Consider the following 72,089-nt stretch of genomic DNA (forward strand, 5'->3'; position numbering starts at 1 on the left):
TCCTTTTAAGTTTTACCAACTAAATTTTATAAACTACTAGTGTTTTTTACCCGCGCGTTGCACAGGAAATATGTCTATTGTATTTGATACATTAATTAATACTTTGATTATTAAAAATATATTAAACAACGAATGAAATAGAAAAGTCAGAATTGATGAGTAAAGTGGAGATAAAGACTTCTCTTCTAAACCCGATTGAGACCAAGAGGAACTCGTTTCACATTCTTCGTAAATATGAAGACGATAACACAAATCATAGATATAAGGAATTATCAACATATTAATCTTAAAAAAAATTAATGTGATAGTAGCACAAATCAGAATTGTGTAAGATATATCATAAAGTATAACATTATTGTGTTTATTCCAACTAAGTAGGGATGACAATGGGTAGGTACTATAGTACCATCTCCATACCCGCGTTTTTTAAAATTACATGTACTCGTCTCCATACTCACGTGGGTAGCAACTCGAAGCTCCCCACCTTTAGACAATTCAATGTCATTACAGGAAACTATCCATCTTTGCCAAAATCTAAGTCTATGGATGACAATGGGTCTCAAAATCATAGGGTACCCGCAAAAAATACCCACTATGGGTATGGTAAAAAACCGCTAAATGGGTATGAGGTTGAGTATAGATAATTACCCGCAAAAAATAGTGGGTATGGGTGCGGGTATGGACACTATAGTACCCAACCGGCTCATGTCCGCACACATATGTTATCATTATCATTATTATTATTATTATTATTATTATTATTATTATTATTATTATTATTATTATTATTATTTGGGAATATATTAAAAAATTAACTTAAGCTATAGCTTTCAAACTCACTCTTTTAAAAAAAAAAGTTTGGGATATATTAATTAATATTCTAAAAATAAATAATAAATAAATTAAGATAAAATTAAGAAATAAACCACCTAAATCCTAATCAAATCTAAAATTTAAAAATGTATTTTTTTTACTCTAAAAATAAATCAAAAATAAATTAAGATAAAATCAAGAAATATACAATATAAATCTTAATCAAATCTAAAATTTTAAAATGTATTTTTTTATGAGAATTAATCTGAGAATGACACGTGTTATTTTTTTTTCCAATTAGTGAATATTCTGCACCCTAGAAGATTTTCTTTTCCTCAATCCTTTTGCTTTTGATTAAGAAGAGAAAAACAGGAATCCTTGAAGCATATGACATCTTACAATTAGTTGAAGAACAAAATCAATTCATGAAGAAGATTGAAACAGAAACCCAAAATGAAGTCTTGAAGAATAAAATACCCTCCTTCACCAATTTGAAAGGACTGTGGTGAAAGAATTGTATTTAGTGTATTTGTGAATCTTGGGGTGGAACCCTTGTGAAACAAAAAATCAAAGTCACATTTCAGTCAAGAGAAACAAAAAATGGTGTATTGCCCCATATGTGCGCACCCCAACAAATTATCTATATATGTGAGAAAAAAACAAAATAATTCTCCCACCCAAAATAATTGTGGTTACTTCACCAATAAACATATACTAACAATCAATTTAAATTGAACTTAAGGAAATATATAGAGCAAAGTAAGATAAGTCACCCAATTGACATACTAAAACATGAGTATATGCAAAACTAATGAGTTTGAGGAAAACATGAACCAACCTTAAGAATGGGCTAAACATACTCATGAAGATTAAATGTGAGCTCTTCATATGCTTTCATCAATTTGACTGACACGTGCATCATTAAAATAAAATAGTAAGTTGTGCATCATTCATATACAGTGCAAATAGTATGCTTATACACACAGCTCAAACATGAAGAATAAAAACGGACAAAATTTGAGAAATGAATATAAATTCAGGCTATCCTGAGTTTCGTAAATTTCTATAAATTATACCAAAATCTGGTTTATAATGGTTTCACACGCATGGATTTCTACAAACTATACTAAAATCTGGTTTAAAAAAATACAAAAGCGGAAGAAGAACAATAGAAAAAACATTACATCAGAATCAAAACATTACGTCTTCAACAATGATTCGTCAAAGGGTCTATGCAAAAATTTGTAAACTTTTGGATCAAAACACACAAAATATGTGAAATTTAAGAATCCAGGATTGAATTACGAACAAAGGATAAACTGAAATGGCACAAACCATCAATCACAACATGATAAACTCTTCTTCACGTAACATCATCTTACGGCATACCTCTGTCCTGATCGCGACATGTGGCAGAGGTAGAAATAGCAACTATCAAATCTCTGCGTGTCCATGGTAGCTTTGTGGACCCTCAGCACCAAATCAACTCCCTTTTCTTAGAATTAGCATTAAATAAATAATAAGATAAATTAAGATAAAATCAAGAAATAAACAACCTAAATCTTAATCAAATCTAAACTTTAAAAAGGTACTAAATAAAGATAGATAAAAACTACCAAAATCTAGCAAATCACAATAAAAAACTCATAAAATCCTGAATTAAATAAAAATATGAAAATTCAATAAAAATACCATAAAAATTCATTTATACTCTAAAAGTAACTCAAAAATAAAATAAAATATTTCATGAAATTCAAATTAAAAATAAACTATAAATAAGGATAGATAAAAACTATCAAAATCTAGCAAATCACAATAAAAACTCATAAAATCCTGCATTAATTAAAAATCCGAAAATTCAATAAAAATTAATTATTATACTCTATAAATAAATGTAAAGTAAAATAAAATATTTCCTGGAATTAAAATTAAATAAATAATAAGATAAAATTAAGAAATAAACAACCTAAATCCTAATCAAATCTAAAATTTAAAAAGGTACTAAATAAAGATAGATAAAAACTACCAAGTCTAGCAAATCACAATAAAAACTCATAAAATCCTGAATTAATTAAAAATCCGAAAATTTAAGAAAATTTAATTAATATACTCTAAAAGTAAATCTAAAATAAAATAAAGTATTCCCTGGATTTAAAATAAAATAAATAATAAGATAAATTAAAATAAAATTAAGAAATAAACAACCTAAATCCCAATCAAATCTAATATAAAAAAGGTATTAAATAAAGATACATAAAAACTAAAAACTAACAAAATCTAGCAAATCACAATAAAAACTCATAAAATCCCGAATTAATAAAAAATTCGAAAATTCAATAAAAATTAATCAATATATTCTAAAAATAAATTTAAAATAAATTAAAAGACCAAATCTTATCTTTTAAAATAATATCAATCAATTATTTTAGAATATATAAAATTAAAACATATATCAATTGAAAATTATATCTTCTAAAATAATATCAATTAATTAGGTTAGAATATATAAAATTAAAACATATATCAATTGAAAATTATATCCTCTAACAAATTGACACGTGGAATAATTTTTATGAGAATTAGTCTGGTACTGACACGTCACTAAGAATTAATCTGGTGCTGACATGTCACTATAGAAGTTCTTCTTTTCTAATATATATATATTGATATATTGATTGATATTGATATTGATTGATATTGATATTGATATTGATATTGATATTGATAACATATCGTTGTTAATAAAAAATACTAAGCAAATTAAAAATATTAAATTCAGTTTTTAATAAAAAAAAAAAAAAAAAAACGAGAAAGGAAAAGGTAGGGTTTTTCTGAAGCATTTAGGTTAGAAAGCTCAGAGGCATCGCGTTGCGAGTTGAAGCAGTGAGCTGAGGGAAGAAACAACCGGCAATGACTCGCCTGAGCTCCGACCAGGTATTGAAGGAACACAACGGCGGCGATCCAAGCTCCGTCACCAGTCTTCAGCTCACTTTCAAAGCTCTTTGCGATGTGAGATTTCCATTTCCATTCCCTTTTATGTTTCTGTACCCTTAACAAGTTATCACCCCCAAAAATTTGAACTTTGGAAATTACTCAGGTGTCATGCTTGGCCATCTTCAGTAACTTGGAAAAGCTTGACCTCAAGTTCAACAATCTCACTTCACTTGAGGTTTTTTTTTTTATTTATTAGCTCTTCTTTTTTTCATGTTAAGATTGAAAAAGATGAAATTGTAGGTGTGTGTGTGTGCATTTCTGATTGTGTTTGTTATGCATGTTACATCAGGGGTTGAAGTCATGTGTTAATTTGAAGTGGTTATCAGTTGTAGAAAACAAATTAGAAAGCTTAGAAGGGATTCAAGGACTTACTAAGCTCACTGTAAGTACCTGCTTTGTTAATATCATTTAAGCTCTGTTTTTTGTTCCCTTTTACTTATCAATTATTAGTTTAACTGCTTGCACTATGTATATGTAGCATAGAACAGTGTTTCTTGTTGATAGTTTTTCTTGTGCTCTTACTTGTGTGTGGACTGTGGACTGTGGTGTGCATTTGTTTTCCCTTCAATAACAATCTTTATCGGCTGGGGGGAATAATTCTTTATCTTTATAAAATCGTAGGTTTTGGGATACGTTGATTCGCTGGCCTCTACTGATGGGTTGTTTTAACTTTTAATTGTATTTGGAAAAATATTCTGCATGAATGAGGTCATGGAGAGATGAGATTGGTATGATTGTGGCATCATAGAGCTCGTTTGAATGCGGATCAGAAAGCACTTGATAGAGCTTATTCAGTGTTTTTTCTAGTAAATAAGGTTCAATAAGTGTTTTTTAGTCTGTATCCAAATAGGATCATAGCCTTAAATCCCAAGTGTTGTGACTCCCCACATGTTGCTGGAAATTTAACTGGCTCATAGATTTATCATGATCAATGCATGAAATTGTTTATTTTCTGATGAATAGCCTGTTTCCTTTTGCCAACCACATTACTGTTGTTGTTTATGACTTATGTGCATCTTGTCTATATACATGTTATTAGTATCCTCATTCTAAGTATAATGTTGGCTTATCCAAGGGCTCAGTCAAATCTTTATTTATTGAGACTAAATTTGCTAGAAACCTTTCATTTCCCAGTTCATGATATATGTTTCAGTATTATTAAGTATAGTATACTATTCTTATAATTTTATTACTGTTTGTAAAGCTTGTAGAAAGAGTAGCACTCCGCTGAGTTCTTTTCTCAAATGTGGATTCTTCTGTCCTTCTCTTATGCCTGTCTTGTTTCCTCATGCACCAGCATAATGTTGTCCAATAGCGCATGATACTTGAAATAAACTGAGTTACATGAGGATTTAGGAGTCACTTTTATATGCATATGTGAACCAGGTGCTTAATGCAGGCAAAAACAAGCTTAAATCTATTGATCAGGTCAGCTCCCTTGTTGGACTCCGGGCACTGATTTTGAATGGTGAGACTTCTTATATTACCACCTGAATCTGTGTCAAAAGGTTGAACTTAGAACCATGCAAAATATATTAGTAGTGAATCTTTCTATACAAATACATCTTTTTTTTTTCCTAACACTATTTTTTGTTTTGGCAGATAACGAGATTACCTCCATTTGCAAATTTGATCAGTTGAAAGAATTGAATACTCTTGGTATGACTAATTATACTTTGCATATTTTTTGAAGTTTTCAAATTTTTTTACTCTGCCTAATGGGATAAGGTTTGGTTGTTGTCTGTCATTATTAGTGATTGGTATGGCTTGAATGTTATGCTTCCATCACCATAGGCTGGTTATATTTGAATTTTAATTCATTATCCAATTTACAAGAAGGATGCACTTCTTGAAGCAAATATTACATGAAAATCCTACAAGTAAAATCAGGATGAAACCATATGAATTGTAAAGTAATTGAACCAATCCCAACCTTCTCTATAGATCCCAACACACACATATCTGTTGTTTGCTTGAAATGCAAAATTATTTGTGGCCAAACAATATCTTAGTGATATTTCAACTTGAATAATCTTTCGAACATCTCTAAATTCTCCTGCAGTTCTATCCAAAAATCCTATCCGTAAAATTGGTGAGGCTCTGATGAAGGTGAAATCTATCACAAAGGTAAAGGGAACCCCATGTTGTTGAGCTCTTTCAGTGCTTATTTCAGTATTGTATTCCTATTGCTCACAATACCTCTCCTGGTTCCAGCTTTCCCTCTCTTATTGTGAGCTTCAGGGTATTAACACATCACTCAAATCTTGTGTTGAGTTGATAGAGCTCCGCCTTGCTCACAATGAAATTAAGGTGTGCTTTATATCAGTGGCTTTCCTTTTTAATTCCACATCAACTAATGAATTGTATTTGTATTGGGAATGTTCCATATAGTGCATTCATATTTCATATTTATTTCATATCTTTATGACATCTTACTAACATATGGATTTCAGACTCTCCCGGATGAATTAATCCACAATTCAAAGCTCCAGAATTTAGATTTGGGGAATAATGTGATCACTACGTGGTCAGAAGTAAAGGTTAGATATGCTTATCTGGAATTTTCTCTTTTTCTGACATTTCACAGTTGTCTAGGACACTCTTTGTTAGAGTCCCACATTGGCTAGAGATGTGGCCAAGCAATTGCTTATATATGGTTGTGCAAACCTTAACTCTTGAGCTAGCTTTTGGGTTAAGTTAGGCCTCCTTCATGGTATCAGAGCCAATGGTTGATTGACCATGGGCCTGGGCCCCTATCCTAGATCCATTTGTTGTGGAGACCTCCCATATTTGGGCCACCCGTTTCATTCCACGCTCCAGATGTTCTACACTGGGCGTGAGGGGGTGTGTTAGAGTCCCACATTGGCTAGAGATGTGGCCAAGCAATTGCTTATATATGGTTGTGCAAACCTTAACTCTTGAGCTAGCTTTTGGGTTAAGTTAGGCCTCCTTCACTCTTTACCATGTATGTGCCTTAATCATGTATTGCAACTGCAGGTGCTGAAATCACTCACGAACCTAAAAAATCTCAATCTACAAGGAAATCCTGTTGCCTCAAGTGATAAAATTACAAGAAAGGTGATCCCTCTGTTTCTTTGGTCCACATGTTAACTTATACTTGATAGTTGATTCTAAAACCTCATACTTAAAACTACCATGGGTTTCAATGTTACAGATTAAGAAAGCACTGCCGAAACTACAGATATTCAATGCTAGACCAGTACATAAAGATGCCAAGAATGAAAAAGGTGACACAGTTGATGGTGATCATGATTTTTCAGCAGCAGATCGTGTGGGTCAAAATTTGAGAGATAGCACCAAAGAAAAGAAGAGTCAAAATGAGGATGATCATCCTAAAACTGCTGATGATCCTGACTTGGGGAGAAAGTCTAGTAAGAAAAGAAAGAAAACTGTTGTTGATGAAGAAGATACAGGTCATAACAAGGATAGTGCTGATGGAAAGAAAGACAGTCTTATAGGTGCCGTTGATCCTGACACACTGAAGAAATCATCTAAGAAAAAGCTAACAAAGGATGACAAGCCCTTGGACAAGGGTTTGGCTCTTGAGGAGAATGTCAATATGATTGAGAAGAAAAGGAAGAAGAAACAAAAGAATGAGGAACCAAGTGAGCTTGATGTTATTGATGATGCAGAAACTTCATTTGTAGAGCTATTTAACATCAAGGGTGCAGAAAATCTGAACCATGGTGGGGAAAAGAAACCCAAAGATGTCAAATTGGTGGATAGCACAATAACCTCATTTTCGAAGCACAAGAGTGCTAAAACACCAAACTTGGGGTCTCTATCATCTCCGGTGACAGAAATTGGAATGGGAGGGGCATCAACATGGGGTGATGAGATAAACTGATAATATCTGAAGATATGCTGATGCTTCAAAAAGCAGACTAATTTTGGTGAAGTGTTGCTCTCAATTGCACTTATTCTCTGCATTAGGTGCAGTTGGTAAAACTTTTGAAATTTTGTACCATCTCTTTTGCATATTTTACATGACTGATGTGAAATTCAGTTAGTAATGTTGTGTTACTTTTTCAATTGGAACTGCTTGTGCAAAGCGGTGGACAACCACAAAAACTAAAGAAAGTTACTTCTATCCGCTGTGATTTTGGGTTAACTATGATTTTTCTATGTATCCAACAAACATGCATGCAGTTGTTTCTTGACAAGTTGTCATTGTGATAAGTATTGATTGCCATGTACAAGCACGTTTGTCCAATTTGAAAATATCGTGGCGGAATGCGGATACTAGAATTTATTAATCAATTATTGAAAGCAGATTAGACAGAAAAAAATCGGCAGAAGCAACAAAACGTCATGTAGAGGCAAGATAACTACTACGTTCTGAGTCAATTGCTGACGTAGTAATAGTACGTGCAGTAAGCTGCCAATCGACAATTTCTTTTAGCACATGGTATGTCATGTGTAGCGGCTTTTGGTTTTTGCTGATGTGATTTTTGCTTTATATTCTATCATCTTATCATCTATTGACTAAAAAAAATCTTCTTCTTATCCTTAATCAAAAAAAAAAATCTTCTTATCATATGCTCATTTTTATAATTTTATCCTTAAAAATAATTTCATATAGATTGACAATTTGGGTTGCAGCCCATGTGCCAACCCAGTCCAACTTAGCTTCCGAGTGGTTTGGGTTAGTTAAAATCCAGCTCGCACATACCAGAGTCAGAGTGGCTTGACTCATTTAGCCCTGGAGGTCAAATATTATTCTTTTGAAAAATTGTGTTATGTTAAATTAGTTAAATTAGAATTTAGATTGCAGATAATTATATTATATATGCCACAAATTGAATATTCTTTTAAGGTTCATCTTTTTTATGCTTATTAGTGTTTTTGGAGTGAAGAATTTATTGTATATCATTTATTTTGGTGACAGGCAACACATACAATTCCATCAAATTTTCTAGATGTACTTACATTAGAAGTCTATCAAATATCAATGCGTGATTAAGCATTATTGAATATTTAATGATTATAGTAATTTCTAGTTTTTATCACATTTTTGGTATATTTTTTATATTCTTATTTTTTAGTTTTATTTTCTAAAACTTGCGGGCTAACCTACCAATCTGTGACAGGTCGAGCCAAGTTTAACTTTTTTTGGTCGATAAAATGTGAGTCAGACTATATATGGAAAAATATATTGTTCTCTTTTTTGCTACATCGAAAAATAATATATTGTTTCTTAATTGTTCATACTTTTTATTTTTAAATTACAGTGTTATAAAAAATGTGAAAAAAGTAGTTTGGTTCTTTCCCAGGGACAAGGAGGTTATACCAAACGGTAGTTCCAAAACATGTCACCAGCTAGCACAAATATATTTTCTTAGCACAATAAAATTGTCAGCTCTAATGTATACAGCAAATAGCAATAATACCAACTGAGATAGAATAATAAGCCAATCAAAAAGTGACGAAAGTTGAAGATAATGCAAGAAAGTTCAAGCCGTTTAGTTACAACTTACAAGTCCATTTTGCAGCATTAAATCTTAAAAGTGATAGGAGTAGGTGCAATATAATGCAAATACAAGAGAAAAAGCAAGTCAACTTGAACTGAACCACTTGCCACTGATTGTTTATATCCGGCATATATATAATCAATTAATGGGAGTTCTAGGACATGTTGAAATTATTATTTATTATACAAGTAAAGGTGATTTCTTTTTTTAAACTTTGTTTTTGTATAGCAAATACTTTCATTGAGTTAAGACGAATTCGGCTAAAAATCCAAAACAATACAAGACTAAAAAAAGCGAGTTTATAAAAAAAGTGATTTCTTTATTTTTTCTTTGATAGGTGTTACTCTGTTTGGTGGGTAGTCACAGTGATCCCGATAAATGATTTTCCTGAAATTTAACCATATATGACCTCACATTTATAGAGATATACTTATTTGTTTACCATTGAGGAAACTAAAATGTGAGTTGGAGTCCCCCATATTGTTAAGTATGAGTGATGAGAAGTGTGACCTATAAATCAAATACATTAATGTTTTGGATTAAGATGTAACATTGATATCTCTTGATGTTTTGCTCCTCCACCAATGAGCTTTTTGTCTTTTCCAATTAATGGTATTACAGTCGATGGTTCGTGAGGTCATGGTAATGGCTCATTCTTGTGTGAACCACAAGAGAGCCAAACATAAAACTCACTTAGTTTGAAAGTAATAGATAATGACTAGTTAACAACACATTCACGCGTCAAGCATAGCGTGTTTAGACGATAAGCATACAATCAAAATGGTGTGCAAATTGCAAACAGTTGAATGATGAACGGGGTATGAATATGATCAACATGCAAGAAGAAAATGTCCAACTACGAATATGAAGTTCAACTAGCAAATTAATTGCGTTCCTATCCAGGTCAATAGTAGATGTGCGTGCCATTTAATACCCTAATTCAAGTCGCATCACTAATTCAACTCTTAAATTAACAAAAGGCCCAGCTTATATAAATATATAGGACTTTATTCCGGTACCTTTACAAAATAGAGCGTTTTGTATTTTTTAGTGTATTATTTAAAATATTCAGAACTAAATTGTACATGCTTCATCTACCAATTTTTTTTTTTACATGCTTCATTTCTTAGACAACTATGTTTGGGTGATTGTTGTGATACCTTAATTCAGGCTAAGGTATGGTACCTCAAATGAGTTAATATCGTAATAAAGACTCATGTATCACATGATTCAACAATTGTACTTTTCCAATAATATAACTTAAGATAAATAGCGTCGATTAGATCGTTGTTAGGCCTCTCCCTTGATCGAAACCATGTCGCTAAGACCCAATGCTAGGGTCAAAATTCACTGCAACTGCTGCAAGGTCGTGGTGGACGTCAACAAAGGTCGTCAGGGGATAATTGAGTTGCCCAGTGATCGAGAGCACTTTTGGACTAGAATTATAACGTTGAGAATTATAATTTCAATTACAACATGTCATTAATCCGCTGAATCACCTAATATGAGTATCACACCTAAAAAAAGATGCAGGTGCCACATAATACACCTTACATTTATTAACAAAATATGCAATAAAGTAAATTAGTATATTAATTTTATAAAGTTCATACAATCTTTCAAATTTGCCCTTAATTAATGTATTGTATATCATTGAAAAGAATTAATTATTCATGATAATCAAAATCTGGAATCACGAAAGTTCAATAAATTCTAGGGTTATATGGAAAATGATAATAAATATTTCTAAAATGTACTAGTCTTATATAAAAGGGACACAAAGTATATTATTATAGGGTCTTGTAATTAGGAACGGAGGGAGTAAGTCATAAAAATTATTAATTAAATAAATATATTTTTAAAATAATTAATACAATATAAAATTTAAGTTTGTTTTTCTAAAAAGAACTAACTGTGTTTGAATATCTATTGGCACCGATGCAAATGCATGTTAACACTAATTTCAAGATAAAAATAAAAAAGTGTGGAAATACTCTTCTTGTGTATTTTGATTAAAGGTTGTTCGTGTAACATTAAACTTAGTTTAATTTCCAAGCACCGACGGTGTAAAGTTTTTTTACACCGTCAACCAATCAGATTTCAAGGATGTGAGAAAATCTCTCTTTTTATTCAATTTCATTAATTAACGTGTCACATCCTTGAAATCTGATTGGTTGATGGTGTAAAAAAACTTTACACCGTCGGTGCATCATCATTTTTCTCTTAAACTTATATCTAAACGCACACTGCATCTTTAACTTAGTCATTCAAATTAAATCTCATTGACATACTTCTTATGGAGGTTCATTGTCAGGAGGTTTGCCATATTTTAGGAAGGCTAATAAAGAAAATTGAGAATTCTGATTTTTCTTATTGACAATGATATGAAATGATTACATATATAGACAAATTACAATAATGAAATTGATTTGAAATTCAAAAGAACAATTAAATATATGACAAATTCTTCTAAATTAAATATATAATTAATAATTTACTCAAAAAAAATATAATTAATAACTAATTCACTACACCAACCACTAGTGTCTTTTAGATGTTTTAGCACTACAGAGCTGCAATAGATTTTATGGCGCTATGATTAAACCATGTATTCAAATTTTAGAGATCTAACTTAACCTAAAAGTTAGCTTAAGAGTTGAGGGTTGCTCTACCCTTATAAATACTATTAATTTATGTCAAATCTCTAGGCAATGTAAGACTTCTAACACACCCCATCACGTCCAGAGTTGGACATTTGGAGCGTGAGATTTGAAGGATTGAACATATGCAGGGTGTTTCAAATTGGGAGATCCCCACCAACAAACTGATCTAGGATAAGCCTACCGTATTAGAATTTGGGAGCCCTAACTCAACTCAAAAGCTAGCTCAAGAGTTGAGGACTTAAGGGTTGTTCTACCCTTTATAAACACTTGTTTGGTCATACATCTAGCCAATGTGAGATTTCTAACACACCCCCTCATGCCCAGAGCTGTACATCTGGATCGTGGAATGAACATCAACGGGTGGCCTAAATATGAGAGGTTTCCAAAAACTGACTCAAGAGTTGAGGTTGTTATTCCCTTATAAAGACTATTTATGTCATATATCTAGTTAAAACTTCTAATATCATATTTAGCCCCTTTAATCTTGTATTCTATTGAAAGCTTAATCAATGAATTTTGCATTTATTCGAAAAAATCTTGGTTATTATAAAAGTTCGTTAGATAGTATATATAAGGAAAATATTTGACAGATGTTGCTCCGAGTAAACTTTCGATTCTTTTAGCGGAAAATTCTCTATATCGACTATCACCAAGATAGAATTTCTCATAGATATTACAATACCTTTAACTAAACAATGACATTTGGATGAGTATGGATGATGGTTGTAGCGGGAGAGGAGAGTTAAACCTCATTGATGCCGGATGTAGAAACTTTTGTTTGATGTTAAGATTTCGTACTTCAATAGAAAAATTAAATAATTATTTCCACTATTATAGAAAAATACCTACTTCATATATGGATGCCGGATGTAGATGGTCATGAAAACAGCTTTTTTAATATTTATTTAAAAACTTTTACAAAAATTTAAAAGTCCACTGGAGTTATTTAGAAAATAAAGTCATACACAACAAAAAACTTAAAGTGACCAACATGTGTAAACCAGATAAAATTGACAGTGATGTCCTGAAATTTAGTGATATAGAAGAAACAAGAAACAATATATGGGCTAGCTGTGGATTTTCTTTTCTGGTACGGAGGACGATGACAGCTTCAATTGACCTGAGGAGAGGACGATGCATGGTGTTCATTGTTCAATGAATAGGATATATAAAATGGAGTTCACATGTCGACAAACTGCAATTTTGGCTCTGCAGGGTAAACTTGATTGGTGATAAAGATTCCAAATTGGATAAGACTAAAATGCTGGAAACAATCCAAACTGGATAAGACTAAAATGCTGGAAACACGTAACAAGGGGCGGCTGATTTTATCGTTCGAAGATTCATTGTCAACTAGTACTAGTTTCTCAGAAGGATCATGCTTTCATTAGTTATACAATGATGATTAATTGATAATCACTTATCATTTATGAAATCAATTTGGAGTTGACCAGCAGACACCGTCCTGAGCCGGGCTCGTTCTTCACTCGGACAAAACTTGTATGCGCAGATTTTACTTTTCTTTTTCCTGAAATATATTTTGTTTTCAATTTTAATCCTCGTAAATCTTTTCCTGTTTATTATCCATCCACTATCAACCGTTGATTTTTCACCATTGACATTAACTTTTGGATCAGGATTAGATGTGATATGGTTTTAATTTCTAAAATATATACCATGGTTTCAATTTTAGTCCTTGCAATTTTTTTTTTGTTTTTCAAGCAAATTTCAAGGACCATGCACTATCACTCTATCAGGCACCACGGCATAAACTCTTATATCACCCACCATCTCTTATGTTTTCCGACCACCATCCTCTCCCCCACCACTGCCTTTCCCACACCTCCATCTCCCCCTTAACTCCACCCCTTCCCCGAATCCCAACCCCCACCATTAGCCACCAACCCATAAACTATTCCTCATGACCAAAACTCGTGATCGACCCTTTGTCATCACCAAACAATTGCAACGAGCGACGCATATCACTATTTACCTCTTCATGAAAGCCACCATGTGTTGGCCCAATATTTTGGCTCAAAGACATCCGGCCCAAAGCACACAAAGCAGTCGAACTTGGACTAAAGAAAGGAAAAATACGCTAAGTTAGAAAGGCAGTCGAATTCGACAAAAGGAACCGTTGCTACAAACACAGGCACATTTAACATGTGCAGCAGCATTGACCAAGTCGGCTTCTCACCACAATGGCCGAGTACGTGGCCAAGAAGCGGTTAAAGCAGTTGAGGCACACGATCTCCACCACTACACAGGGAACTTCCAAAGCCAACATCAGATCGTGGGAAGAGAAAATCAGACCCACTAACCCATCCAAAAGGAACAAAACCGCCAAGGACATGTTCTATAAATAGGAGAATTAAAGTCAAAAAAGGGGTTCCCAACTCAACTCTGAAAAATTCACTAAAAAGCTCTAATGTCCGCATCAATGAGACTCAAGGAGCAAGACGTGATGATGGAGGAGTACGTTGCAGAACCAGCTGTTTATCTTTCTTGCATTTAAGCTTGTCATTTACCAGTCCTGTTGTTTGATTTCCTGTCGAAATCTACGTTTCTTGCAGTTTTCATTTTGCTTTGTTACACTTTGATCTTCATGTAATCGATCCGTGTTTAATGAAATCCAGTTTCTTTTGAATTGTTCATCGTTGTTGAAAAATATCAACTCACACACAACACTTTGGCAAAACGTTTTCTCAAAAGGACTCTGAAACTAAACTTCCTTTAGTCGAACTAAGAGGATATTTGTTTACCAAAAACCCCCGTAAACACCATGCCTTCATTTCAACCTTGAACCAGAGGTTACCACAATCAGAGCATCATCACTGCAACCAGAACCAAAATCAAACACCTATTTCCATTCTCACCGACATTATTTACCTGCAATCAGAACCAAAACAAATAAACACTCTCACCTCAATCTCACAACCAGAATCAGAAGAAAAAAAAAGGAATTGTGGTTCTTTTGCTGAAGCCCACAACCACTCTCACCCCCAAAATGAAACATGCAATCCTTGGATGTGTGGGAGAAGAGAGTGAGGAGATTGAGGGTTTAAAATTTCATGGAACCCTTCAATCTCAAAAACTTCAAAGTTTAAACGTTCAACCCCTTCCTTTTAGTGTGAAACAACTCGTCATCATCACCCTGTGTCGAAGAAGCCTCCTTTATTCAAAGGCGAATCGAGACGCGCTTAGGTGGAGGAGTTGTGATGTCGACGTCTCCGGATGAAAGAGGATAAGGTGTTGTTAATAGGGATGGAAAGGAAATCGTTGGAGGTTTTCAACAATTTTGAAATCAAGAACGTCAAAAAAAAAGTTTGCAAGGACTAAATCAGAAACAAGATATATTATAGGGAGCAAAAACATATCACATCTAATGCTAACATGAACTTTCGTTTATTTTGCATGGAAAAGTTAAAGTCAATGACGGAAAATAAAATGATTAATGATATTTGAGAAATGAAAAATGGAAAAAGGACTAAAATCGAAAAGCAGGGTAAATTCTATGGAAAATATATTGAAGTCTTTTTTTTTGTCATGGGCCAGGTACCCACACAGTCGGAAGCTGTGAGACTAATTACTCGCCTCACGTCAACATGCTAGGTGGTATAGGGTTGACCAATGAGTTCTTTCCATTTACAATAGTTGAGAACTACCCCCAACCACTTACTTAAAAGACAGATTGTTGAATCACTTCACAACTCACTTGGTTTTAATGTTGTTCAATTATGACATTGACACATGTGAATATGAAATTAAGAAAATTATCACATTAATATTTTATTAATTAATGTGATAACTTTCTTAATTTCACATTCTCATTCCACATGTCATGTTACTGTTATTCAATTATAACATGACATGGAGACTGGAAATGTGAAATTAAAAATTACATTATTTGATAAAATACTAAGAAAATAGGTAATTGAGTTTTGTGCTTGTTGTATTACCTTAAACCAGTGTGATACCTAAAATGAGTTGTGCAATAATAAATACTTATGTACTGATTAAAATTTTGATTTTGTTCTATTGTAGTGATGCAATGTTCCATTTTTAGGGATGCGAGATTTGCAAATTATTTTTCCTGAGTTTTGTTCATCCATCAACTATGATCATTTTACGCGCATCTCCATCATCATCATTCGTTTTCGACACTTGTCCATTTCAATTAAAAAATAAATTTCATGAGATAAAGTTAATTGATATGTAATGTACAATCTAAAGATGTAATATTTTCCTTGAATAACATAATAATCTATTAAATTACTTAATGCACTAACCACACTAAAAAGAATTTGAAGGTACCACATTATTTGCTATTGAGTTTTGTCTTCTTGATTGGGCAATAACACAAATGATACGCAAAGTATTGTAGGTAAGTTTTGTCTAATTTAACCCTATCTTAACAGAAATGACAATTTTTTTATAGGTATTCTTCATATGAAACACTCTTATTTTATTCAGGAATGTCTACATCTTAACAAGACTAATATCAAAACTCAATACTGATTGTTCATGACTTACATTCTCAATTTTCATTTTGTGCGTTTTAAGACCGGTTTTTTGCGGCTTATGAGCTTTGTATGAAGGTCACTATTGTAGTTCTGATTTTGTACAATTGTTAGAGTGGGCCATGATCTTGCTTTCATTTTAATTGTGTTGTGTTATCTTTTATTTGTAGAAATGACAATAGTGCTACTGGCTATATTTTTTAGCTAAGTCTGTTTGGGTGAAGGTGAACCCTGAGACTTGCTTCTATCATTGATCATGTCATCATGATGTTTTTTTTGAAACATATAATTTATTTTAAATTTTCATCCAATTTTCTTTTTATAAGCCACTTGACGGAAGTTGGAAATATGAAATTTAATACGTGACATTTTTTCCTTGGTTTTGATGAACGTATATCAAAAATCAAACATGATAATGGGCACCGACGTGAATCACGTGATTGATAACAAACCACATAAGAGCAATGTGATACTCGTTTGGTTACTAGGTGATCTCAACAAACTACAAAAGTTGTACCGGTTTTTTTAATTAATTTTTCTAAAAAACGATTTTAATACCAAACATATGAATATCAGCTGAAGAAGTTTGATCTACATTCTGAAATTAATTTTTTTTGGGAAACCAAAAATATATTAATATAAGGAAGTAATGACAAAGCCCCAATTAAAATTTAAAGAGAAGGGCTCAATTTACTCCAGGAGTAAGTTAAAACTTACTCCAAATCTTGGCCCTTAATTTTATTAAAAATTAAAGGGTGAGATTAAAACTGAAAAACCTCTCACGTGATTTCCTCTTCCAAGATTTCATCTAATCTTTTTGTAAAAACCTAGAGAAAACACTACCTCATGTTCTTAATCCTCAATCTGAACTGCATACGTATAATCTCATTTTCTTCTCGTTCTCGTCATATTCTTAATAAATCATGCCACATGTTTCTCCTGTACTCATGAATCAAGATTACAATCCTAATATCCTATTATTGGTCACAATTTTAAGCTGCTATGAATGGAATTCTAATTGGTCAAAATTTTAACCTTCTTTGGATCCAATCCTATTACTTTTGTGGTCCTTGTGGCAGAAACATTAAGAACTCAACTTTGAATCCAATTCTTCCTTGTCCTACGTTTATCCATTGTGAATTTCTGTTGTCACTGCCGTGGAGGTTACTCCCACTCACGCGGCCTTAAAAAGTTGCTCACAGGGATGTCGTTTCAATTGCTTCAGATTAAGGTGAATTTAGAATTTAATGAAAAGAAGGTGTTGATATTGAGGATTAAGAACAGGAGGAGGTGGTGTTTCCTCTAGGTTTTCACAAAAAGATGAAGGAGAAATCTTGGCAAGAGAGATCATGTGAGACGTTTTTCAGTTTTAATCTCTCCCTTTAATTTTTAATAAAATCAAAGGTCAAGATTTGGAGTAAGAAACTTACTCCTGGAGTAAATGGAGCCCTCCTCAAATTTAAAAGGTAAAATGATTTTTATCTTGTAAACAACGATGGATCACCTTTCTAAAATTAACTTGAGATTATATATCAAGTTTCAGAGTGAATGTTCAATTACGTTAAAAGGCTTCATGTATAATGGGAGTGGTCCTATCTACTTCAAGAAATACAGATGAAATTGCGAATTTTAAGTTTGTACGTATAAGAAAAAATGATTTATTTTCTATAAATATTATGTTAACTTGAAGGTTTTTTCTTTGGTTACAATTTTTTTAACAATACTTTCAGAATGTAGTTATATTTTTTCAATATTTTCACAGGTATCAAATAACCGGCTGACATGAGACTAATTCTCTCAAGACTTGGAGATCATTTTAGGTGATTATGTCTCTCATAACAATTTTTTCTCCATACGCATGCATTGACCAAGATCGAACCTCAAACTAAATGCTTAAAGAACTCAACTATCTAGTTATGCTAAACCTTGGTACGGTTTTCAACTTTTTTTTTACTAGTTGTTAACTTCTCAAAATATTTTATTTTAATATGGCCAAAACATACTTAAAATTTAGAAGTGTAACAAATGAGCTCATAAATCCCTATCCAAAGAAATCATGTTACACTAAAAATGTACTTTTGTTTTGCAAACAAACATATATTTTTAGGTATTGGAATATTTGTTTTTTTTTTGTTGTTTCAGAAAAATATATTTGGTTTTTTTATAAGATCTAAATTATTATTATTTCCTTTGAAGATCATTATTTTATTCTTTCAAAAAAGGATCATTATTTTATTAAAAAATAAAATAAAAATTTAAAAAGATGTGGATATTAAAAAAACAAATCAAATGATTTAGTCTAAAAAGTAATACTAAAATTTCAAAGATTCATTTACTAGTGTTAGTGAAATAAACTCATTTACCACACACATTTATATTTTTAATTAATTAAAATTTATCATGGGTTACTTAATTAAATAATAGTTAAATTAGTTGAAGCACCTAAACACACTATTATGACGAATGATATTATTGAAAAAGAAGAGAAAAGTATATCGAAAATGAGGTATATATAAATAAAGTGAGAGTGTGAATGAATCATATCTCTGTAGCTGAATAGTTAAGAAAGGCTTGCATTTTACTCTATTTTTCTGATTTGGAATAATTTTAAGCTAGCATTACTAGAGAACCAGTAATTTTTCAATTAAATAAACTAGTTTTATACAATTTTTCAAAAATTAATTTAATCAGTCAATAAATAATTTTAATTGTAACAAAATTTGGCCAAAATTCCTTATTGTAAAAAAACAACTTACATTTGCTAAATTTAACAAATTTTAATTGGTTTATACATCCCCTAAAAAAATTGGTTTACACACACACACACACACATATATATATATATATATATATGAGGATGTATCATGTGAGAAAGGTGTTCTTATGTGAGAACATGAGAATAAATCATGACCGTTAGATCTAATCATGAATGGTCCAGATTAAAACATTAAGTCATGTGAGTTTTTAAGAAAGTCACATGACTTTTTTAATTGATCATGTGAGCATTAAATTGTTTTAATCTGGACCGTTCATGACATGATCTAACGGTCATGATTTATTCTCATTTTTTCACATAAAAACATCTTTCTCATATGATACATCCCCTATATATATATATATACATATATATACAGGGCCGTGTACACCACTAGACCAATTAGGCAATTGCCTAAGACCTCCCAATATATTTAAGGCCCCAAAAAAAATTAGCACATGCAGATTTACTACTAAGACTTAAGAAATGTAATAAAATAATGAAAAACTAAGTAATATCAATGGCAACATAGGAAATGCAACGTGAGAACTTAGAAGTGCAACTTTAATAGTTATTAGTAGTAGTATTTTGTATTAACAAATTTACATTTTCCAAAAAATAAGTAAATAAAATCTATGTTATTTTTACTATCTCACAATTGAAAAAAATAATTTCTCTTCCTCATAATAGTTATTCTCTAAAAAAAGAATTTTTTTCACGTTAAAGTAAATTATTAAATGAGATATTTGACATTAAAGTGTTGCAAAATCTCACATCGTTTCATTCATTGTGTTCCTGATTTTGTTGTTCATAACTCTTTTTATTTATTTTGTTGTATAAAACTCTGATAAATGATTTCGCAGTTTAAAAAACTAGAAGATTAATATAAAAATTGATAATTGATATGATATATCAGGTCTCTTTCAAATTCTTGTCAAAATAAAATCACTTTAATATTTTTTCCTTAGGCCCAAAAACTCTATACACGACCCTATATATATATATATGTATATATATATATATATCACAATAAAATTTTCCAATCAGTGTACATATCCCGTTATAAAACCATTTTCTATTATTTATGAATCTTTTATATCAACCACATGTATCTTACAAGTTACGTAATAGTAAACCATAAACAATTAGCACAAGTGCGTAATCAAGTGTCAAGTTTAAGATATAAGACCACTCTTTATTTTATTGTTTTGAAATACAACTGTTAAATTAGCCGTCCGTATACAATATAAAACTAAAAAATGAAGGTTAATTCCAACTTGAATAGTCAATAGAACAAAAACGAAAAGGTGAATATCATTCAAGTTTAACGGTGTTGACCGTTATTTCTTTCTTAATTACCTTCCCACAAGTTGATTGATATTTTGCTAGTTGCTAGTTGCTGGTTGCTAGTTGCTACCCCACACACAAAAAGTCAAAAAGTCACCAAAACGCGAGTGAGAGCGAGTCTCTTCTCTAATAATCCCGCGTCCTCCTACCACTACCACTTACATGATACAACATGCATACATAACACACCCCCAATTAGGCAATTATGAACCCCACACCTCATCTAGCTCCTACTACTATATATAAAACCCACACCTCTTCCTTCTTCACTCACTCACTCATTACACATCACCATATATATCCTTATCCTTCAAATACTATACCACAAATAGAATCATCCTTTCAACTCAACTCATACACACCAATTTGAATATTCATCATTCATTTTGTGGCAATATTTATCCATGGCTAATTCAACAAACTCCGCCACCACCATCACCGCCCTCCACTCTGATATCATCCAATCCCACATCCTTACTCGCCTCGACGGCCCCACTTTAGCCTCCACCTCTTCCTCCACCTCCCACCTCCGCAGCCTCTGCACCCAAAACCCCCTCTGGCGGGAAATCTGCACCGCCACGTGGCCCTCCCTCCAACAACCCCTAGCCGACTCCCTCATCTCCACCTTCCCCACCGCCCACCGCTCTATCTTCTCCGACTCCTTCCCTTCCCTCCACGACTCTCCTCTCCCCCACAAGCTACCACCCTCGCCGCCTCCGCCGGAGCTCATCTCCGCCGTGGACTTATACTACAAGGGCAAACCCGTCCTTTCCAGAGTCATCCGCACCGAGACAGAAAAGAGCTGGTTCCTCACCTCCCCTCTCTGGATCGACCTCCTCGAAACCAACGAGATGGTCCAAACTCCGGTGAAGCTCGCCCCAAACGTGGAAGACCGAGAATGGCTGAATCACGTGGAGGAGAATCTTACCCTCAGCTGGATCGTGATAAACCCGGCCAATCAGCGGGCGGCGAATTTGTCCAGCCGGTTCCCGGTGTCGGTGCGGCGGCACTGGTTTACCGGCGAGGTGGAGATTCTCTACGCCGTGGCGATGGGGGCGGTGCAGTGGACGGTGAAGGTCACGTGCTGCGGGAAGGCCGGCGGTGAGATGCACGTGCGGGAGGTTAGTCTCGCGATGGAGGATGCAGACGGGAGGCACGTGATAGGGGGGGAGTGTATGATGGTTTTGCAGGCGGCGATGGAGGGTGGGAAGAGGAGGAAGGTGGTGGCGGAGGAAGCGAAGAAGAGTTTTGAGAGATTTTGTTTGGTGAAGAGAGAGAGGAGAGAGAGGAGATTGAAGAGAGAGAAAGCGTTGGATATGAGTGTTATGCTTGTTTCTTTTGCTGTTGTTTTCACTTTGCTCTTTCGGTTAGTGACCTATTGGGCTTGAAGATTGAACCAAAACGACGTCGCTTTTGGATTTTAATTTCATCCTTGTACAGTAAAGGACTCTAATTACACAAAAATATAAGTTAAAGTTGTTTAAAAAAATGTTACATACAGAAAATGGGAGAGAATTGTAAGAGAAAAAACAGAGTAATTAAGCTAGTAGTATTTGTCTCTTATTCAAGTTTGTTAATTCATTCTTCTTTTGGCCGATTACCATGTAACCTGGCTCGGTTATAAATTTAATAAAATATTTATGCATATCCTAGTTTTATTTATACTTGATTTCCTTCTCCATACACATTATTTAGAGATTGAATTTTTAACTAAATGCTTAAGAAGTTTAACCATTGAAATTTGTCACTATAATGTATGTACTTTGATTGATAAATTAAGGGTCTGTTTGATTGTGTTTTTAATTTTCTTGTTTCCAAAACTGTTTTGTAAAATAATTTTTAAAAACTATTTTTTGAGAACAATAGAAAAAAAAAACTTGTTTGGTAATTTGATTTTGAAAACTATTTTAGAAATAAAAAAACAAAAAAACCTGTTTGATAAATTTGTTCCAAAAACATGTTTTAGAAACTAAAAAATATAAAACCTGTTTGAATACATCTTTAGAAGTCAAATTAATTTTCACTCCCCAAAATTACCAAAGACTTTTTCTTATACTTTTATTTATTAATGAAAAAATATTCGTGAAAATAATTGTTAACGATGAATGTAAAAAATTAGTAAGAAACCATAAACCTTAAAAATGAGTATACTAAGATATATAAAATATCATCAATGTATAATAATCCTTAATCCTAAAATCAATATAATTATAACTTAATAAATAAAGTAAGAACATAAATTAAATTTGATAAACTAGTCATTTCGATGTGCCCACATCATATTTGCAATCTGATCTCTATATGTTGCCATTTGCATTGCTCCTTCATCGGATAACCTTGATAAGTTGTCATTATTGGAGTTTGTTCCCTCTATGCCAGAACCTTCATTCATGGTGCTAGAACCTTCATTCATTGCATCAATTTCTATAGGATCCATCCCTTCCCATATTGTAAATAATTCATCACATAGATTCCACTTACTTATATAATTATGAATAGCACAACATGCTGTCACTATGAGCCGCTGCCTAACAGGTTTATATGAAGTCATCAATTTTAAAATTGGGAATCTATTTTTTAAGACTCCAAAGCAACGCTCAATCGTCATCCTTAGAGATGAGTGCCTGTAGTTAAATAATTCTTCACGACTCCTAGGTTGTCTACCTTGGCCCCTATATTCTTGTGCATGATATCTTTCACCCCTATAAGGGGGGAGGAAACCTCCGGTACATGGGTAGCCAGAATCAACAAGATAAAAAAAACTTGTATCAACGAACTATGTATTAATTTTGATTCTTTATTTTAATTACACAAAAAACTCTCATTATAAATGATAATATTTACCTGTAGGTGGCCAAGGAAATTCTGCATTTAAATTGGTGAGTGCATCCAAAAAAACCTTTGCATCATGTGCACTTCCTTCCCATCCTGAATACACATATGTGAACATCATATTGAAATCGCATGCACACATAACATTTTGTGTGACTGTTGTCTTTCTACCCCTGCATGACACTTGTTTTTCAGCAGGAACCCATGCGCTTACATGTGTACCATCGATTGCACCTACACAATTCTATAACAAAAGCCAAATAAAAGAAATGTAAAGTAGATCAAAGCAAATATCGTAAGACATTTATATACATATGACATTTATGATGAAGTGAATTACCTTGAACCAAGGATAATATTTCTTGTTATTCTTAATTCTATCAGGCAATTCTGTGGACTCTAGTTTAATCAACTCTTTTCCCAGCCGACATACTGACCTTAATACTTCCTTGAAGTAACGAGAATCTGTTTCTGTGGAATGTTGGAAGCGGTTAGCAACAACTCTATGGCGAACAGTGTGACCAACTATGAACAAAAACATGGCAACTTTTTCTTCAAGAAGGACATCTCTTGAGTCGCTCAAGTAGTTATTTCCCCTCATTTCATTGCAAAAATTAATAAAACATGTCTTGTCCATTCGAAATAAGTCAAAGCAAGTTGTTCCAGTTCCATTTAACACCTCAGCTACAAATCCACGACCATTTAGAGCAGAATCTTGCACCCTTGCTTTATTTAAAATTTTTTGGTAATATTGATAAACCGTGTCAACTATCATTAATTCATCATCATCACTTGAAGAAAAAGAATCATCAGAGCTACAAGCATCACTTGCTGAGGAGTTTATGTTATCATCCATTAAAACTATAACCTGTCATGAAATTCCAAAACAATGCATTAATAAATAGCAATTCAATCAATAAAATCTTATCAAATGAATAATACTAATGGAGGATAATGAACATAATACACCATAATACTGAAAAAGGTCTTTGAAATCAATCATTCCAATCAAGTCTAAGTAATAAAGAAAATACACCATAAGTATATCCAATTATAAATGTAACTTAAAAGAAGCAAACTTTAGCCTTAAAGTCTAACTAGCCACCCCTTTCTCCTATCACTAGGCATGGTAAGAAATGTTTCTCTCCACACAAGTTTCTCAAATTTTTCTATGGCTTTTGCAAAAACATCATCTGAAATATCTTCAATCTCTCCAAGAACAGTCATACACTTGGCATACACTTGGCCATAGAATAATCACAAGTATTCTCCACACTCTTAGCCATAAGTCTCTCTGCTCTAGCAAAATTAACCACTGCCCTCGCCTTAGACGCTTCAGTCCATGCCGCAAGTGCATCTCCCATTTGATTTGATTTAGACTCTTTCTTGGGTTTATGCTCTTTTATAGGCATTTTTCGTTTTCCACTACGTGAGATATGCTCCACTTCATCATCAGTACTATCCTTATCAACATTTACATGAACCCCAGTGTTAAGGTATTGATCTTCAAGTTCATTTTCTTCATCTGTATTTGGTGGATCTTGGGTGGAGGAATGATGAAGTACTCCAGTTGCAGTACTTCTATTGAATATGATACCCAATAACTTATAATGCTCACATCCTTTCTTCTGAAATTGAGCAGCTTCTTTATGTGCCTAAAATAAAGCAAGTAACTAGTGAGCTATTTGTTGAGAAAATTTGCATAATATTCCTTGCTAAACTAAATCATACCCGAATGTAAGTTTGCCAGACTTCTTCACTTGCAGTAACAGTGTTGGTTTCCGGATCCCAACCAAATCCAGTGGTTTGCAAGAGTAAAGCAAACTCACGATGCATTGTACGCAATCTATTCATCTTTTGTTTTACTTGTTTAACAGTAAATGAACGATTTGTCATGGAATTCAATTTAGCAGTCATTGAATTCCATATTTTAGAGTGAAATACACCATTTGGCATATTTCCTTTTGTGACTTCATCAACCATAATGTCTATAAAACATTTGACAATTGAGGCAGACCAAATCTTGGACTCATTTTTTTCAACATTAGAATCCATCTATCATAAATGAACATTGAAGTAAGTAGACTATAAGTAACTCACATGTGCTTAAAAAATCAGTTTATAGATTCTTTTGACAAGCACAAAGCAGTTGATACTTGATAGATACACATCTCTTACGGGAAAGAATAGATACAACCACGTTCTCATACCAAATTTAGGGTCTAAAGTGGGATGAGTCAATAATATAGTGACCAGAAAAAGAAAATCAGAATAGATACAAACAACCATGTTCAAATAAACAATTCTTGCATCACAACTGATATTGACAAATGAGTAAACTTCACTTTATATGACAATATATAGAGTTCAAAATAGTCTGGACACAAATCAAAGTTTGAAATATGAGTGTAATTTATATAACCTGCTAAATGAAATTTAATTTTTTTTGTAATAAGCAAAACTGCATTCAAGGATATACACTATCAACTGTGATTAAGGTCTGCCACTAAACCAGAATTTATATAGAAACGTGACAAAGATTTGATAACCAAGGATGATTGGATTACTTTAAACTAGGTAAATTCATAATTTACTTGAACCTGGAATCCCCCAAGGTCATGCTATCATCTTTGTGCCTATAATTGTAGGCCCTAAACAAGTGCTAATCATCTTCTAATTGCCACAAGTATGTAAACAAGCATCCCATGTTACTTTGCATATTTCAGAACTCTTGTACCTAATTCTAATTCTAATTTTGAAGGTCACGAACTGCATGTTTGGCACATTAATTTTTCTTATAACTGTTAAACAACAATGACAAAAATGAATAATAATTTTAGAAAGCTCATGGTTTTTTTTTCTTTCTTTACCATGTTCTTAAAATATTCACCTTTTCAGAAATATGTGAACCTCATAACAGAACCCCCAATACACCCAATAGTAAAGGGTTAGCACAAAATTGACTCATTCACTACCATTCTAGGAGTCTACCTCAGTACACCCTACCTTCCAATTGCAATAACAGAACCCAAACCTAGCTAATTGAAAATCAGAACCCAAAAGAATGAAGAGTAAAGCCAAAAACGAAAACGAAAATAAAAAATTGTCACTCAATTCAACAAAAACGAAATCGAATCAGAAAGAAGAGTATAGCAAAAACCAAACGTGAAAAAAATTTCTCAGTCAATTCAATAATTACATAAACGAAAACGAATTTAGTTCACCATCATGTTAACTTCACCGAATCAATAATAAGAGAGAAAGAGGAGCAGATCATTGGCAAGAGAGGGAAAAGAAGAGGAGGAGCAAATTTACCTTGAGCAAGAGAGAGATCGAGTTCAAGCCGCAACCCACTGAGAAGAAGAAGCGTTCTGAACTTTGGCAGAATGAACGCGTTCTGTGTTATGTTGGGTAGAAACCCTATTTTCTAGTTGGTGATAATTACGACCGTGCCATTAATGAGAGATGCAAAAAACACCTTGTTCTCCGTGTTTTCTATGTTTTCAGAACAATAATCCAAAACTAGAAAACAAAAACAATTTTTTTCTGTTCTGATTTTTCTGTTTTAAAAACAAAAAAATAGGAAACAGTTTTTAAATCAATTTTGAGAAAACAACTTTATCAAGCAAGTTTTTTTGTTTTTAAATTTTATAAAACAGAAAACTGTTTTTAAAAACAGAAATCAAACAAGCCCTAAGTAACTTGACTTTTGCATTTTGTCAATGAAGATATATAAGTTGGTCAATATTAATCATTTGTAAAATTAGTTATGAGTTAGAAGAGTGTGGTTGATGTTATTGGTTGACAAACTTAATTAACACTTTATTTTATCTTCCTTTCAAGGTGTCCCAACAACACTAGCACTTTGAAAAAAATGGACACTAATTAAGTCTTGAAAGAGATGTATTGTGGAGAACTTAGTTGTATCTCACCAAATGCGCGCATTTTAGTTTACTTGACTACTTTCTATTTGGTTAAGGCAAATGTATAAACCACTAAAACGTTACTTGAAGTAGCATATGAGTTGATAAGTTACAACTAATTATTAATATTTGATTAGTTCTCCACTTCTCCTGATCAACTCGATATTAATGGAAACTAGCTATAGTTGGCTAGGAATGGATTAGTTGAACACAATGGGTGCTCTTTGTAACCTGTGTCTCTCGTGCAAGTCGCACCTACTGCATGAAGAAGTGAGAATATAATAGGACTAGCGAAGAAGTGGAGGTACGGTTATGAACTTATGATCAACTGATGGAGGAGGCTCTATACTTTTCTTTTTGGATAGAGAAAGGAGAAAAGTGGGCTTACGGTCCAAAGAAAGAAAACAAAAAAGTGGACCAAAAGATTCAAAACAAAAGTTATTGACAAAAAAAAAACGTTAAAAAAGTAAGAAGCTTGAAGCATTGAAAATAGAGAAAATAGAAATGTAAAGCTATGGTCCCCTTAACAAAATATAGTGGTGGACAAATTAGATTTTTGATATAAATTTAATTTGTACGCTACAAAAATCATTTGTTAGGAGAAATTATCACAATTTTTTAAATGTAAACAATCTCGACTTTAAATTGGATGAGGACACTTGTCAAAAGAAAACAAAAAATATTAGTATTATCCAAAAAAGATCTTGTGGAGTAGTTTGCCCCCACCCCTTTTGCATGAAAGGTGGATTCGTCCTATCCGAAGCAGATTTACATGGACCTATGATCTGTGAAAATTTTGTACCTTTGTAACATTACTATTTTAATAAGTTCGCTTAGAATGTGTGTAAACAAGGTTTTCAAAACCGTTAAAAAGGTGATCTAGTGGTAAGTAAAATAAATTTTCGTATGAATGAGAGCACAAGTTCAAATCTTAAAAAAAAAATTATTGGAAGGGACATGCAACCGTTTTCAGAACGAATGACGACATCTGTCAAATACCAAATAACGAGGTTTCAAAACTCACTCTTATTGAGTTCGGGATGGGGCATGAGCTTTTGACGTGATGCTACAATTCCACAAAATGTTTTTATAAAATTTACGGTTAAATATGGTTCTGGTTCCTGCAAAATAAGTGAGTTTTTATTTTGATTCCTCGTCAGAGTAAAGTTAAAAAAAATTTCTTCCCTTTAGGGAAATAACATAGTTTTGGAACAACATTGTTAAACCATTTTTTCTTTTGACCGATTACCCCTTTAGACTCAAGGTATTTTCACGTGTACAATTGTTGAATCAAGTTTAAATCTAATATTATATAGTTTGGGAGCTATTAGAATCTTATGTGTTAAGCATCTAGAGCTACGACACCTTTATGTACATGTGTCAAGCCTTCAAAATTCATCAAAATTTCAATATGAAAATTAAATAAATTATACACTAAACCTATACTATTTCATAATTTCAAAATTCAGAATATAAATTAAAGGAAAAAAAAAACTAACAACCATCATACACAGAATATTCTGAAAGGATACTCCGAATTAGTTTTTTTTAACTTACTCCAAATTTGTTGATTATTCATGGAATTGATTTTTGTTTTGAAAATTTTGAGATTAACAATGCAGCTGGTCATATATTCATTTATCTTCAACTAAAATAAAAGGCAATTTAAAAATACATATCATCAATATCAATATCAATATCAATCAATATATATTAGAAAAGAAGAACTCCTATCAGGCTGATTTAGTGACGTGTCATTCTCACGTTAATTCTTAGTGACGTGTCATTCCCACGTTAATTCTCATAAAAAAAAAATCCACGTGTCATTCTCAGGTTAATTCTCATAAAAAAATACATTTTAAATTTGAGATTTGATTAGGATTTAAGTTGTTTATTTCTTGATTTTATCTTAATTTATTTTTGATTTATTTTTGGAGTATTAATTAATTTTTATTGTATATTTATTCAATTTTCGGATTTTTAATTAATTCAGGATTTTATGAGTTTTTATTGTGATTTACTAGATTTTGATAGTTTTTATCTATATTTATTTAGTACCTTTTAAAATTTTAGATTTGATTAGGATTTAGGTTGTTTATTTCATGATTTTATCTTAATTTATCTTATTGTTTATTTTTATAATATTAATTTATTTATTTTGATTTAAAACCAAATCATTCAAAAAATGTATTACATGCAATATTTTTTTTTATATCTTCAAGTTTTGGCCTTGACCTGAAACTCTAAACATCTCATGGCATCTCCATGTCGAAGGATGATACTTTCATGGGCTCACCGGGCCGAGTTCACTCAGTTCTACCCACAAGCAGGGTAAGTAGCCATGGTCGTAACCCCCATGTTTGTTTACTCAATAAAGTTTTGTTCTTTTTACCAAAAAAATTGTGCGCTTTTTCGTTTGTTGTGTTTTGTGTAGGTGGGTGGAGCATGATCTATGGAGATCTTGGAGAGCGTGAAGGTGTGTATTTCTAAGGCTTGGACAAGGCTAATGATTTCAATTCTTTTCAATCAATATCTATTGAGAAGTTTATCCAAATTCCATACGGTCTCATATTCATGTTGAGCACCTCCCTAGCTAACACATAAGGGGACATAAATAGCTCCACTGAGTATAATTCCTTTTGCAAAGAAAACTTCGCAATATGAACAAGAGTAACAAGGGAGTGAGTGACCGTGAGGCAACCAACCAAATAACAGGGATGATTTAACATCAGGCAAGGTAGGTGTCCATTAGGACCTCTCTAGGATGTTTGTTCAATACTTTTTATTTGAGTATTCAGGCAAGGTGGGTGTCCATTAGGACATCTCTAGGATGTTTGTTCAATACCTTTTTATTTGAGTATGCAAGTGTCAAAATTTATAGCCTAACATGTTGATTTCTTTTGTTTGTTGGCCTAAACTATTTATATTTTAAAAAGAAACAAAAAGGCTCGAATGTAGGATGGGGTGGTCAACTGCGACATTTCCTTTGAAGATCATCCCGCACCGCCGGCAGCTGCAAACATTGTCATGTCCTCCAAGGTTCACGATTCTCTCTTCAGTGGTGGCGGTATCATGTTGCTATTTAGATTGCTTGATTCTGCGCTATTCTTTCTCTTCATTCGGTTTTCTATTCATTTCTGCCTGTTTGAATTCATTGAATTGATAATCGAAATGATTCTTACGGTGGTTAGGAAATTAAGATAGCTGATTCCTGAAATTGGTTTCTGAATTGCATTGTGAATTTTCAATGTCATCGTTTAGCCAATATATAATTATGTGTTATGTTACGACTATGTATACTTTGATATTTTTGTGAATTATGTACTTATATGTTATGATTCACTGTTACTGTACTCCTCAGGAACTATCAAATATGTGAGGTATGTGGAAAGGTAGTGTGATTCATTTCACCTTGCAATTTAGATTTTTTTCATAGTTTTGGTGGGATTCTTCTACAACTGAATACCTATAGGTTAGTGTTAATTTGGAATTGCCAAAACCTGTTGCTAGGTTGTATTTTTTTTCTCTTCTGGAATGGTGAACTTTCTTTAGAATTTTATGGTCCCTTATTTGCTTAAGCTAAATCATGAGAACATTTATTTGTTTGCATATGAACTTTTTGTTGTATATTTTATTAATATTTCAAAAGATTTAAAGTGAATTTAAATTAAAAATATTTATCTATTTATGATTGGAATCCCGTTTATGTTTACAATTAAAATATTTATTACATGGTCAATATGTTACTATTCAATATTCCCCTCTCTGTTCTTGCATCAGTTTTCTTTGTGCCAACCGTTACCTTCCCACTCATAATGTAAATGGTAAAAGGTTTTCAATTCCCGTGAGAAACATACTGCCAGTCCACTAGCACCTTTCATAAGTTCTAAACCCTAAAGTTACATATTCCCTTAAGAGTGTTAATTAATTTTTATCGTATTTTTATTGAATTATCAGATTTTTATTTAATTCAGGATTTTATGAGTTTTTATTGTGATTTGCTAAACTATTGTAGCTTTTATCTATCTTTAATTAGTACCTTTTTAAATTTTAGATTTGATTATGATTTAGGCTGTTTATTTCTTGATTTTATATTTGGTCTTTTATTTTATTTTGAGAGTATTAATTAATTCTTATGGTGTCTTTATTGAATTTTAGGACTTTATTTAAGTTATGATTTTATAAGTTTTTATTGTGATTTGTTAGATTTTGATGGTTTTTATCTATCTTTAATTAATACCTTTTTAAATTTTAGATTTGATTAGGATTTATGTTGTTTATTTCTTAATTTTTTCTCACTTTATCTTATTTTTATTTAATGTTAATTCCAGGAAAATGGAGCTGATCTGGTGCTGAGGGTCCACAGAGCTACCATGGACACGTAGAGATTTGATGGTTGCTAGGTGAACTTGACAGAGTTTTTCATTAGTTGCAGACTAGAGCTTATAGGTTACTACCTATAAGATTTGATGTACATTTATGGAGGGTGAAAGGATATTACTCCAGCAAATCAACCATTATTAATGTGATTGCAGCCATTATTAATTTTAAAATCTTATTTTTAACTATAGAGATTTATTTATGTATATGTAACGTGAGATTTTATTTTATATAAAAACTATCATTGTAAAATCTTCTTTTTAACACTATAGATTTCTTTATGTATATGTAACGTGAGATTTTATAAAACCCCAAGGATTTCTCTATACAGTTAACTTCTTTATTTCTCTGATAAATGAGAATCCATTTAGTAAGATGATTTGCATCTAAGGCTGCTTTGAAATCTAAAAGCTATTGTTGTTTGTATTTGAGTATAATTTTCAGTTAATATGTTTTAATTTTAAACTACAATAATGCTACCTACGTGAGATTTTGTTTTATATAAAATGTATCATCAGATTTTTTTTAAACAATCATTATATTCTAAACTAATTGATTGATATTACGTTAAATTTCAAATAAAATCAAATGGGATACCAATCGAATGCATTCAATTACAAATGAAGAGGAGAAATTTCTGCACCTAAAATTCATTTGCAAAACAAATCTATCTTGGCTAATTTGAAAATTTTAAATCTATATTAAAAGTATCATTATGAAATTTATAAGATTTTGTTTCTTTGATAAATGAGAATCCATTGAGTAAGATGATTTGCATCTAAGTCTGCTCTGATACCTAAAAGCGGCTGTTGTTTGTATTTGCGTATAATTTTCAATTGATATGTTTTAATTTTAAACTACTATAATGCTATCTAAGTGAGATTTTGTTTTATATAAAAAGTATCATTTATACTTTTTTTTTATATAATCATTATAATCTAAACTATTTAATTGATATTATTTTAATAGAAAAAATTTAATATAATTAACTTTAGTATTGTTTTCAAAATTTTAAGAGTGTATATTTATATATGTATTTAACTATAATAATTTGATAGTAAGAAAAGTACGAGGAATACAAAATATTAATACATATGTACTATAAAATTATTACCTAAATTTATTAGTGCTAATAAATTAGAGTTAAAAAAATAAAATTCATTTTTCTATAACTTAAGTGTATTTTTAATAATTTAAACAATAATTATATATTTATGTATTGTTATATATCTAAAACACAAAAGCATTACCCTTTATGCAACACGAGTATACATCTTCACAATCAAAATTCAGTTATAACTCACATATGCAAAACTTAAAGCTTTTGGCTTATTAACTTCTGTGTTTTTCAAAATTTGTGCTCTTTAAATATCTACATCTTTATTATAATTGTTCTTACATTCTTAGTATCTTAAATATTTTATAATTTAAAATATCAATCGATGTATCAAATACAATAGACATATTCTCCGTGCAACGCGCGGGTAAAAAAACACTAGTTTTACAAAAAATAAAAAAAAAACTTCATTATAAGAAAATCACTATCACACTCAGAGTTCACGTTCTCCATCTCAAAAATTCTAACACAACTTTCTCGACTTTACTTCTCCCTTCTTCCTCTCAACCATGACATACCTCATATCAGATATTTGTCTTTCAAAAGCAATATGGTTCTTAGGATATTACGTTTATGGTCTCTACCTTCCTTTGATAATCCCTCCGAGATAGATAGTATTGACATGGTATTGATAGATCATCAGGTACATTTAAAAACTTTGCAATTATTTCTCTGGTAAAATTTTCAAATATTTCAGCATATAATTTTTTTTAATCATTTACAGAGTTCTAAAATACAAGCATCAATAAGATAATCTAACATTGAGATATTTCATGACAAACTCATGGAAGGTTTTGTCTACCAATTTTGTGGTTTAGTGTTGGTGGTAATAGTGGAAAGTACAAATCAACATGTCAGTTGACATGTTGATTTGTACTTTCCACTATTACCATCAACACCTAAACCACAAAATTAGTAGAGAAGACATTCCATGAGTTTGTCATTAAATATCTCAATGACAAAGTTTCTTATAGATACTTGTATAGTTGTATTTTAGAATTCTGTAAATGATTAAAAAAAGTTATATGTTGAAATATTTGGAAAATTTACCAAAGAAATAATTGCAAAGTTTTCAAATATACCTGATGTTCTATCAATAGCATGTCAATACTACCCATATTGAAGGGAAGATCAAAGGAAGGTAAAGTCCATAGACGTAATATCCTCGCAGCGAAAGACCATGTTGCTTTTGAAAGACAAATATCTGATATGAAGTTTGCCATGGTTGAGAGGAAGAAGAAAGAAGTAATTCGAGAAAGTTGTGTGAGAACTTTTGCTATAGAGAACGTGAACTCTGAAGCGTGTGATAGTGTGATGTTTATATATTGAAGGTTTTTTTTTTGAAAATTTTTGAAAATTTTCTATTTTGAATTTGCCTTTTTTTAGTTGAAGATAGATGAATATATAACCAGGTGCATTGTTAACCTCAAATTTTTCAAAACAAAAACTAATTCTATGTATAATCAACAAATTTGGAACCTTAAAAAAACTAATTTGGAGTAAGTAAAAAAAAAACTAATTTGGAGTATCTTTGAGAAGATTTCGTGTATGATGATTGTTAGTTTTATATTTGTTTTTATTTAATTTATATTCTGAATTTTCAAATTATGAAATAGTATAGATTTAGTCTATAATTTATCAAATTTTCATATTGAAATTTTGAAGGTTTGACAAACTATATATATAAAAAAAGATGTGATCAAGAGAACTTGCCAGAAAAAATTAAAAAAATCGAAATTTAAAATTAAGATTGAATTAATTTAGAAACCATTTATCTTTTAAAGTGTAAACAAATAACTTAAAAAAAAAACCAAATTGAAAACGCATCTGCACGAAATTGAAAACGCTTTGTAAAAAAAACTTCCTTTCACCAACGCAACCCAATGGCGAAGAAGTTACCTCCATTATCATTCATATTGATGCATGCTCACAAGCTTAACACGCACCCACTCATACATGGGTACCCATTCCTCAGGACCAGGTTAGCATCCACGTTCAGTCTCAACACTGAAATGAAGCGCTGCAATTCCTTCATCTCAAGGCTTTGCAAGGAAGGGAGAACCGACCATGCACGCAAGGTGTTTGATCAAATGCCTGAACGGGACATGCGTCTGTGGGATACAATGATAAATGGGTATATCAAGTGTGGCATGATTAAGGAAGCCAGGAAGCTGTTTGATCAAATGGCTGAACGGGACACGCGTCTGTGGACTACAATGTTAAATGGGTATATTGAGTGTGGCATGATTAAGGAAGCCAGGAAGCTGTTTGATGGGCCGGATGCCGAGAAAAGTGTGTCTACGTGGAGTACTATGGTTAATGGGTACGTCAAGATCAATCAGATTGAGGAAGCTGAGAGATTGTTTTATGAGATGCCAGAGAGAAAGGATGTGTCTTGGAACATAATGATGGGTGGGTATGGACAAAATGGCCAAATTGAGAAGGCTTTGGATTTGTTTAGGAGAATGCCGGAGCCGGAGCGGAATGTAGTTTCTTGGAATACAATCATTAAGGCCTTGGTACGGTGTGGGAGGATTGAGGATGCTCAATGGCATTTTAATCAGATGCAGGAAAGGGAAAGGGATGTGAGTTCCTGGACTACCATGGTTGATGGTTTGGCAAAAAGTGGGAGAATTGATGATGCTCGAGCTCTTTTTGATAGGATGCCGTTTCGAAATGTGGTTTCTTGGAATGCGATGGTCACGGGTTATGCTCTAAATAGAAGGTTGGATGAGGCTTTAGAGTTGTTTGAGAGGATGCCTGAGAGAGATATGGCTTCATGGAATGCAATTATCACTGGGTTCTTTCAAAATGGAGAACTAAACAGGGCTGAGAAATTATTTGCTGAATTGCCACAAAAGAATGTGATTACTTGGACTGCTATGATGACAGGGTATGCCCAACATGGTCTAAGTGAAGAAGCGTTGAAAATATTTAACAAAATGCAAGCTAGTGGTGGGTTAAAACCCAACAGTGGAACTTTTGTGACCGTGTTAGGTGCTTGTAGTGACTTAGCTGGTCTCACCGAGGGCCAACAAATTCATCAATTAATAAGTAAAACAGGTTTTCAGGACAACACGCGTGTGGTATCAGCGCTTATAAATATGTACTCAAAATGTGGGGAGTTGCATATTGCTAGGAAGATCTTTGATGATGGGTTATTGAGGCAAAGGGATTTGATATCTTGGAATGGTATGATTGCCGCCTATGCGCACCATGGATACGGAAATGAGGCTATTAATCTATTTAATAAAATGCAAGAATTAGGTTTCCAACCTAATGATGTCACCTATGTTGAACTTCTCACAGCTTGCAGTCATGCTGGATTAGTTGAGGAGGGGCTTCAGTACTTTTCTAAGCTTCTGAAAAACAGATCTATTCGAGTCAGAGAAGCTCACTATGCATGTCTGGTTGATCTTTGTGGTCGTGCAGGAAGATTGAAAGAAGCTTTCAATATAATTGAGGGGCTTGGGGTAGAGTTATCATTGTCTGTTTGGGGACCACTCCTTGCTGGATGTAGTGTGCACGGAAATGCTGATATTGGGAAGCTTGTAGCTAAGAAAATTTTGAAAATTGAACCTGAAAGTGCAGGCACTTATTCATTACTCTCAAATATGTATGCCTCAGCAGGGAAGTGGAAAGAAGCTGCCAATGTTAGGATGAAAATGAAGGACAAGGGGTTAAAGAAACAGCCAGGTTGTAGTTGGATTGAAGTTGGTAATACAGTGCAAGTATTTGTAGTTGGTGATAAGTCGCATTCTCAATCGGAGATGCTAGGATATTTACTACTTGATCTACATACAAAAATGAAGAAGTCCGGGGACATTCTAGATGATGATTTATCACTTGATGTGGAACTTTAATGGCATAATTCTGTCTGGGCCAGAGCGTGCATTGTCCGTGGGAGTTGAAATGTGGGAAAGTTTACTGCTGCTGGTGTTGGGAAAGCATGAGACCGTCGGTGTAGACGATGAATATTGAAGACCCTTACAATCAAGATGGAGATTTTGGGGTTGATTACATGTAAGTCCCAAATTGTCAATTAAATTACTGAAAGAGGGATTTATTAGCTCAGTCTCACTATGTTTTTTATTCTGATGGTGAGTTTAATTAGCACTGAGATACTACGGCAAAAGAAAAGCGAACTCTTCCTTCACCGAAATTCCCTAAAAAAAAAAATAGGCTACAAATATATCTGAATAGCCGAATAAAGGAATTTTGGGCTTTGATTTGAACCAACGCTCATCAACGGAAGACTGTGAATAACTCACGCAGTAAAGCAAAACTTGACCTAAATATTGTATATATTCCTTTGTCACTGAATGTTGTAGTTGTACCTACTGATGGTTTTTTCCTAATACAGTAATAGCTCATGGATCTCTCACAAAACAAGGAGTAGAAGCAGGCATTGAGAAAAAGCATTCTAAGGGAACTTGCTGATGATTTGAGAGCTCAGGTAATATCATCCTACATGAGAGTAAGAAACAAACAAACATCTTTTCATTATTTTTCAATTTTCTTTTTGTTTATGGTTGTTATAAGATTGTGGAATAACTTTTCATGAGGAAACTAAATGTTAAGCTTCGTAATTTGAAGATATATGGTTAAATTGGTTTGTGTTTTTCACTAAGTGATTGTGTATCATCTCTACACTACAAATTAAAAGGGGATTAAAAAAGTGCAGCCAATTATCCATACAAGTTGTTTAGTGCGTAATACTCAGGCATTTGGATATTGTAAGACATCCTTTCTTTCAAATTGGAGAACCTGCATTTGAAATTTAAAATGGCTTTTGATTTAAACAATAGAATGGTATACCTTATGATCTTTTACTTTTTCCTTTTTTATTGTACTTGATGAATGTAATACAATGCAAATTAAAGACTTGCTGATTTTTCTGTGTCCTTTTTATTTTTCAAATTTCATAACCCCGTCATTTATATTAATTATAAACATAACTTTTCCAGATCATGGAAGAAAGACCTGCATTATCTGACCCTGTCAGTGATGGACATGTTTTAGTGCAGTTTTATGGAAATAATGGTACCCTCTATCTTTCTACACGGGAGTTTCTTGGATTTTTCTAACCCTGTAATGAATCACACTTTGTTGCTTTACACTTTACAGTTCTTGGATTGATCAAGTCACAGATATTTCAACCTTTGAGGATATGAGTTCAATCCTTGTCTTGCACTCCGCTTTTGCAGCTATAAGTTCAGGGTGTTAAGAAGTCTGTAGCTTATATATACATTTTGATAACATTTAATATCTGAGTAAAGCCGTGCTAGAAGAGGGAGTAGATAGAATACGTCATCCTCAACCTAAAAGGAAGAAAGAAGAGGGCAAAAAGAGGCTTATTTTGACTAATTTTAATTTTGCTAAGATGTTGCTCAGCAATTTGTCTCCCAACTTCTGTAGTGGGCCATCAAGAAAGTGTTATAGGCTTATAGCATGCAATTTAACCACAACTTTTAGATACATCATATCTGCTGCATATCACGATATGCTGGAGTTGGAAAAGATGAGAAACATTACTTATAGGTGTTTCTTAATTAATGTTCAAGACCCTTCGTTTATTGTCTTAATAATTTTTGTATCCACGAGATTGTGTTAAGAGATTTTCAGATTTTTTTCCAGATTTTTCCTGAAGAATCTACAAATTAGAATAGGATAATCCAAGGCCTGGTCACTCTCTAGGCATAAACAATCTGCATTAAAGACATATTTTGACAGGATCATCTATGGTCTGTTTGTTTTTCTTAGCTTTTCCTGACCTGCAATCTATTTGTGGAGCCAAGTTGTTGGGAGCAAAACTAAGATAATTTGGATTGGCAATAATGAGATGAAGAGAGAACATATAGTTCTTATTTGAATTTGTTTGGTTCTTATTTTTTATATGACAGAGATTGTTTACCAGGATTGGACATTATGTGTCTTTCACTCTATGCAAGGAGTTGCAATGTCAAAATAAAATTTTGATTTGTTAAGGGAAGATATGGTGGCAAAGGATGAAGTAGATTGTAGAAAACCAAAGGCGTCGTCAAAGTCCTCCAAGTTTTGGGAACTGCATAGAAGGTGCTCTTTTCTTTAGGCATCTTTAATTATTAGAGCTTTTGAAAGATGTGTATTTTTCTGTTGGAGGTGGAGATTATGTGATCTGTTTTGGCCTGCTTGATTGATTCATAAACAGGACAACCATCTCAATTTGGTCTCAGATATGATGCTTTTTCGTTGTTCCATTATAATCTATCTAGGGGATCTTTGGAAAATCATGCTTTAGTGTGTGGTTGTTATATCTGTCTTGGTAGTGTTACTGAGTGCATATGAAAATATGTACTTTTGTTATATGTGGTGATGTTGTGTTGATCTTAGATTCAGGGGACATTAATTTTATCTGTGTGGAGTACTATTGAATTACCTATCCAATAAGAAGTTTGTTCTCACAAAAATAATTGAGAGTCTCTGGTTTAAGTGCTACTGGAATGGTTGCTCAATTGCAAAAGTGTACCCATTCATCTTCTCTACTCTGGTCTTTTGTTTTCTGCTATCATACAATGTTTTGATTTATTTTTCCTTTTCTTTTGGTCATGCTTTTAGAACTATGATGAAAGCAATGGAACAAGAGTTTTTTAATGGGTTAAATTTTATGCTTTTAACATCTGCAAAATAAATGAGTAGGGTGAATAAGTTTTCTGCTGTTAAGATGTCAATAAGTTGACTGTCAGGCTTAAGCTTAATGGACTACTTTTTATGGATTTGTCCTACTCATTGTCCTTTTTGATGTGGATCATATCTAAGATGACCTTTACCTCTTAACTAATTTCAGCTTCAAAGAAGGATAGACATTATCTTCGCTACCAAATAGAAGTTGAGTGAAAGTTAAAAGATTTAACATTTTCCAGTGAAAATGAGATGCTTAAAGACACTGCAATCTTCTCAAGATCATATTTGTCATCTCAAGTGTTGATCTTCAAGGTAATGGCCCTGTGCTTTTTGAATGCTTGAAGCAAATTGAAATCCTATTCCTATAGACCATGCAACCAACATGTTAAAGATGTACCTGCCGCTACTTCAATCAGTTTTAATTATATTTTTTGTTAAATTCATTCTTTTATCGATCTATTTTGTAGTCAGTTTCTTCTGAAAACCGTGATCAAATTTGGTGTTAGATTCCTTCTCTTGAAGGTAAGAACTTAGAGTAGTAGCCAGCTCAAAGTCATTGAAGGATGAAATCTTGGGCTTATCTGCTTGCTTTGTCTTTGCAGGCTGCATATAATGTTCCATTTCTGATGCTTAGAAATACTATACCCAGATTGGAGCTTTCATCTCCACCCAAATCAAATCTCATTCATTCCAATCACCATACCACATGATGGTCTTCTTGCTGGCTCTGAAACAACTGCAGACTTTCCTTCCTCAGTGCATTCTCGTCTTATGACTGCAATGGACCTCACTAAGCCTAAAATTTAAGGTTGTCTAAGAGAGCAAAGATCTCATATGGTATTTTTTTATTTCACATATTGGTTTACCTGCATTAGCATGTAGTGACAATCTTAATGGACAATGATATTGAAGAGGCACAACTAGTAGAGTATGATGATGGAATAGAAGAACTAGCTTTATTGTAAGATAAGTGTTCGTAGAAATGCTTAGGAGAGGAAGTAACCCGAGAAGGGTTTTCTCTGACTGGTGTGGCTTTGTGTGATGTGTTCCTTCTATCTGGTGTGGCTTTCTGTTGCTTTGTGCTGGTTTTCTGTAGGTGATTCTTGGCTGTGTTAGCTTCTTTTCTGCCTTAGCATTGTGTACCCCTTTTATAAGGAGTAGCTTATTTTCCAAATTGTGCCACATTTTGTTTTGCTGCTGCCCAGTTCATTTGCATTGCTATCGAGGAAGCCATGATGCCCGTTACCTTTCTTTCCTTGTCTTGGGACCATGGCTGTTTTGTTAGAGGGCTATTGTACTCTTAGTATATAATACTTTAAGCTGGTTATTGGTTACTATCGCTGATTTTTTTTTTGAATTATGCTTTCCCCTTGTTTCATAAGCTTGTTGTTCTATCTATGTACTGTTTCCTCTGTACAGGGCGAAGTCCCTTTACTTCATATCTATATATTTGGTTTTTCCAAAAAACTAGAGTTAGAAGAAGAGTTATTGAGCAAGTCTCGAAAGAGAAGCATGGATTAGCCTTATGATATTAAAATTAGATGTCATTTTCTATGGAGGTATTTGATATTACATGAATTAAAATTGAGCAATTGAAACTAAGGGGACTAAAATCACTCAAAGTTAAAAATAAGGAGACTAAAATTGAGCAATTGAAAGCAACAAGACTAAAATCACCCAAAAGTAAAAGTAGAGAGACTAAAAATGCATTTAAGCCATTATTTTATCATAAGAGGATGAGACATATATATATATATATATATATATATATATATATATATATATATATATATATATATATGCAGTTCTTTACTTCTTTTGATTGTGATCCCCACACATGTATATTCTTATATAATGATTCTCATCAGTCATCTTCACTCCCAAATTCTTATTAGAATATTTTGTCTTATTCCCATCCTATAGAGAAAAATCTTCAGGTTGAAGCGAGCTACATACAAGATAGTCCTCACGAGGATCCCCGTATTTAGTCAGAAATTGTCGTGCATCCATATGTAACTTACATGTATCTATATATATTCATTAACTTGTAAAAAAATCACTAGAAAGTATTGATGCCAATATTGAAAAATCAATGTTTCATATATAACATTCAAATACAATTGATGATTTTACTATTATACTAGTTTAATTATAATGCCAAGAATAATCTTCTATATATATATATGTAAAGGAGACTTGAACTTTTTTGCATTGATTACCACCTTAATATTAAATACATTAGATAATAAAATACAAAACTAAAAAATAACTACATTTACTTTATTATTCATTATATTAATTAATAATTGTTAAACCTTTTTCAATTTCCAAATTAAAAAAAAACTTTTCAATTTCCCATATTTAAAAAAAAATTTAATAGTGATTAAATTTTAACTATTAATTATAACTTGAAGACAAATTTTGAATAATAATAATTTAAATTGACTAACTTTACATTAATAAAAATATATAGTAAAATAAAATTTACATTTATAACTAATTGTAAAAAAAATTCAAACTCTTATATATTAAAATTATAATTAGAATTTTAATTATTATCATAAGTTGACGAATTTTAAAAATTAACCAACAAAACTTATTGCTACATTTTACGTATAAATAAAAAATTAAGTGCTAAAGTTAGATACAAAAATAACACGAATTAATATCTTTTGAATAAAAATAAACATGTTAAATATTGAAATTAGTTAATGGTTGAATGCTTTTTGTAAATATATATTTTGGAATTTACTTTTTTTTTAAAGAGAAATATATATATATATATATATATATATATATATATATATATAATATTAGAGTGTTGAGAAATATCTCCTCTCAATATGGGTACAATAACATAGGAATTTACTTTTAAAATCTGAAATGATTATGCATGTTGTTTAAATTGACTATAATGTAGTTTTCTGTTATTTTAAAAAACAATTTCAAATTAATTTGTGATTTTTCTTAATATTGATAGGAATAAATTTTTTTTTGAACGTAATGATAGTAATAAATTACTGATGAATATTTTATGTTATTAACTATATTATTAACTATTAATTGTCAACTGTTCATTTTCTTATACAGAAGAAAAATTTATTACGTAGTACTTAAAAATAGTTAGAATATTAACTATCAATCATAAATTGAGAGAAAAAAAAATTAAGAAACATATTTATATGTAGACAATATTAATAATTTAAATTAAATAGTAGTAAATATAAAAATTTTTAATGAACAATCTAGAAAAATAGTTTCAAAATTAAATAAATGTCTCTGAAAGATATTTACTATTAAATATACTGCATGTGTGTATTATTTGAAAAACATAGTAGCAAAAATATTTTCTCAAGTTTTCTTATGTTATTAATAATATTTTCTTTTTCAATTTTTTTTATATTTCAGTAATATCTTTTATTTACATAAAGAGAATTCGAATACCAATGTATCCCCACAGCCGAAAGCCGTGAGATTAATCTCTCTTCCAAAAAAAAAGAGAATTCAAATACAAGTAATTTAATGCATCAAAAAAACTGTAATACTATCTATTTCGAGATCTAAACACAATAATTTTTTCAGTTATATTTATATGTAAGAAATATTTTAATATTTATTATTTATGTAATTACATTATAGTAATTTTCATATAATATTAAAAAATATCGTAAATAAACTCGTGCAACGCACGGGTATAATATCTAGTTAAATATTAAAATTCACTTTAGAAATATTTTGAAGTAACAAAAACAAAAAAAGTCATTTAGAAAGTATTGATTGTATATTGATTTTTCATTAATGGTTATTTTAATTTTTTATTGTTATGCAAATTACATAATATATTAACTTATTTTCTATGCATTATTAAAATACACAGATATTATTGCCAATATGAATTGATTAGTGTTACTTATGTAAATGTTTTATACACACTAATAAACGGTTGGGTTAATGATAAGCAAGTTAGACTTTGTAAGGATAAAAACATAAGTGTGAATTTCAAGAAAAAACATTTGTTGGAAGTGATATATAATGTGTCTTGAACATTTGACAAACAAATTTCAGATAATCATACAAGTTCCGCAAAATTTTAATTAAAATTTAAAATGAAATTATTTTTCTCAATGTTTTTATAAGCTATTATTCCTCAATGTATCTCTCTTCTCAATCGCTGGACCAACATAAACATCCAAGTCACATTCACATGCAATTCCCTAATTGGATGCATTTTCTGCCCACGTGTCTGCCACATCTGATTTTCTAACTTCCAACCAACCAAGGGTCTAATGAACAGTGCACACATCTCATCTTCTCACACCTTAATTCTCTCACTCTCAATTCAAAGCTTCCATTTACTGCCACCCCAAAATCGTATCTTCCCATATTTTGACAGCTTCCACTTTTTCCGCTCCTCAAATCCCTTTACACATTCAACAAAGACGCCAATGCCATGAACAACAATTTGCTTTTCGGCGTTAATCAAGATACTACTATAACCGATAATCATGAGATTAATCATTCATTCCACCGATAACACATTAAGTAATAAAAGATTGACCAATAATATTTTTCATTCGCAAGAGTTCATTTGCTTAAGACGAAGCGTTAAACCACTACCAAACAAATACTTGATCACATGAAAACAACTAGAACAAACAAGATCTTTCTTTGATGAATGATGAATGACCCACTTCGCTAAATTCAGCGTTAATCAAGATACTACAACAAGCGATAATCACGAGACAAATCATTCATTTCACCGACAGCGCATTAAGTGATAGAAGTTTGACCAATAATATTTTCCATTTGCAAGAGTTCATTTGCTTAGGATGAAAGTGTTAAACCGCTAGCAAACGCTTGATCACATTGGAAACAACTAGAACAAACAAAAACTATCTTTTCTTTTCTTTTCTTTGATGAATGATGATGACCCACTTCACTAAATTCAAGGCCAATAGTATCACTTTCATATCACCAAAACATTGGGAAAAAGCCCATGACACTGACCACCACAACATGTACTCTGTTCTGTGAACTCAACACACATCCCTGAGTTCCCTCCTCCAATCTCCAAATTCGAATCGTCAATGTAATGTTGTGATTGATTGAAACAAATCTCTAAAATTTCGGGACATAAATTCCCCTGAATTTCGCCCTCACAATTCTCACCATGTCTTCTTCATGTAAAACAATCAATCTCATTCCTTCTTCCACCACCTCCTCTGCTTCTTTAGCTCGGAGATATCGATTCAAGCGAGCCATTTTGGTCGGGAAGAAGCAAGGTGGGTGCAGCACTCCGGCGCCGATGTGGAAAACCAGGACAGGATCACCACCTTCTACGGTGGCTCAGGCTCATCACCACCACCGTGAACATTTCACCAAAGCTGCCTTGGCTTCTTCTGGTTCCAGAGAGAAGGAACTTTCTGTATCTGCTAGAAAACTTGCTGCTACACTGTGGGAAATCATTGATTTGCCTCCATCAAGGGTCAAGAAGGAATCAATGAGAAGCAGAGGAAAAGCTAAGCCACGTGTGGCAGATCCTGATTCATCATCTTATAGTCCTTTCTCAAAGGTAAATGACTGAATTCATATCAAGGTGTTTTTATTCTGGTTCATGGGGTGAATCTGAGTCTGACATGAACTCTGTTTCTTGCTCTGTGATTGAGAGTGCAGAGCATAAAAGGGTTTGAAGTTGATGGTTGCAGAAGAAGAGTGTCAGCCTTATCTCATTCTCATCAACTTCATTTTGCTGATTACTACTTGAGAGGCCAGGGTGGTGATTTAGTGGAGGTAGAACATAGTATTTTTTCAATCTCAAACCAATTAGAAATGTGGTAGAGATAGACATATTCATTATGATAGATCATATGAGATTCTGAGTTACTCAAACTTTTTTTTTAACAAATTAAAACATCTTTGGATCAGCTTCTTTGATCAAAATCAAATTTGACATCTAGAAGCTAATCACAGAAACTTCTACCCATAATTGATTTTGGTTTTAGAATCCATCCAAGGTCAAGGACCACATATACAACAAGAGTCATATGAATTGGATGTGGTGTTTGTGTTACTATGAATCTGTCTCTGTCTCTCAGATGATAATTTTTCCATGGATAATGATGTGGTCATAACAATGACCTTAGGTCTTGAGAAACTGATAGCCTTTTAAGATTGTACCATTCTATATTATTCACTCATAATGAGGTATGATATGTATAACTTTTTAGGCCTAACCTGAATTCTGATATAGTATGAGTCTAGCCCATGTTCGTTTATTGGAGACCATCAGTTTATGTGCCACTGGAGAAATTCATTCTTACAATTTTTCACGCTCCACATTTACAACACTTGGCGTGCGGGAGTGTGTTAAGGTCTCACGTTAACAAGTGATATGGCCAAGCAAATCCCTATGTAGGGTAGAGTCATCCTCACTCCTAAGTTAGCTTTTTGGGCTAGAGTACGGCATAACCCGAACTTTAATAATATTAACATTATTTGTGTATGTAGAGTAGAAATTTGCAATTCATTGAGAATTGAGCACTAAGATAAGGTAAATGTTGATCTCACCAGTTAATGTTGAAATGCAGAAGGTAGGCAATAAGGCAAGAAACAAGAAGAATTGTTGTGTATGCTCGGTACATGGAGTCAAGAACCGTTTGAAGGAAGCTAGAAGTGACTTATCTACATCAAAGAAGCTTCTGAAGGTGTTAAGTCAAATGTGCCTTCAAGAGCAGCATTCATCAAGCATACCCCTTATCATGGCTATGAGCACTGAGCTAGATCGTGTCCACAACCAAGTTGATCAATTGATCGAAGAGCAGAGTTCAAACCAGAGTGGTATTATAGAGCATCTCATGAAGCATTTTGCAGAAGAAAAGATTTCTTGGAAAAGAATGGCTCAGGAAAAGATTGGCGATGCCACGAAGAGGATAGTAGAGGAGCTAGAGGTTGAGAAGAAGCTAAGAAGGCAAAGTGAAAGGTTGAATGAGAAGATTGCAAGAGAAATGGCTAATGTGAAATCTTCTTATCTAAAAGTGTCCAAAGAGCTTGAAAGGGAGAAGCGTGCAAAGGAGATTTTGGAGCAAATTTGTGATGAACTAGCCAAAGGAATTGGGGAAGACAAAGCACAGGTAGAGGAAATGAAAAGGGAATTGGCAAGAGTGCGAGAAGAGGTGGAAAAGGAGAGGGAAATGCTTCAGTTAGCGGATGTTTTGCGCGAGGAAAGAGTTCAGATGAAGCTTTCAGAGGCTAAATATCAGTTTGAGGAGAAAAATGCCGCGCTGGAAAAGTTGAGAAATGAGCTTGAGAGCTTTTTCAGAAGTAAAGAAGAAAAGGTTGATATTAATCCTGAGTTTAGAAAAATCAAGGATCTCGAGGCGTATTTAAACAAGGCCTTTTCGGGGTTCCAAAATCTAGAGGAAGAGAATGAAAATGACTCGGGTGAAAGTGATCTTCAGTCCATTGAATTGAACATGGACTGTGATAACAAAAGTTTCAAGTGGAGTTATGTTTGTGATAATGTTGTTCAAGAATATGACGCAAAGAGAGTTTCATTTGAAAAAGATGTAGGGAGGAGATCTTTCTCAGAGAGAATCCAGTGGGGGAGTATTTGCTTCAACAAGAAGAGGGACATTATTAAAAATATTCAGCAAAATTGTGATCAGCTTAATGAAGAAACTGAGAGCTATAGCTATAAGCCTGCTCAAAGAAGTGGTCAATTTAGGACTTTGCAGCAGTACATTGATGGAGAAGCAGGGGAAAATACTCTGGCTTTGGAGGGGCTCAATCTGAAGCAAGAGGCTGAACAAAGCAAAATGAAAGAGTTTTGATAGGTTAGTGTAAAGGTTCTGCTTATTTCGGTTTAAACTGTTAGTGCTTTCTTTTTGTGGTGGAGTTGTTCTTGAATTTGGAATGTTTAAGGCTCATCACTGTCTTGTGTTTTATGTCAAAAAATTGTAAGTATTGACTAGAACTACACATAGCAGTTTTGGCTCTAATTATTTATTTGTACTGGCTTTTTCTGGCTTCAAATATGATTGATGTTTGAAAAAGCTGTTTAATCCAATTGGACTTGTTTTGCTGGTTGTAAGCATTCGAGTAAGAGAGATTTCCTTTGTCTCAAACCGAATTGAGTTTAAGCACAATACTTCCTATAATATTTTTTCCAATAGTCACTTGGGTCATTATGAGATAGAATATTTGACTAAAATATGAGACATAAGTATTATATGTCTTCTTTACCTATCTCTCCTTTTATTCTATAAATAATGTGCAATTTGACAAGAAAATAATGGAGCCTTTCTGGTACAGACTCAAAACAAAAGAGGGAAGCAACTACTATAATGCAAAATGGCTAAATGCAATTGATATGAGAACACAACTATATTTGAGCTGTATTTTTGTGATTGAAATGAAACAGTATTGGCCTTGACAGCCTGACACATAACATTATTATAACTTTTTTTTTTTGGTAAAATGAACATTATTATAACTTCATTATTGAATACTTTCATTCAAACGTTTGAAAGAGGGCCATGTCCAAACATGACGGAATACGGAGCATGAGTGTGCTACCTAGGCACTTATATAACCTAGTAATTTGAACTGCTCGAAATAAATTTGCTAAATAAGTTTTTCTCAATGGTTTATAGGGTAATTGCATTCACCTCCTTTGAGGTTTGTCATTATTGCAGTGACCTTCCCTCTAGTTTACAAAATGCATTGATCTCCTTCTTTCATATATTATTTAGAAAGACAAATTAAAGTAGTGTTGAGTATTATAAGGATAAATCTTAGGAGAGGTTGATGTAATGATAATAAATTAACCTCATGGAAGTTAATGTAATGTTCTCAATAAAGTAAGAGATACAACGCAAGCAACAACAACAACAACAACAAAGATAGACATGGATAATGAGAAGCAAGTAAGCCAATAGAAAGCGCATGACTCAATTACCACAAAACTTAGTTACATACTTACATGAATGTAAAAGACAATACTTTAAAGGATACATGAATTGAACGTACGATACGTCTTCCCCAATTGACGACCATCATCGTACGAAGAGACACGGTATGGGGATAGGTTCCACTTAGCGAGCATAGATCAAACATGAAGCCATTCTCCCCTGAGGGAAGAACCATAATTCTTAGCTAGGGTATCCCAAATTTGGGATGAGCCTTAATTAATATGGACAATACAAGCATATTTGTCTTATCATCTTGTCTTAAAGGATTGTGCACCCTCCCACCCGATCGGGCTTAGGCAGCCTCCTCTGAGCGAAGACACAAACTTCGCAGCCAAGGAACCCCCGGGTCGAGCCCAGCTCACCTATGTTTGCAAGACTCATTTGAAAAGTAACACATCATTTCACGTGACCAATGACAACGACAGGGAACCATAGACAACAATAAAGAAGAAATTGATTCCGAAAACATAGGACTCATGAACAACGTGGAGTAGGAATTCATGGGACGAATGAGATAAATAGTATCATGAACCACAGATGCGTCGCCCAGCATCCCACAGGCTTAAAGCACTATAGAAATACAACTCCACTACAAGACAAAGAAGTAGGACAGTGGAACCAAAGAAGAAAAGCCCAATAGATATGATCAAAGGATTAGAAGGAGTGCAGGACAAGAAGAAGAATGTTCTTGTAATTACTTAGAGCCATAGTAGTAGAGTGACTAAAGTTTCTCCTCCACTTAACCTATCATTATGCTGTGTAAGTGAGAACAATAATCAATGTTGTAATTATAATATATAAACAATTATCAACGAATAATTATTCTTTCACACCCTAAAAATGAGGTGGAAAGAGGTGAAGGAGGAGAGTGATAAGAAGAAAAGAAAAAGTAAAAGAAAGAAAGTATAAAATGTGATAGATGATAAGAGAAGAGAGATAAAAATATAAATATGTGAAAAATGAAGTGGAGAAAAAATGAGGTGTGAGTATCTCATTATTGAATATCAACATATAATTGTAAAATAGGAGAGCTATTATATATCCAACTTCATGTGTCTACAACATTAGTGCTATGTTTTCCATTTTGATTCGAAAAGTATATTGAGTAATTAATAAAATAACTTCTGTTAGTGGGATAATGGAAAGTTAACATCATTAGAAACTCACACTAATAAGCTACACGTCTAACACTCAGAATCAAAACAAGTTTTAGCCTTCTTTCTCCTATCACTATATAGAAAGAACATCATAATAGTTGAAAGGTAGAATAAAGCTAGAGATTAGTTACATAATTTCATAAAGATTATGAGAGACATACGTGATTTAAGTATTTAACAACCAAATTAAGATCACAAGACTTACATGACTCCATAGCAGTATGAAAGAAAAACGTAATTTAATTCCAAAACTACGAATGCTAACACAAAAATCACATGGTTTCATAACAACTTGGAGACAAACTTGGTTTAACAAGAACCTCAAGTGGAGTAGTTTTGAAATTGGTCAATCCAAAGGATTCAGTCATGTCAACAAGCTCGGTGGATGGATTTAAGATTTCAAAGGAATGCAGGAAACTAGCAAGAGTTAAATGAACCATTTGTAGGCCAAATGATATTCCAGGACAAATCCTCCTACCACATCCAAATGGTAACAACTCAAAATGATGACCCCTAACATCAACATCTTTATGAGTTGTAAGGAACCTTTCTGGTTTGAATTCTAACGGATCTGGCCAAAAACTAGGATCTGTGTTGATCTTCCAAAGATTTGTTATGAGTCGGGTTCCCTTTTCAACATGGTAGCCTCCTAAAGTGCAACTCTCTGAAAACTCATGTGGTCCTGAGAGAGGACCTGGTGGATAGAGTCTTAGCGTTTCTTTGACTATGGCTTGAAGATACACGAACTTGGTTATATCTGATTCACTTATGCATTTGTCTTTACCAATTTGTGTTGAGTTCTTCTTTTGCTTTTTTCAATATAACAGGATTTCTCAATAGCAAACATATTGCCCATGTTAGGGTCACGGTGGTCGTGTCTGTTCCTCCCATAATGATTGTCTGCAAAGGAAGTGCAATTTAATTAAATTATCATCATATTAATGAAGGAGTTGTCTAAATAACAATATGTAATTTGAGTTAAATCACGATAGTCCTAGGTAAACCAATGTCATTTAAGATAAGTGAGAAACTATAAAATATCATTTGTCCACCTAAAATTAAGCTAATTTAACTCAAGTTGATTAAATAGCAACGAAGAAGCCTCACATGAGGAGTTCAATAGCAAAACAAGTGCGTATAACAATGGTTTCTGAGGTTCCGCCTGAGTAGAAGCTCAAACAAGCTCAAACAGAGCAAGAAGTTCAATAGCAAAACAAGTGCTTACAAAATTGGGGGTTCGAGCTCAAACAAGTGCTATATACTTTTGGGTCCTCTGCACACTAATCTCGGCACAAACTTTACCTAAAGTTTTTTAGTCAATCCATAAACTCATATTGAAACATTTATTTCTCTTCTTAATTTGTTTACTGAATTATTATCTTACATATAATGAAAAAGCTGAAATGAGGAAGAAAAGAAAAGGGAATTACATACCAAGACTGTGGCTTAATGGCATCAGCATCAAAGCCATGAATTATTTTTCTATCAAGCAGTGAAATCATTACATCCATGAAGTCCTGATCATCATCACTTCCAACCATCCTCATCTTCTTCTTCTGCTTGTGCTCCTCTAACCACTTCCCTAAAACTCTGTCCAACTCCTTAGCAGTTTCCTTCATTTCCTTCACATGTCCACCAAAATCAAACCATCTCAACCAAGGAACAGCATCTCCCAACGTGATCATTCCCATCAGACGCATGAACTCCCTCAAAGCCGTTATGCAACTCTGCGCTTCTCCCTCCTCAACCACGCCCGAAGCACCGAAGTAGCGCTTCCCAACGGCCATCCGAAGAACCGTGTTGAACGTCACCTCACTGAACCACTGCTTCAACTCCACCAACGCATAACCGAACTCCTCGTTCTTTTCATTACACCAAACACGGTATAGCTCATTGATTGAGGTTTGAACTTCCGAGACACGGACATGGCCGAGTTGCTGGACACGGCGGTTACTAAGGATCTCTAGCGTTACAATTTTACGGTAAGGACCGTAGGGTCTGAAGCCAAACACGGCCCCGTTGTATGACAAGTGCTGCGTCGCCACGAGTGTAGGGCGAGACGAAACGACCATGTCGTTTGTGGTGAAGCACTCTTTGGCCATTTCCCGGTTGCTGAGTACCAAGGCGCGTGCGGCGCCGAGCTTGATAGTGTATATAGGCCCATATCGGTCGGCCAAGGCACCCAAGGTCCTGTGTGGTGTTTGTGTATTAGCGGCAAATAGTGGGATCAGATGACCAAGTATTGGCCATGCACCTGCAGCTATTGGAGGCTCTTTGGAATTGTTAGGGCGATAATGATAGTGAAGGAACAAGAACAAGAAGGTTATCACAGATAGGAGTCCAACTGTGGTGGTGTTAATTAGAGAACTAGAAAGTAAATCCATTTTTTCTAGCTTGCAAGGCAATAATGAAGAGGTTGTGAATTGCAGGGACGACTACTGCTCAAGATCCAGATATGTGGATAATGGATATAAGTGTTTTACTGGTGGCGGTTGTGAAATTAAGGCAATTAATCACTTTCCATCCGTTACAATTTTGTTGACCACACAACTAATTCACTCTTTATGATTTTCAAGTCAAAATCCAATTGACTTGCTCTTCCTTTGGTTCTGAACGTAGCAATAATTCCTCCATGCATTTTGATACGTTGGAATTAAATTAGCCTTGACAAATCCATCACAATTATGCCGAACGTATTGCTGATGAGAGTTTTGGTTACTAAATATTCATCTACTCCTCTTCTTTAGCCTATCTTAATTCTTCTATATATCATTCTTCGGGTCAATATTTTGTGAAGGCTCAATACGATTTACCTCGAGTGCACGAGTTAGATTGTAGTTGTGTAAACACTTGGGGTAAAACCAGCTGTTGGGATTTGCACCGAGTCCGCTAGAAATTTTGCTTCAGGCCAAGCTTGCCACAACACAACAATATCCATTATCGATCACTTTCTAATTCCAACAGCGGTGATTATGAAATATACCTGATCACCATCAATGAACTTTCCATGCAGCACTGGAACATAAATCTATTTGATTTGAATCAGTGATCTGTTCGATGCCATCTGAACTTCCATTCATCACTCTATTTTGATTGCTTAATCTAGCATCTAGGTCCTGAACTATTTGCCGTTGTGAGGTGAGATGGGAGAAAGCTAGGTGAGTGAAACGTGAATAAAGAAAAAGAGGGAGATGCGTTTTAACGTGAAAAATTAAAGGGTTAAAAACTATAACCGTCCCTGAACTTTGAGCGAGTTTTGAAAACCGTCCCTCACCGGAAAATTATCTGAAAACCGTCCTCAGACTTTTAAAAACAAATTTGACCCGTCCCTCCGACCACCATAGGTCCGGCCACCGTGCTTATTTGTCATTATCGATCCTATGTGGCACTACCACATCAATTAATGAATCCTACGTGTAATTTATTTATTTAAAATAAAAAATTCCCTAATTATCTAACCCTAAATCCCTAAATCAACACGAAATCAAAACACCCAATCTGAGCAATTTTCCCAAATTTCTGATGATTTAGGGTTCCATTGGTTCTTCTTCTCCCATCTTCTACAACCTCGGCATCCATTTCTATTTCATCTTCATCGATTCTTTCTAAAACACCTTCAGTTCTATTTCTTTTGTGTATGAAAGCAGGTTACATGTATAATTTGAATCAAAGTCATAATCAATTATTTCTAGAATCAAGCAAAAAGCTAACTTCACAGGAAGAGAAAAAAAACTAAGAACAAACCCAGAAGAAAAGGAAAGTTCAGATCCAATTCCTTTTCCTTTCCTCTGCCACCTGATAAGTGCAATTTTTACGTGTTTTTCATTATCATTATAGGCACTTATTTGACCAGTATGCTTGCATTGTTGATCATTTTATCCCCAAAGTAGCTTGCTTAGAAAATATTTAGTTTTAGCATAAAAATAATGTAAATATTATGCTTTTAATATTTAATGTCTTAATTTTGATGTAGGAGTAAGATGATCACTTGAAGAAGGCTTGAATCTTGAGCAAGAAAATAAAGTGAGGAAAGTTGGCTCAAATTTAGCTTGAGCGGACTGGAAACAGAGCTGAAAAATAAGCAAAGGAAAGAGTTCGCTCAAAAGTTGGCTCAAGCCACCACTTTACAGTAGATTTTCAGCATAGTTCGCTTGAGCCAACTTGAGTTAGCTTGAGCGGACTGAAGGCGGTCTTAACTACTTCAGCATGAAGAAAGGTTCGCTCGAGCCAACTTAGCTTGGCTTGAGCCAACTAAGGTCGGCCAGAAACTCTATAAAAGGCCAGACCACGAAATTTTCAGTATCTCTTCCATTTTTTCCTCCCTAAAACATTCATAGGAGGTTGGGCTTCATGGGGGAAGGGTCCCTGGGTCTAGGATTGACAGATTGAAGCTCCGGAGCGTGGCGGCGACCGCCGAAGGACCGTGACAACCTCTCGGAGGCAATGGAAAGCTTGGGAAAGCTTCTATCGCCGTGGGTGCTTCGCCGTTCTTCTGGGTTTCATCTCTTCTTCCTTATCCCTTGTACTTTTTGTTTCTATTTTTGTATTTAGAATGTTATAACTTGATGCTTTGATTGTTGTAAGCTCTTTTCATGAATGTAAATGATAATACTTCATGTATGATGTTTCTTTCTATGCTTCATGCTTCTAACCAATCAATTGATAGTCAAATGAGCTTCACTAATTTGTAAATAGATCGAGAGGTTGATATGAGTTGGTGAATGCTTAGATAAATGAAAGTAGAGCGCCTATGTCTTAGGTCACAACACTGTGTTAAAGTTTTACTTTCTTCGCTTCAAGTATCGATTGATTTGCGTTAGATTTCCACGGACTAGCATGAGATCGGGAGATAATTGCGGGTCCGGTTCAAGAGAGAAACCACTCAATGAACTAGTTGTCTTAAGGTTAGAATATCTTGGGTAGGAACAATAGTGGACTTCCACGTGACAGGTGTGGTTCTGAGTTTTAACAGGAGTTTCCGGAGTGACAACGGAGATTCGCAAACCTAGGGTACCTTGTCTTAAGATGAATCGGTCATTGGGAATGTCTTTGAGAGAGAATTTGAGCTTTAGTGTTCTTTTTGGGTTTTCTAGATGGTAAGGGATTACGTCTAGGAATTCCAACTGATAGATTCACCTAGACTAGGGATAGTTAGGTGGATAACTCTCGGCATCATAAGTGAAATGTACCTTTACAGAAGTGATTGAGTGGAAACAATTAGAGGATTAGGTTAAAATGCAATATGAATATGTGTTCTTCTTTGTTACCTCCGTAAACTTTCTTTTACTGCTTTCATTTATATTCAAAAACAACAAAAATAATTTTATCAAACATATTTTCATCTGCTCAAATCAATATTTAGCTCGTGGAACCAATGTTCACATAATCCCTGAGGACGATAAACCCATATCTGCTTTGCTATGATTGAATCATAAGGGTTTAGTTCCAAAGCAGTACTCACAAGGAAAAAACCTTTATCAAATTTGGCGCCGTTGCCGGGGATTGTGTTTTGAAATGTTGGTGAAACTAGTGGAATGTTGATTTGAGTTGTATATAGTGTACATATTCTATGTTTCATTCTTATTTGTCAATTTCATTGATTTGTTCTTGCTCTTAATGCTTGTTGTAGCTTGATCACCTATAACATGACATGAGATTTGGAACTCTGTAAATCAGACCTAGAATGAATCAACCATTGAATCTAATCCCATTTAGGTCCATTAGTTATGAAATGACGATTTTGATACATAGGTTTGTTGTATATATGTCAATTGTGCATAGTTGTTGTTTTCTTATTCTTGTTTTCTTATTTTTGTTTTTAAATTCCCTAAGGATTCCTCACTTTTGGTTCTTGAGTGATCTTTTGCAAGTTTTCACGATGAATATCCTCTTTTGAGTTATTTGAATCGCTATATAACCATAAGTTTTGGAAACCATGAGTTTTTGTGGGTTTTAGAACCAGGGTAGTGATTCTGTGAAGTTATGCTGAAATCTGAGTTTTTATGAGCTTCACAAGTTTTATTTATCATATTGAGATTGTTCAATGAGTTTGAAAGTAAGAAATGTGATTAAATCAAATTTTAGGGGTGTGACTTGTTGAATTTGCATGTGGAATGGAATGTGAATTGGATCATGTGTTTTTTATGCTAACAATCTTCAATTGAGACTTGACACGGGTCCAAAATTGTGTTTTTCATACATAGGGATGAATGGAAAGCAAGGATGGTAAGTATTGAGGTATGAGGTTGTGGTAAAATAGAAGAAAATCATGCCTTTAAGTGAATTTTCTGCACAATTATGCAGGTTTCTCTCCAAGACCTTTGAATTTTCTCATGTTCAATGTTAGTTTAGTATATTTATGCATTGTGTTTTGTGTATTGGTGTTTTGGTTTGATAAATTTCAAGTTTGGTTTGATTTTAGCACTTTGCAGCTCTTGAGGTTTCAGTTTTTAGTTTTATGAACTGAGTTTTTGATCTTGTGGATTCATTGTCTAAATGCTAGATTTTAAGATTTCCACAAGTTTTCCTTGCTGATTATATCATGTTCAATCAAGTTTGGGGTAAAGTTTTAGCATGAATTGGTTTTTGGGGTATGGAGTTGTGAAATACTTGAGAAATTCCCTGGAATCCTGTCAAATCTGCATAATTCTCTTGTAGTTCGCTCAAGCCAACATACAGTTTGCTCAAGCGAACGCTTATCAACCTCTAGGCGAACTTGACTTCATGATTCTGGAAAAACTTGGCTTGAGCGAACTCTAAGCCAACACAATTTTGCTCAAGTGACTACAACTTTGCTCAAGCCAAGTACTTGCCCAGAAAAATGCATCTTCCACTGGAAAAGGTTCATGATGATACTTACATTTGGCTTGAGGACAGTTCATATCTCTTGAAGGGGGTGAGGGCTTTGATGACCAGCCCTAGACTAAATGCAAAGCATCATGAGGGAGTACTTTTTGTCCTTCTTTTTTTATTTTTATTATCTTATTAGCATTTTGGTATATAGATAAATTAACACTTTGTGTAGTCATTGATATCTGACTGATTTCATAGGGCATGGTTGATGAAATATCAATTAAATTGCATATGTGTTAAAATGTGAATTGAATTGTTGGATTCCATGGTTTAAATGGTGTTTGCACTCACAGATAGCATGATTTGATATGATTGTATGATTCACATGAAATTCATAGGCATAACATGAAATTTTTTGAAAATCAGGGAATGCTTTGAATCCAAACCAATATGAGGGAGTGTTCCTAAACACTTGTGAGCTGGGAGATTCCTCATTGTGTTGCATGATTGGTTTTGTTTGAGTCTCTGATTATCATTGTTGTATGCAATTTCTTGGAAATGATCAAGGCATATTTTGTTCGGTATATACAGCCACTTAGCAATATAACCTACCATTTACATTTTAATTCCATTGTTAGCCCTTTTGAGCCTGGAAAAGAATATTTTTGTGATTTTTTCTTGTTTATAACCTTGAGCCTTAAAAGAAAAACAATGATCTCACCTAAGCTAAATGGGGTAAGAGAGTATTTGTTCATAATATGGTTGTATTCAAGTTGGGGGGAGAAGGCTAGTTGTGCTATTTTTGTGTGGTTTGTGTATCAATCTATTTATACATACTTGAAAGTGAAAATTGTACATAAAAAAAGAGAGAAAAAGAAAAAAAAAAGGAGGAGAAGAGGGATTGAGAAAAAAAAAAAACCGAGAAAGAAAAGGGTCAAAAGAAAAGAAAAGAATGGTGAATGAGATAGTTGGTAAAATTGAGAGAGTGATTTATCATTTATGATTATTTTGAATTGTGATTGCTCTATTAGCTTATTGAGTTTCTTGCATATCCAGTAAAACCACTTTTCTTTGAAGCCTGACCACATTACAACCCTCAAAGACCTTAGAGATCCTTGATTGAACATGCAGCCTTGATAACTACGGAGACGAGTAACAAAATTGATTCCTGTGATTCAATGAGGGAACTGAGTGAAACACTCGCCTTACTTTGAACATGATGAACTGATTAGTGAATGAGTATTCTTTGGTTAGATAGGAATGGATTGTATGCCTATTGATTTTCAGTGTGGATGTGCATTAGTATCGCTGTTGTGTTTTTCTTTTGTGGGCATCACATTTCTGATTTTGGATCCTTCAATTTGAAACTCTTAAAAAATCTTGCAATTTGAGCTTTAAAGAATTCAAAGACCATGCCTGTTGAATGAAAGTCATGACCTTTTGTTTGAGGACAAACAAAGTGTTAAGTTGGGGGGAGTTGATAAGTGCAATTTTTACGTGTTTTTCATTATCATTATAGGCACTTATTTGACCAGTATGCTTGCATTGTTGATCATTTTATCCCCAAAGTAGCTTGCTTAGAAAATATTTAGTTTTAGCATAAAAATAATGTAAATATTATGCTTTTAATATTTAATGTCTTAATTTTGATGTAGGAGTAAGATGATCACTTGAAGAAGGCTTGAATCTTGAGCAAGAAAATAAAGTGAGGAAAGTTGGCTCAAATTTAGCTTGAGCGGACTGGAAACAGAGCTGAAAAATAAGCAAAGGAAAGAGTTCGCTCAAAAGTTGGCTCAAGCCACCACTTTACAGTAGATTTTCAGCATAGTTCGCTTGAGCCAACTTGAGTTAGCTTGAGCGGACTGAAGGCGGTCTTAACTACTTCAGCATGAAGAAAGGTTCGCTCGAGCCAACTTAGCTTGGCTTGAGCCAACTAAGGTCGGCCAGAAACTCTATAAAAGGCCAGACCACGAAATTTTCAGTATCTCTTCCATTTTTTCCTCCCTAAAACATTCATAGGAGGTTGGGCTTCATGGGGGAAGGGTCCCTGGGTCTAGGATTGACAGATTGAAGCTCCGGAGCGTGGCGGCGACCGCCGAAGGACCGTGACAACCTCTCGGAGGCGATGGAAAGCTTGGGAAAGCTTCTATCGCCGTGGGTGCTTCGCCGTTCTTTTGGGTTTCATCTCTTCTTCCTTATCCCTTGTACTTTTTGTTTCTATTTTTGTATTTAGGATGTTATAACTTGATGCTTTGATTGTTGTAAGCTCTTTTCATGAATGTAAATGATAATACTTCATGTATGGTGTTTCTTTCTATGCTTCATGCTTCTAACCAATCAATTGATAGTCAAATGAGCTTCACTAATTTGTAAATAGATCGAGAGGTTGATATGAGTTGGTGAATGCTTAGATAAATGAAAGTAGAGCGCCTATGTCTTAGGTCACAACACTGTGTTAAAGTTTTACTTTCTTCGCTTCAAGTATCGATTGATTTGCGTTAGATTTCCAAGGACTAGCATGAGATCGGGAGATAATTGCGGGTCCGGTTCAAGAGAGAAACCACTCAATGAACTAGTTGTCTTAAGGTTAGAATATCTTGGGCAGGAACAATAGTGGACTTCCACGTGACAGGTGTGGTTCTGAGTTCTAACAAGAGTTTCCGGAGTGACAACGGAGATTCGCAAACCTAGGGTACCTTGTCTTAGGATGAATCGGTCATTGGGAATGTCTTTGAGAGAGAATTTGAGCTTTAGTGTTCTTTTTGGGTTTTCTAGATGGTAAGGGATTACGTCTAGGAATTTCAACTGATAGATTCACCTAGACTAGGGATAGTTAGGTGGATAACTCTCGGCATCATAAGTGAAATGTACCTTTACAGAAGTGATTGGGTGGAAACAATTAGAGGATTAGGTTAAAATGCAATCTGAATATGTGTTCTTCTTTGTTACCTCCGTAAACTTTCTTTTACTGCTTTCATTTATATTCAAAAACAACAAAAACAATTTTATCAAACATATTTTCATCTGCTCAAATCAATATTTAGCTCGTGGAACCAATGTTCACACAATCCCTGAGGACGATAAACCCGTATCTGCTTTGCTATGATTGAATCATAAGGGTTTAGTTCCAAAGCAGTACTAACAAGGAAAAAACCTTTATCACCACCATCCACCACTTCCATTTTCAAACTCACAATCTGAAGTTATAACCAGAGAGGGTAGATGAAAGAAATGACAATAAAAACCACAACAATAAAATCCCAGCAAATACCCACCACCCCCAAACCCATATCTACGGTTCTTCAGATGTGAGGATGGTGGAGAAGTCGCAAATCGAGGTTCTATGTCTCCAGATCGAAACATTGGGAGAAGGTATTTCATTGTGACCAAGGAAAACGAAAACGATGAGGTGATTGAAAGATAATTTCGAACAGCGGCGATGAAGATGGGTTTTTGTTTATGGGGAAGGCCGTGGAGGAGCATGGAAGGGGAAGGTTCTGGGTTTATGATTTGGGGATTTTTTGGTGGTGGTTTTCTACCCTGTGTATGGTTTATGAAGATGAGAAGATGATAGAAGAATTATGAAGATAAGAAGGGACGGGATTGACAAGAAGAACTATGGTGGCCGGAGGGACGGATCAAATTTGTTTTTAAAAGTCTGAGATGATTTTCAGATAATTTTCCGGCGAGGGATGATTTTCAAAACTCGCTCAAAGTTCAGGGACGGTTCTAGTTTTAAACCCAAAATTAAACAATGAGGCTGAGAGGGAGAAAAAAATGAACATGAAGAGAGTACGGTGAGTTCAGTGAAATTAGAATTTGGATGTATTTGAGAGAAAATCATCCTTTGCATCAAAGAAAGTGCAATTTCAACCTAAACAACGAGTTTGATAAAAAGTTGGGTTTGGATCAAAATATAACTCTTTGGACAATAAAAATCTATTTGATCCAACAAAGTTTAATTATATCACATTTTTATAATTATTAATTAAAGTGCATTTAATAATATTTAAATTCAAATTAGGTGAAAATAAAAAAATATAAATATATGATATATGGTGAGACTCAAGAATAAAATAATAAACTGTGATAAAAGCGAAATTGCACCAATTACTTAACAAATTATTTATATTTTATGGCATTTTGGACTTAACAAAATAACGCTAAGCAACCGATAATAAACAAACTGCCTTTGAGATGCACTGACAAACATTTTCTAAAGGTAAAAGCTTATGAGCTTGAAAAAAGTTACTTTTCTTGCGTACAAGTCAGCATCTATCCAAAGGGTCATGTACTTATGTGGAAGTGGGTAACGTGACGTATTTCCCTTGGCTGCATTCATGGATACTTTTATTTTTTTAAGTGTATCCGTACGTAGATGATAATGCACTTTTTTTTTTGCAAATTTTGCACTTTGTTGAACGCAATTATATTCTTTTAATGATTTATCTACATAATTATTAAACACACAAAATTAATGATGAGATTGTAAAACTTAACATGATCTATAATTTCTCTTTTCTAACAGTTACCAACTACTGCTTACTTTTTCTATCAAATTTATTTCTTTTAGAGTGGATGAGTGACTTAAAAATTAGAAGGTAGTTTAATTCATCACATGTTAACTCTACATAATAAATCATCATATTTAAGGATTTGGATGACTTGTTTTACTTTATAGAGTGACTCTCACTTTGCAAGAATCAAAACTTTTACTACTTGTATTAATAATATTTTGTATACATATAAATGAGGTAGACACTTATGGTATGTTTGGTTGGGAAAGAAAAGTGAGAGAAAAGAAGAGAAAATAAAAGCAAAGAAAAAGAATAGAAAAAAGAGTAGAAAATGAGATGATATTTAGATTGTTTGGTTGTAGAGAAAGTGAAAAGAAAAGTGAGAGAAGAGAAAGTATATGTTTATAGAATGACATAAGTATCCTCAAAATATCAAAATTATGTTTCTATTAAAAAATATAACTTAAAAAATATAATTAAAGATATCTATTACTATTATTTTTCATATTTTTAATATTTTTATTAATATTATAAAATAAAAATAAGAAGGACATTTTGTTCAAAATAACCTAAATTGGCCCAGTCTCATGTTTTCTCACCAAAACAACCAAGAAAATATGGGTTGTGTCCCCAACTTAACTTTTCTAGTTTTCTACTCAACCAAAGGGAGAAAACTCCTTGATTTGTGTTTTTTCTGTGCACCCTTTTCTTTTCTACTTGTTTTCATGCCTTCCAAACAATTCTTTAAAGTAAAATAAGAAGAGCAAATAGATAAATGATAAATATAATATATAATGATACAAGTTACTTTTTTTGAGTTTTTTAAACTCAAATATAAGTCACTTTATAATATATATGGAGCATTGATTTTTTTTCCATATTTACCCTTATATTTAATACTTGACATTAAAAAAAATTATGTTTCCCATAATTTTTTGGAAAATATTAATATGGAAAATTAAATTTGCATTAGGTTAAAATGACTTAGGGGCAGAGTGAGTTATATGAAGAGATATATAGGAAAAACAAATTGGATGTATAAGTGATCTATGAATCAGTAATGTTATATTGTTATTGACTTATTGTATCTCTCATTTTAAATCTTTTCAGCCTCCTCATTATTAATATTGTTGTTTATTACTTTGTTGTTTAATTTTTTTCATAAAAAGTACAATTGTTGCTAATATAATCGACTAAAATAGTACATGTACAACCTTTAAATATTTTTACTACCAAGAAATAATAAATAGTACTCCACCTTGGATAAAGAATAACATAGTTATTTAAGAAAAATTGTAGTTAGTTAATACTCTATAAAAGATGTCAAGTGAGATAAAATTCATTGAATGAAGATATAGATGAAAAATAAAAACAAATGTCTTGGAATTTAAAAAGCAATAAATATTTAAAAAAAATGAGAATGTGCTAAAACTAAAACAACAAACTTTATAAATAAGAGGTAGTATACTTTTTAAGCAGTATGGGCTATGATCCTCTTAAGTGAATTGACATTGTCAATTAATATTTAAATAGTTCACATATTTAATAGATAAGAAGAGAGAAATAAACACATAATATTTTTTTTCTAATGTATCTCCACAACCGGCAGCCATGAGATTAATCATTCGATGCTCTAAATCGAGTTAAATTGGTACCTCTTCCAATAAATACTTTCTTATACGAATCACACAGTAATCGAACATTGGACTAAATGCTTGAGAGGGCTGGATTAGTGTAGTTTTTAAGAGCATCTCTATCTATAATTCTTAGAAGTGAGTTCTTAAGCTAAGAACTAAGAGTATCTCCAACCATGAGTTGCCAGTTATGTTACTTAAACACTATTTTGATGGGTTCAAACTGTCACATAAAATTTAAGCAAATTTCACTACCACCATGCTTTAAGAAGCATGAATCTGTTGGCATTTTCCATTTACGAGTCAATAGTGTGTGAGTGTGTGTGACTTGATTAGTAGTACACAAAAAACATGAAGAAAAAGAAAGCAGACGGTCACGGTGCCCACAGAATGGAATAAAAGCACAAGCACGTGAGGTGATAACATGGGCATGCCACATCGGAACCTTATTAACACAACACTTCATCTGCTACCGACTTTGTCTGTCTCAACATAAATACTCTTCCCCCACGCCACCACCACCTGACCCACCTTGCTTGCCGCACACAAGCAAGCAAAGCACCAAAATCACAAAACCAACGAAAGGAATCAGAATTCAATTCCTCACCACCTTAAACCCTTGATTAATTCTTCATATTTTTGTGTTTGTTTTTGAAAAACAGAGGAGGGTTGTTAGAGTTTTTGATCATGGAATTGGTTTCCAGAGAAGTGCCCTTGTCAATGGCTACCCCCTCCATGTTTCCAGGGTTCAGATTCTGCCCCACAGACGAGGAGTTGATTTCTTATTACCTCAGGAAGAAGCTTGATGGCCATGAAGAGAGTGTTCAGGTCATTTCTGAGGTTGAAATTTGTAAATATGAGCCATGGGATTTACCAGGTTACTCTCTTTTTCCTTTTCCTTTTCTGGGTGTTTCTTTTTTGAATTGAATTCTATTTCTATTTGGGTCTTCACTTTGAATGTCAAAATTGAAACTTTGCTACCTGCTTGTCTCTTTCAATTGGAATCTTGTTCTACTAGCTCATGTGATGTGATGCCTGTGAGTTTATTTCATTTTGATTGAATCATGTGTGTGTAGGTAGGTGGGACCGTGGGAGCTTATGTAAATGTAAGTGGGTCATCATCATGTATAAACAGGGCTCTTTGAATTTTTAGATTCTCTTATTTTTTTACACTGCTTTATTCTCATGTTTCTATAGCATCATGTTGATACCTTGTGTAAAAGTCACACCTCTGTGGCTCTGTTTTCCATACATGAGAAGAATCAATTTCTTGCACTGTGAAAATTGCGTTGGATTTTTTGATATACACATCCAATATTTTGATTCTCCTAGTGCCCCCTAAGCTTACAGCTTGTTTGGACATTTGGGTTCTTTTTTAAATTGAAGATGTTTGTGTAGTAGTACTAGCTGAAAAATGAAAAATGTCAAATGCATTCAGCTCATGGCTGTTACTGAATTCAACAGTGAATTTTTTATTTAAATAGTTCAATAACAAGAAAATTTTCTTGTATAGAGCCAGTGTTATTATATTAAATGATAATTTTCCTTAGAGGAACCTTATGATAAAATATGATTCAGCTTTGAACAACTAGTGTGTGTAATGATACTATTGGAAGCATAATTTTTGTGACTGGTTGGACATTCATGCAACATGTATCTCAATTCTTGACTTGTTTCTTGTTAAAAGTAAAAACAGAACATATGGAAAGAAACTAATGTCTGTATCTTGTGTTGACACTTGACAATGAAATATGTGAAATGAAATGTATTAGTTGTCCAATCTTACTTATTCATTCTCTTAGATATCCATTTTTTAACTTTGTGAAAGTTTAAACTTGGCACTAATTGAAACACTGACCTGTTAGCACTTATTTGAAAGCAGCAATGTCGTTCATTCAATCAGATAATGAGTGGTTCTTCTTCTCTCCCCGTGGAAGGAAGTACCCGAATGGTTCTCAAAGTAAAAGAGCAACTGAATGTGGCTATTGGAAGGCCACTGGGAAAGAGCGCAATGTGAAATCAGGCTCTAACGTTATAGGCACAAAGCGGACTCTGGTATTCCACTTGGGGCGTGCACCGAAAGGAGAGAGGACCGAATGGATCATGCACGAGTACTGCATCAATGACAAGTCTCAGGTGAGTAATCACTAATCAGTGTTCTTCCTGTATAACAAGGTTGATTCAAGCATCCTATGTTTTATGTTATGTAACTGTAAATAAGTTATGTTTGGATCAATTTCTTTTTGTTCTGAATCAATTCTAAAACCAAGAAGATCATTTCAAATCAATTCTAGAAGGATTTCCAATCGTGTGTTAATTCTAACATGTTTGTATTGACATCTCTTTCCAGAAATTCTACCACCCAGATGCTACTACAGAAGTTCCTACCCATAATTGATTTTGGTTTTAAAATTAATTGTAGAAGGATTTCCTAACATGCACTTAATGTTATGTTTCAGGATTCTTTGGTGGTTTGTCGCCTTAAGAGGAACACAGAGTTCCGTTTGAGCGATGCTTCAAATAGAGCTTCTTCAAGTCAAATCCAACCAGTGCATTCACATGAAAGCTCAGATGGAGGGATTGATCAAAGTCAAAGGGGTCTGGGTGAGGGTGCGCAAGACAAAGAGGTTGGGTGCAGCTCCAAGCGGAGCAGCAGCAGTTATGGTTCGGAACAAATTGAATCTGTATCTGAATCGAATCAACGTCCAGCTAATGACGGTCATTTGACTGAATCTTCTGGTCACCTAAAGGTAGCAGCCATAATAATCTATATATGTTACTAGATTGGATGAAATTGAGTGGTTCTAAATAACACAGTTGTTGTTGGTATAGGAAGTAGATGAAGAGGATTGTTATGCTGAGATACTGAAGAATGATATCATCAAATTAGATGAATCCTCAATCTCGAAAGCCGGTCACACAATACCAGAGGACCCTGCACAGTTGGATAACTACCAAGGCACAGCGCAACGAAGGATAAGATTAAGGGTTAAAAGGCCAAGGCGTTCTGCTGAAGGAGCTCGTTGCTCGAGCAAAATGCACTCATCCAAGAGTAGCTTCTTTGCCAGAATTACCACCAGATTGGTGGTGGTATTTGCTTTCTTGGTTTTCACTTTGGTAGGTGTATGTTTTTGGTCTTCATTTGGTACTTGGTCACGAACAAGTGAAATTTAGTGGCGTAATTATTATTAGCCCTTCTTCTATGCTGTGCTATGCAAGTGTAGGGAAGGTTAAACCTGTTCCTTTAGAATTTGATGCATTAATTAGGCTTTGAGATTTTTTGTATGCAAATGAATGGTGATCTCCTCTGCGCCATGAGAATATGCAGTGAGCTTTGGGATGGATGGAATCTCATAAGTGTATCCTTCCGATCAAAGATGACCTGGGCTGAGATACCCACCTGAAAAGGCCCAATTCAGCCCTAGCCTGATCCAAAAGTTATGTTCTATATGTGGTTTAAATAGAAAGTTGAAATGTTTATTATAAAAAAAATCAGAAGCCTGTGACAAACAAGTTGTAGAAATGTAGAATAGAAAAAAGAAATGATGAGAGATAGTATGTTTGATTTTTTGATTTTACTATAAAGGTTGATTAGAAAGTAGTGACCAATTAAAGAGTTTCTTTGACATCTATCTTCATTGACCCATTTGGCAAGTTGACTCGACGGGTTCAACCTTATTTTGTTATCCTTGTTCCTTTTAAGTCCTTACCTTTCCAAGATCGGCACTAAACCCATCACCATATTGACAAATCATAGTGAATGAGAAATTATAATGAACCTCACAGATGTCCAATCAAACTGTAGTGAATAAGAAAACAAGCCTATGATAAACCTCACAGATGTTCGATCGAACCAGTTGCAGGTGAAGTTGAAACGATGATCAAAGACCCTAGTAACATGGGGAAAATGTGTAAGAAAAAAGAGAACTCATTGAAGAAAAGTGGCTTCATTGTGGAGTTCCCTGCAAGGAAACTCACTTCTCTAGTCATTGTAGTGGAGACTCCCCATCTCTAGTCATTGTAATGGAGACTCCCCACCCCGTTGTTAGAATTTTGTGTTAAAGGGGCGGGGATCCAAGAGTATATAATAGAGTTTTAAGTACAACATGTAAATCTTATCTCTCTTTTTATACGTGTGTGTGCGCGTCCGTGCGCCGTTTGTGCACACGACACACTTTGTACTTGTTTGTGTGAATGTCCACTTATTTCAAGAGTAATTATTTTTAAGATAGTACTTAATAAATTTTATGGAGTAACGCTATATTAATTCATTATCAATTATGTAAGATTTCAAAAAGTTTAAAAATTAATATTTTAAAATTGGCACTCTTGAAGCGAAATCAAAGGGGTAGCATAAAGTCAACACTGCTGGCTCAGAGTGATTGTAGTAACTCAGTGTCTTGTGTTTCATTTATATTTGCAGTCTCATAGATGAAGCATTAACAACACATGCATTATTGGCGATCACATGTTTACTTTGGATAAGTGTTTTGTTTGTGATTCTCTGATCAACACATCGAAAAACATCACTAAGAGTAGATTCTCTATGTGGATTCGCTACCCATTCTCATGTGGTCATACACATATCAGAAATTGTGTTGTAATATAAAATTTACTCATGTTAGGTTAGGTTGTTAATGTAAGCATGTAAAATAAAAGACAAAAATTTCCATTAACGATAATGGAATTCAAACTCAATATTATTAGATCATATCAGGTCTTGTTATGAAGTAAGTAACAACTTCAAATTAAAAAAAAGATGGGTGTGAAAATGTAGAAATTGAATATTGTTCTCGCCAAGGGTAATTGAATGGCCAAAGGGTTCCAATAATTTGAATATTTTTTTTTTGATTGTGGACTCATACATTTTACGAATTGTTAGTTGTGTAGCCACGACCACCCGCCACCCCTTTCTTTTGAGTATCAAAGCCAATTGTTATTGTTTGTGAATATGTGTTCCATCACTTTAATACCCTCGCTTGGATTACAGGCAAGTGCAACCTTGCTCGGTGCCAATAAATTGAATATAGTTCTTACAAATATGTTAAACTATAAATATCATTACATAATATTTCTATATAGTCTTAATCTAAATGTTGGTCGTATGATCTCAAATAATAAATTGTTTTAAATTAACTACCTTTGGTTATTAATTTATTGTTCAAATCTCAACATGACTTTATGAAGCATGTTATGCAGTACTTACATATTGTTTGAACATTCAATTCAGGGGATTGAATAGATTATAAAACTAAAATTAAGGGTTGATGTGTTACGGGGGCGATTACCAATTACACCAACCAGCTCCTCAACTATGGTAGTGACACTAAATCCAAACGTAAATCTTAATTTTTTGCGAAACTAATAGCATCATTTGTGTGCGATATATGTTCATCATATTAATAAAGTGTTATTTGGATATGGTAAATCAGATAACCTCACACAAGTTCTTCCATTTTATGAGAGAGATCCATCTATACAATAATATAAGCACAAATCTCTCATATATTATGTTTCCACCTAAATTTGCAATATAGTTTTTTTTATAAATAAATTTGCAATATAGTTAATCATTACAAATAATGATTATCTGTACATGCTTATTTTGCAGCCTTTACATTGTGGCTTTTCCATAGACAAAAGAGGCAATGTAATTAACATTCATTGGTACACAAGGAAGCAAAATCTTCATCATGTAAGTCAAATTCATAGCTTGATCAAGTCTACAACAATATGATCTAGTTCACTATACAGTTTCTGATTAACTTTACACCATATATAGGTTTGAGATGATAATATAATTGAGGCAAAACTTGAAATATTCTATGAATCTAATATAAATATAATGGAAGCATGTTAAATATAAATATAATGACTTATGTATCGAGGATCGTAAACACTCTGCAAAGAATGAATGCCAATGCAACCATTAACCATCCAATGATAACAAATCTACAAAATATTTGAAATCAGATATAGGACACAACAAGGATCCTTATACAAGCATGCTAAGAAAATTTAAATCAATAGACCATAAGCAAACACATCTTCCATGAAGATTGCATGTTGATATCCAAGAACAGATAGGACTGCAAAAGAAATTGTCATCATAGACAAGTGTTCTAAAATTTAAATACAAATTTGTTCAATTTTTTAAAATGTTATCATCAGCACATACATAGTTCAGTTAGAGCCATGAGAAGCATCATCGATGTCACAACAAACAAAGCTTAGACACTTACAAAATGCAAACAATTTAGCATCATATATGAATGGAATGTCCAATTATGGAAATGTAGAGTTCTCCGTTTAATGATTACATATACATTTTAAATAATCTTCTAAATTTAACAACATTTTCATTTGTCTTCTCAAAAAGTGTATCTATCGCACTATTTAGATCCACATTCAACTTGTCGATATCGTGCATTACATTAGATGGGAGAAGTATTTAGATGACATTGATAGATTTTGCAAGAGAGAGATACAATATCATTATATCCACTCATACTTCAATCCGGTTCGGTTCCTAACATAGCTCTTAAGTTTGAGCATTTTCCTTTTTAATATTTTCAATGACGCAGTCTAATAGTCATTATCGATAACTTTTCATGCGTGTGACGTGCAAGAAGGAAATCAGTCCCACCAATGAATCCAACGGATACTGCCCTTTATATGATTGGTTGACAAAACATAGAGGGTATCCAAGGTCTCACATGGAATTTATCATGCCCAACAAAAAGTAGGATATATCAAGTCCTGTGTGATTTAAGAAAGAAAACATAAAATGTTATTAACCATGTTTGAATGTGTGATAAATAAAAAATTGGGCTAGCATCAACAAAAGTGCACTTGTGAAGTGCAAAAATTGACTCTCAAAATACAAGGCAATAAAATAATGTTATAAACTACCATCGAAGTTGGTATTTATTCATGGAAAAAAATGATTATCATCCACAACTTGTTTTTTATTTTAAAAAGCAGGTCATTAAATAATAAGCTTTCAGTACAATTTTTGAAAAGAAAAAATTAAGAGAGATCGCAAGGAAATAAACCATTTTTGCTAGTGAAGAAGATAGCAATATGAAAGTTCAAATTAAATAAAAGGTCTCACGCTGCAGCAAATGTGAACAATATAAGCAGCATAAGACAAATTCTTTGAGAATGATTTGATCCCTGGTCCTTGATGTTAATTCCCCATCTACGACATAAACGAATGTAAGTGCCAAGCCAAATGAGATAAACCACAAGACAACAAGAATGAACAATTCCTCTAGCGAATCCAACTGACCTCACAATAGGAAATGTAAGGCAACTTGTTGAAACTTCATTTTTGACAATGGAGTTGAAACTGAGGACAAAATCATTCATTCATCCATTTGTGAATATTGTTGATAAGAAAAGGAATCACATGATTTACGACCCAATAATGCTGATTCGCAATATCCCAACCACTTCGATAGCGTCGAAAACCTTGTAGAGTGTCATGCTTTTTTGTCATATTTGCAGCCAGAACAATAGTATCCTCGGTGGCAGTCCAAGTGTCAGATGCTCGATCGACCTAGTTGCAGGTAAAGCTTAAAATGAGCTCAGGGATAGTAAAATGTGAAACATTAGCAAGATAAACCAAAACCCTTGGAAAGACAGTGGATTCATTGTGGGGTTATGTTCCCTGCAAGAAAACTTATTTCACTTTGTCGCTGCATTGGAGGCTATCACCCACCCCAACTCCATCCCCGCCATTTAGGGATTTTCTCAAATCATCTAAAGTGGTGTTGAAAGATGAAACAACAAATTATCAACGATTGAATGCAGAGGCAGAGCCAGAGTTTTGTGTTAAGAGGACCAAAATCAAAGAGTATGTAATAAAATTTTAACTATAAGATGAAAATTTTATCTCTCTCAACCTCTCTCCTTGTGTATGTGTGCGTGCGGCGTGCGTGTGGCAACATCGTGTTTATTAATTATCATAACATTTGTTTATTAACGAGAAACCTTATGAACTAAAAGGAAAAAATCCCTTCTTATTAAGGGAAAGAATAACTGGACAACACAGATATTAATAATACAAAAGAAAGTAAGAAATGTACCCAACAACACAATCGTGCTCAAACTAAATACTTTGTTATGCTACTTCTCCTCTTCAGTGTTTGATGCTTCTCTTATACATATAGTACCCAAAAAAGTAGGATTTTTTGTTAGAGGAGAGAATTGGCGCGAGTACGGAATAGGGTAAAGGACTGAAACAATAATGTCACTCAGGCCCGGAGGGATAGCAGTGGCCCACCTTGGCCATGGTCCCTCCCCCACTTCGGAATTTTTTGTCAGTACTCGGTATATTTTGTAATGGTCCCTCTCTCACTTGGTATATTTCTAACAGACCCTCATTTCTTTTCTCTCGTATGTTTTTTGTATCACCCCGATTTTCGGGTGTCACTTTAGTAACTCAAAAATAAAATAAAGCGGAAAAGCAGGTATATTTTTTTTTTCGTTTTTTTTTAAATAAAAAGACTTGTCGAAATAAAGACTCAACCCATTCGCGATTAACAGCGACTAATATACAATAAAAGCAACAGCCCTCGCTGTAACCAAAATCATCGTCACGAGTGTCCTCAAGTGACGGAAAGTAACATCAAGTAACTAAAAGTATTGCCCAACGGCAAACAAGTGCGACCCATAGCCAGAGTCATAAGTTTTATAAATATAGTCCTCCAAGAAAGTAAGTCAGCCCAAAACGGCCTCCAAAGGACCTCCTACGTCCGACAAACTCCCTGTGATCCTCATGGAAGAGAACCACACAAAAGCTAATAGTCGGGGACCTACCCTGCCCCAAAATAAGAAATGAAAATCAGAGCTATGATAACGAAACCCGATATACTACACCCCTATCATCGACCCTCATCCGATCCTGCATGAAGTTCAGGTCCACGTCTAAGGCTCAGTAGTAGTCATTTCGCTCTGGGTCCTCCCCGAACGACGAACCATCACGAATCAGCTGTTGAACGTCTGGCAGCAGGCCGACCGCCCAAACACAAACATGAACACAAAGCCAAGGCGCGAGGGTCAATTCACAGAATATGATAGATAATACAAGCAACATATGAAGAATAAGGGGGTATATATATATATATGTTGTATATATACATATAAGTTCTGCATTGCCTACCCTAAGGTATATACATGACATGTTATCGAATCTCTAGTAACAACACAATGTTCAATATCTCAACAATTCAACAAATAACATAACAATGTTCACCAATATCAAATCATCAAAATCTCAACATGTGAAGTTAGGTGATAAGGTTAGTCAAACAATGTATCGTCCTCCCAACGCACAAGTGTCTAACTAAACAAATGTTCCCTGTCGTTTGCCCTAGGGTAAACGACGATGAAATCTCACGCTTCCATGAAGTCTCACGCTTCAATGGAGTCTTACGCTTTCACGAAGTCTCACGCTTCAGTGAAATCTCACACATTCACGAAGTCTCACGCTTCAGTGAATTTTCACGCATTCACGA

The 72,089-nt window shown here is 33.7% G+C and overlaps 5 protein-coding genes and 2 pseudogenes across 10 annotated transcripts; 5 read left to right on the top strand and 2 right to left on the bottom strand.

Moving 5' to 3' along the window:
• The first annotated feature begins 3,648 nt into the window (after positions 1-3,648).
• LOC130748613 (leucine-rich repeat-containing protein ODA7) lies at positions 3,649-7,939 on the top strand. The gene is made up of 10 exons (XM_057601845.1): positions 3,649-3,822; positions 3,911-3,982; positions 4,097-4,189; positions 5,194-5,275; positions 5,410-5,466; positions 5,870-5,934; positions 6,022-6,117; positions 6,261-6,347; positions 6,805-6,885; positions 6,983-7,939. Exons 1-10 carry the CDS (start codon positions 3,724-3,726, stop codon positions 7,673-7,675), a joined length of 1,425 nt encoding a protein of 474 aa, XP_057457828.1. The 5' UTR covers positions 3,649-3,723; the 3' UTR covers positions 7,676-7,939.
• Positions 7,940-20,740: 12,801 nt separating this feature from the next.
• LOC130748765 (probable F-box protein At2g36090) lies at positions 20,741-22,229 on the top strand. The gene has a single exon (XM_057602008.1). It carries the CDS (start codon positions 20,989-20,991, stop codon positions 21,970-21,972), a length of 984 nt encoding a protein of 327 aa, XP_057457991.1. The 5' UTR covers positions 20,741-20,988; the 3' UTR covers positions 21,973-22,229.
• A 12,430-nt stretch (positions 22,230-34,659) lies between these two features.
• LOC130748340 (pentatricopeptide repeat-containing protein At2g35030, mitochondrial-like) lies at positions 34,660-40,833 on the top strand. Of its 5 annotated transcripts, none has more exons than XM_057601525.1 (7): positions 34,660-36,859; positions 37,200-37,292; positions 37,804-37,879; positions 37,964-38,911; positions 39,663-39,811; positions 39,967-40,021; positions 40,102-40,833. In XM_057601525.1, exon 1 carries the CDS (start codon positions 34,720-34,722, stop codon positions 36,697-36,699), a length of 1,980 nt encoding a protein of 659 aa, XP_057457508.1. In that variant the 5' UTR covers positions 34,660-34,719; the 3' UTR covers positions 36,700-36,859; positions 37,200-37,292; positions 37,804-37,879; positions 37,964-38,911; positions 39,663-39,811; positions 39,967-40,021; positions 40,102-40,833. The 5 variants fall into 5 exon arrangements, with proteins under 5 accessions (XP_057457508.1, XP_057457509.1, XP_057457507.1 ...); XM_057601526.1 differs by having other exon boundaries at positions 38,754-38,911; XM_057601524.1 differs by having other exon boundaries at positions 37,804-38,911.
• Positions 40,834-44,440: 3,607 nt separating this feature from the next.
• On the top strand, positions 44,441-47,627 carry LOC130748261 (uncharacterized). The gene is made up of 3 exons (XM_057601447.1): positions 44,441-45,071; positions 45,173-45,289; positions 46,087-47,627. The coding sequence occupies exons 1-3, from the start codon at positions 44,670-44,672 to the stop codon at positions 47,326-47,328; spliced, it is 1,761 nt and encodes a 586-aa protein (XP_057457430.1). The 5' UTR covers positions 44,441-44,669; the 3' UTR covers positions 47,329-47,627.
• Positions 47,628-49,897: 2,270 nt separating this feature from the next.
• LOC130748262 (cytochrome P450 82A4-like) lies at positions 49,898-52,009 on the bottom strand (annotated as a pseudogene).
• Positions 52,010-62,900: 10,891 nt separating this feature from the next.
• LOC130748253 (NAC domain-containing protein 40) lies at positions 62,901-65,818 on the top strand. Of its 2 annotated transcripts, XM_057601437.1 has the most exons (5): positions 62,901-63,445; positions 63,645-63,674; positions 64,451-64,704; positions 65,028-65,318; positions 65,401-65,818. In XM_057601437.1, exons 1-5 carry the CDS (start codon positions 63,256-63,258, stop codon positions 65,740-65,742), a joined length of 1,107 nt encoding a protein of 368 aa, XP_057457420.1. In that variant the 5' UTR covers positions 62,901-63,255; the 3' UTR covers positions 65,743-65,818. The 2 variants fall into 2 exon arrangements, with proteins under 2 accessions (XP_057457420.1, XP_057457422.1); XM_057601439.1 differs by lacking the exon at positions 63,645-63,674 and having other exon boundaries at positions 62,904-63,445.
• A 2,768-nt stretch (positions 65,819-68,586) lies between these two features.
• LOC130743821 (uncharacterized) lies at positions 68,587-70,224 on the bottom strand (annotated as a pseudogene).
• Between the last annotated feature and the right edge of the window lie 1,865 nt (positions 70,225-72,089).

Source organism: Lotus japonicus, chromosome 3 (genome assembly GCF_012489685.1).
Source record: "Lotus japonicus ecotype B-129 chromosome 3, LjGifu_v1.2".
In the NCBI taxonomy this organism is placed as follows: Eukaryota; Viridiplantae; Streptophyta; class Magnoliopsida; order Fabales; family Fabaceae; genus Lotus; species Lotus japonicus.

Coding starts and splice junctions, on each gene's coding strand:
- LOC130748613 (XM_057601845.1), top strand. CDS start 3,724: ATGACTCGCCTGAGCTCCGACCAGGTATTGAAGGAACACAACGGCGGC. Junction 5,467..5,869: donor GAAAGAATTGAATACTCTTG/GTATGACTAATT, acceptor ATTCTCCTGCAG/TTCTATCCAAAAATCCTATC. Junction 6,118..6,260: donor TTGCTCACAATGAAATTAAG/GTGTGCTTTATA, acceptor TATGGATTTCAG/ACTCTCCCGGATGAATTAAT.
- LOC130748765 (XM_057602008.1), top strand. CDS start 20,989: ATGGCTAATTCAACAAACTCCGCCACCACCATCACCGCCCTCCACTCT.
- LOC130748340 (XM_057601524.1), top strand. CDS start 34,720: ATGGCGAAGAAGTTACCTCCATTATCATTCATATTGATGCATGCTCAC.
- LOC130748261 (XM_057601447.1), top strand. CDS start 44,670: ATGTCTTCTTCATGTAAAACAATCAATCTCATTCCTTCTTCCACCACC. Junction 45,072..45,172: donor CTTATAGTCCTTTCTCAAAG/GTAAATGACTGA, acceptor TTGAGAGTGCAG/AGCATAAAAGGGTTTGAAGT. Junction 45,290..46,086: donor AGGGTGGTGATTTAGTGGAG/GTAGAACATAGT, acceptor GTTGAAATGCAG/AAGGTAGGCAATAAGGCAAG.
- LOC130748253 (XM_057601437.1), top strand. CDS start 63,256: ATGGAATTGGTTTCCAGAGAAGTGCCCTTGTCAATGGCTACCCCCTCC. Junction 63,446..63,644: donor TGAGCCATGGGATTTACCAG/GTTACTCTCTTT, acceptor ATGTGTGTGTAG/GTAGGTGGGACCGTGGGAGC. Junction 64,705..65,027: donor GCATCAATGACAAGTCTCAG/GTGAGTAATCAC, acceptor GTTATGTTTCAG/GATTCTTTGGTGGTTTGTCG.